At 40.5% G+C, this 70684-nt stretch overlaps 8 protein-coding genes, 2 long non-coding RNA genes and 1 other non-coding gene across 13 annotated transcripts; 8 read left to right on the forward strand and 3 right to left on the reverse strand.

Moving 5' to 3' along the window:
* Window positions 1–4346: 4346 nt before the first annotated feature.
* On the forward strand, window positions 4347–5537 carry LOC121743916. Its single transcript, XM_042137317.1, has 2 exons — window positions 4347–4425; window positions 4751–5537. The coding sequence occupies exons 1-2, from the start codon at window positions 4390–4392 to the stop codon at window positions 5429–5431; spliced, it is 717 nt and encodes a 238-aa protein (XP_041993251.1). The 5' UTR covers window positions 4347–4389; the 3' UTR covers window positions 5432–5537.
* A 787-nt stretch (window positions 5538–6324) lies between these two features.
* On the forward strand, window positions 6325–6423 carry LOC121746295. Its single transcript, XR_006038994.1, has one exon. It is a non-coding gene; the product is annotated as a U6 spliceosomal RNA (small nuclear RNA).
* A 12444-nt stretch (window positions 6424–18867) lies between these two features.
* Window positions 18868–21836, forward strand: LOC121745430 (DNA repair protein RAD51 homolog 4-like). 3 transcript variants are annotated; one of them, XM_042139333.1, is made up of 10 exons: window positions 18868–19034; window positions 19125–19204; window positions 19293–19408; window positions 19488–19569; window positions 19676–19810; window positions 20221–20331; window positions 20410–20491; window positions 20810–20880; window positions 21049–21198; window positions 21613–21836. In XM_042139333.1, the coding sequence occupies exons 1-10, from the start codon at window positions 18947–18949 to the stop codon at window positions 21646–21648; spliced, it is 951 nt and encodes a 316-aa protein (XP_041995267.1). In that variant the 5' UTR covers window positions 18868–18946; the 3' UTR covers window positions 21649–21836. The 3 variants fall into 3 exon arrangements, with proteins under 3 accessions (XP_041995267.1, XP_041995268.1, XP_041995269.1); XM_042139334.1 differs by lacking the exon at window positions 21613–21836 and adding an exon at window positions 21325–21588; XM_042139335.1 differs by having other exon boundaries at window positions 19399–19569.
* Window positions 21837–24421: 2585 nt separating this feature from the next.
* LOC121745431 (60S ribosomal protein L35-like) lies at window positions 24422–25976 on the forward strand. Its single transcript, XM_042139336.1, has 3 exons — window positions 24422–24530; window positions 24628–24920; window positions 25786–25976. Exons 1-3 carry the CDS (start codon window positions 24527–24529, stop codon window positions 25858–25860), a joined length of 372 nt encoding a protein of 123 aa, XP_041995270.1. The 5' UTR covers window positions 24422–24526; the 3' UTR covers window positions 25861–25976.
* A 7799-nt stretch (window positions 25977–33775) lies between these two features.
* On the forward strand, window positions 33776–35389 carry LOC121744694 (exocyst complex component EXO70H1-like). Its single transcript, XM_042138282.1, has one exon. The coding sequence runs from the start codon at window positions 33776–33778 to the stop codon at window positions 35387–35389; it is 1614 nt and encodes a 537-aa protein (XP_041994216.1).
* A 1179-nt stretch (window positions 35390–36568) lies between these two features.
* On the forward strand, window positions 36569–37507 carry LOC121744695 (glutathione S-transferase T3-like). Its single transcript, XM_042138283.1, has one exon. It carries the CDS (start codon window positions 36569–36571, stop codon window positions 37505–37507), a length of 939 nt encoding a protein of 312 aa, XP_041994217.1.
* A 6361-nt stretch (window positions 37508–43868) lies between these two features.
* LOC121743108 (3-ketoacyl-CoA synthase 3-like) lies at window positions 43869–45604 on the forward strand. Its single transcript, XM_042136296.1, has one exon. The coding sequence runs from the start codon at window positions 44084–44086 to the stop codon at window positions 45470–45472; it is 1389 nt and encodes a 462-aa protein (XP_041992230.1). The 5' UTR covers window positions 43869–44083; the 3' UTR covers window positions 45473–45604.
* Window positions 45605–47304: 1700 nt separating this feature from the next.
* On the reverse strand, window positions 47305–48294 carry LOC121744340. The gene is made up of 4 exons (XR_006038566.1): window positions 48184–48294; window positions 47863–47934; window positions 47695–47769; window positions 47305–47616 (listed from the first exon to the last, which is right to left on the reverse strand). It is a non-coding gene; the product is annotated as an uncharacterized LOC121744340 (long non-coding RNA).
* A 2-nt stretch (window positions 48295–48296) lies between these two features.
* On the reverse strand, window positions 48297–48681 carry LOC121744341. Its single transcript, XR_006038567.1, has 3 exons — window positions 48609–48681; window positions 48412–48486; window positions 48297–48318 (listed from the first exon to the last, which is right to left on the reverse strand). It is a non-coding gene; the product is annotated as an uncharacterized LOC121744341 (long non-coding RNA).
* Window positions 48682–49288: 607 nt separating this feature from the next.
* On the reverse strand, window positions 49289–50341 carry LOC121744696 (probable LRR receptor-like serine/threonine-protein kinase At1g05700). The gene is made up of 6 exons (XM_042138284.1): window positions 50173–50341; window positions 49968–50100; window positions 49814–49882; window positions 49669–49740; window positions 49516–49590; window positions 49289–49424 (listed from the first exon to the last, which is right to left on the reverse strand). Exons 1-6 carry the CDS (start codon window positions 50321–50323, stop codon window positions 49289–49291), a joined length of 636 nt encoding a protein of 211 aa, XP_041994218.1. The 5' UTR covers window positions 50324–50341.
* An 8467-nt stretch (window positions 50342–58808) lies between these two features.
* LOC121744063 (G-type lectin S-receptor-like serine/threonine-protein kinase LECRK4) lies at window positions 58809–60512 on the forward strand. The gene has a single exon (XM_042137504.1). The coding sequence runs from the start codon at window positions 58854–58856 to the stop codon at window positions 60441–60443; it is 1590 nt and encodes a 529-aa protein (XP_041993438.1). The 5' UTR covers window positions 58809–58853; the 3' UTR covers window positions 60444–60512.
* Window positions 60513–70684: the final 10172 nt, after the last annotated feature.

Consider the following 70684-nt stretch of genomic DNA (forward strand, 5'->3'; position numbering starts at 1 on the left):
GAATTACAGTATTTGCTAAATATATAAGTTTTCATAATGCAGCTTTCTGCTTAAAGTTGCTAGATCTGTGCTAAAAAATTGAACTTTTGACACCATGTATTTTAATGGAATGTGGATCAATAATTTGTTTACCTGAAAAGTTTTTTCTTTTCTTTCAAGAAACTCTCTGTCTGAATTTAAACTTTTGACTTAGAATAGCATGAGACTTTAAATTTTTCTGATCAATGAACTTTTAGTTTTTGGATGGTGATTAGTTAGAAGATATTGGTATGTGTTTAAAACTAAGTTTGTATGTAAAAATCACGAACTTAATCAAATCCTGATCCATTATACACTTTAATTTTGAAAAAAAATCACGAATTTTCATAAATTCACAACTATCTCACAACGTTTTTTTCCTAGTAAAATGTGTTGCTAAGTTGTCACCCACATATGAAAATTTAGTCACGTAGATAAATAGCGAGCAAACTTGGATTAATATGATTACATACATGGACGACAAAACAATATCGTTTTGAGCCTAAAAAACTATACAAAAGTTAAATAAATTCATTTCTCTGGCCATTCTCGACTCATTCATCTCCATCTCTCTCACAGAGTCACGGTCCAACCTTACACATCGTCCATATCATGTTATTGACAAACCACTGCCTCCATGTAGATTTTTTTGTGTGTCAACTAAGCTTCATCAGTTTTCCCTAAATTTGGTTAGAAGGGACAATTTTTTTAAACTTCTTGATTTATATTGAAATTTTGACAATGCCAGCTAAACCATATATGAGCATATTTTTCATGATTTTATAGACATTTAATTTTTTTATTATTAAAATTTAGTGTTTATTCTATAGGAATACCCATGGATTAATGAATGTTAGTAGTAGTACATTATTTTAATATAAAAATATTTAAATAAAACATTTTCATTCGAGTAATTTCGATCCATTTAAACTTTTAAAGGCGATGGAGGTAATATGAGGATCAACTCCATTGCGTTTTCTTCTCAATCTCACCAAAAGAGATTATATTAAGTCAAAACACGGTTATAGTAATAATGATAGTGCATGAAAAAGCGCATGATTAGGTCGACCGGTAAAGTCGTTACTCGTTAGCTACTTTAAGGAGGGAAAAAGGTTAAACGGTCTCCACTTTCATCGACAGTTGCTTCGGTGCAATAAAAAAGATCCTTCATAAAGAAATTAATTAGTAGTAATATTAACATTTTCCAAATGGGATAGAATCATAGAATTAGCCTACGCCCCTATGCTATAAACCCTACTTAATGTGGATTGAGATGCATTATTAATTTATTAAGGTTGGTTTCTTCAGTCTAATGCTACACTTATTTATTGTATTTTTTTGCTTGTGAAAGAGTAAGATACACTTAAATGTATTGGGTCAATGAAATTGTAATAAACGTTAGGCGTATATGTTTTTAGGGAAGGTAAAATATTGTAAAGTTGAAAATAATTTTTCTGATCGATGCTACATTTCAATAAGGAAATCTATCTTAGTCAAGATTGTGTTCTAATATATGAATGCTAGTATTCTACTTGGATTGAATTTACGACCTAATTTCATCATCATCATCATCATCCTCACAGCCACATTTATGGATATTGTAAGACCTTTCTTTACCTTTGCTCTGTCTTAAGTTAAGTTATAATAAAAAAATTAAAACTTACTATCGCCCTGTAAATTAACTAAAATAATAATAACCCTTGATAATATATCCAAACAACACGTCAACACCATTAGTCATTTACCAGGGCTTATAAGCACAAGTTGAAATAATCTGACACAAAATAATTAACATTACAATTTTTTAGTAAAATAAATATCGACTTATAAACTATTTGACCTACTTATTATGCCTCCAATACACGTATATTTATGGTATTCACGTATATTATTATAAGGGGTTAACTTGTAAGGGATGAATGTTGCATTTTTCATATTTTATGAGGAATAAATGTATAATTAAGACGATCTAGATACCTAGGAGATGTGGTAATAGTTTACGTGGGAATGCATGTGTGTATATACGCATTCGTGCTGCTCAAACAGTTGGATGCCGAGAGAGAAAGTCGGTAGATACATTGTACATAAGCCCATTCTTAATATTTTAAACCTAACTTTTGTCATCTTTGGACTTTCCAAATTTAATTATATACCTAAACACAATTACTACAATTTACAAATACTCAAATTTGTCGTCTTGCACTAAGCAATTTAATTTTTTGAAGAGCGATGCAGCGGCGGAGGGAGAAAATAATAATAGCAGGGGTTTCGACTTCATTGTTTTCTGGAGTATTGTGTTAGATTAGAAATAGCAACAGAAACAAGAGTTCAAATTTCATACTAGTATGTTATAGTAATAATTTTTGGAGTAAAAAATTAATGATATGGACATATGACAATCATATTGTAGATTTTTATTTTCTCTTTCTGCAACTATCGTTGGACGCATCACATGAAAATCATGTGTCCTAAATTTTTACTCTACTATACTTCCCAAACTCCTATAGTAAAGAAGTGGGATAATTTTTTTCGGAAAAAACCATCCCCAATTAAATTACTCGTATTACTACTCCTATTTAGTTAGCAGTATTGTAGGGGTAGTTTGTGAAATTTTAATTTGCGTGAAAAGATTACCCGTAAGTTAAAAAGATTAACCGTAATCCAATTCCATAATATTCACGTTACATGTCACGTTGCCTTTGAAACTGGATAATTTTTTAAAATTAGGATTATAAAAAATGAGAAAGGAAACGGCTTGTCGGGGGATAAAATAATAAATGAATAAATAATTATATATTTAATACTTTTAGTCTATCCAGTGGAATACGTCAGCCATGTTCAGTTTCTCTGTTGGACTCGGGTTATTTTCTTGCATTTTTTAGACATATATATATAAACCTAATTAAACTTTAGATTCTAACGAATCTAGGGATTATAATAGCTCATCCAATTAAGGTATTCCTTCGATTCTAGTTTAATTACAATTTAGTTTTCTTAATTCTTATGATATATGTTTAAATATTTGTTTTTGTGAAAGAAACCAAAAACGAAAATAAAGGAATAATATGCAAATTTATTGTATTAGTAGTCCCTTCTCTTCTCGCATTTGTGTATTAAACTCAAAATTATTATTGTCGAGCGTGTTTGATTCCAATGGGTGGATACAAACAAATTTAATACCCCTAAGTTTAATGAAAGATAAATTTGCATTAACGACACAATTGTATTAAATGGAAAGTCCTACGAACTTACCAAAATAATAATAACCGTAAGTTACATAAAATGTCGCTATTGTATATTTAATGACAGCAAAACTATCAAAAATTAACATCATAATTAATAAAATTCGAATATACTATACTCAGCAACGAGGAGCGTTACCCAAATTGCCAAAGACAAACTTTATGAAGTTTTACATTGTCAACGAGTAATACAAAATTAACAAGTTAATTAGTTCTAATGCCATGGAAACAAATCTTAGCTTTTGATTATGAATTTTGGACGGAAACAAATCATTTAATTAAATTTGATAACGAAGGATAATTTCACTCCAACATGTGATAATAATACTTTCTCCATCCCATAAAAATAAGAGAGATTTTTTTAAAAAGAAAATTTCAAACTAAATGCAGGTCTTAAAAACGCAGTTAATGATGAAACCCTAATTTTAACAACCGGAATAAGGAGGGAAAATGAACAGTAAAAAGTTCAAAAAGGGTCTAATTAAGAAAACAGTGAAATATATAAAAAGAAAGTTATTTAATGATACTTAGCTTTCCTTAACTAACAAAACCGCGTAATCAACAACAGCTCGCTTTTATATTTACCATTGAGAGGTTCAAAAAATGAATAGCCATTTCTCAATTGCAAATTATTAAAGCATATCTAGATCGATTTAGCCATGGACAACATAGAAAAATAAGTACAAAATTGGAGTAATTAATATAAAATATTACTCAAGGATAACTATAATTCTCAAAATAAATCCTTAATTATAATGCTAATTAAAATAACATTTTTTTGTCCAAAAGTCCTCATGATCACAAGCCTACCTGCACCGATTATTTTAAGAGAATATGCTATTTGAACATCCTAACAAAATAAGCACATTATTTTATAGTGGAAGGGTATGTTTTCTTTAATGCAAATAAGGTAAGAGAAGACTTTATTTTATTTTATTTTGGAAGGTCTCATTTTTTTCTCTGTCACAATTATGATTTTGAATGGGAATTGAATAGCAGTAAGGTTCCTTGCTGATTTCTTGTCCTTTATTGACCTCTCCACTCTATATAACCATCATATTTTTGTCTCTCATCAAAACTCCCCCTCTCTGCAACATTTTTACACTAATTCAACATTATCAGTGACAGAATGGGAGAGATGGCTTCTCTTTGGAGTTATGCAGAGGTACCCAATTTTGATCTGTAGTTAATTCTTCATTTTCTATATCAACATTTTCTTCCAAAAAATGTTCACACATTCTTTCATTTATTCATCATGTTCAAACTAAAAAAAAAGAAGTAAATGTCTGAAGATTCAGTTATGCAATGAGAGTCTGTTCTAATTAGTAAATCATTAAATCAATAATAGCTTATTCTCGTTTATCTGATATGACTCGAACTATGACTTAAATCCCTAATCTATTGATCAGAAGGGAAGTTCTTTATTAATTGAGTCAATGCTTCATCATCATTTTTTTCCTAACATTTGAAATGATGTCTGAATTACTCAGCATGGAGAAATGGATCAATTGGGGCAAAAGCTGCTCTACACGAGTCTAGAACTCGAAAAACTGAAATCCGAAGCCATGGAAGAAATGGGGAAAAACAAAGAATACGTGAATCAACTCATCCAGCTCCTCAAATTCGCAATCAACGAGCGAGACGAGGCGCGGAAGCAGCTTGACGACCTGATCAGCGCCTCCGCCGGCACGGAAATGTTTTACGGCGGCGCCGACAGCCCTCTTCTCAATCCGCCGGCGGCGAAGGCGAATTCGAGCATAACCGAATCCAACAGCTTCTCCGAAACGCACAACTACCAGTCCCCCGTGGAATCCTTCTTCGACGCCGCCGTGGATCGGGCGGCGCTGGTGGTGGAGAGCCTCGCGAAGGGGAGGGTTCTGCCGCGGAAGGGGATGCTGCTGCAGGCGGTTCTGCAAGCGGGGCCGCTGCTGCAGACGCTGATGGTGGCGGGGCCGCTGCCGCGGTGGCGGAATCCGCCGCGGATGCGGCCGTTTGAGATGCCGGCGGTGGGTATCGGAGGCGGCGAGGCGGAGTTTGCTCCTGGACACCAGATGATGGGTGGTTCGATTGGGTCGAATCTGGGGGATTTTAGTTTTGGGAATAATGCTTCTTTGGTTAGTAGTAATAGCGGCGGCTGTTTCCGGTTGCCCAAACGCCAGAGGTTCTGTTGAAGTTATGATTATTATGAGAGCCTACCATATTTTTTTGTATAATTAGGAGATGGAGGAGAAGTCGTGTAAATGTGATTTATAATACTTGATGAATTGATTATTTTGGATGAAATATGTTGTGCAATTTTTATTGTTTGAATCTCACTCATTTTGCATTTTAAACATTTGGATAATAATCAAAATGCGGTAATAAAATAATTTCAACCGGCGATATAACATAAACTAAAATATCGCATTACACCGTCAAATAAATTTTGATAGTTCTCACTTCTCATGTCACTATATTAGTATGAGTTAGATGATAGAACGTAAATTTAATTGATTAGAAATTTCCCTCTTAATTAATGCTTCCTCATCCGTGAAAACAAAATGTTTTATTTTATCATTTTGTGACGTTTGTAATTTAAATTCTTATTTATTTTTATTTTAGGTAAATGAACCTTTCATTCAACACAATAACATTTTATTACTCTATATTTTGGGAGTATGAAATTAAGATATAAAAATAAATATATCCTATATTTATAAAATCAAACAATTTCTTAAAACTAATGACAAGTTAAAATGAGGAAAGGAGTAGATCAAAGGTTCTAATATCGTGGAAATGAGGTGTTCAAAATCATTAATAAAGTTTTAAACAATTAGACATTTACAAATTGAAGAACAAATCATAAAATATGTGCATACAAATGGATAAGACTATTGTCTGATAAATCATACCCTAATTCAGTTGGAAGCTGCATTCTAGGCATCTCTAATCCAGACAAACCACACAATCCTCCATTAATACTACTCCCTTAAGGAAACCATATGGAAAATAGAAAAAATAGGGAGTAAATAAATAGCACTGAGCAGTTGAACAGTCTCAGTTGATTGTAACAATTAAACCATTGGCAAATCAGTATGCAGAATCTGTCCGACGATACAGAGAAGATTAGCATGGACCATGCGCAAGGATGACACGCATAAATCAGGATGCAGAATCTCAATTCTGAATATAGTGATATCTTGACCACGACTATATTTCCTTCACTAGTTCACTCTCTTTTACATATCCTCTGCAGCTGAGCTCTCTCAGATCCTTCCCTACGCTTTGAATCCAATAAAGAAAAGACCTGTTCTTGGCAATGTCGACATCTTGTTACCACTACCAGGTTGCATAAGTAGATTCACATCTGTCAGCAACAAAGAATATTGACATTATTAAAACCTCGTACACTCGTTTTCAAATGTTTCCGAAAATACATGAAATCACCCTTCTGCATGCTAAAAAAAGAGATATTTATTGAATCTTTATGACTTACTTTGAAGAATAAATACTGCATGTTTTATTCGTGAGAACATACTTGAACATTAGAACCAGAGATCGCCATTGTGTCATTTGATGTACTTGTCTCAGTCTTGGTGATGACCATTTGTAGCTCTTGTATTGGATCACAATCTTACATCTTAAGAAACTGACTGTAAATTTGTTGTTGCAGGAAAAGATTATGAGACTCCCATATGGCTCAAACAAAGAATTTTTTAAGTATTCGTTGTTTCTTGTCTTCTGCAACCGCATTTCAACCTCTGCCGTGTCTGCTGCAGTTCTACTGGTGATTGTGATCTAAAAATTTGTGTGGCTAATTTTTTTGTTGTGTAACTGTGAATCCTCTTTGAAACTTCACTTCTATTTTGAAGCACATAACTGTAGATAGTTTGTAATGAATTGGTTTGACTCCATATTCTATTTGGCATTACAACATATGGTATTTTTGTATATACCATGGCAGATGATGGAACTTGGCTGATGAATTATGTGGATATGTTGGAATTTTGATATCTTATTAGCTCGTTTCCTTCCTTTGACCACCATCAGAAATCTAATCCACGTGCATACAAAAAAGTGGCGTTTACCATTTTAGCTTAAACCAAGGGATCACTATTCACAGCTCATGTGTGGTTTGGAAATGAACAATGAAACCATGTTGCTTTTGAGATGAAACACAGTTGAAAGTCTGGAATGGACTCGAACCTTTTCTGTCATCACCTTAGCTTAAAATTAAAGTCCATTTGGTCAATGTTAAGTTTACTCAATTTTTATATGGTTCTTAGATTCTTCAGGGTGTTTGTGGCTGCACACCTTTCTAATGTCTCATATTTCTTCTCATTTGGTGCAGATTTGGGGCACTGCCATCATGCAAAAGAAGTACACTGGAAAGGATTATTTGTTTGCCATTTTAGTCACTATTGGATGTTCAATTTTTATATTATTTCCGGTAAACCTCCTGACTGAACTATTGGCAATGCTCACTGTTATTACTGCATGCCAAGTAACTCCCATGCTGATTCTGCAATAAAAATACTCTTTATGTGATAAGATGTCATTGACATTTTCCACATGTCAACTTACTGGTAAAATACCTTGCAAAACAAAACATTGAAGTCCATCTGTGTCTGCATAAAAATTTGTGCTCAAGTGTTTTTTAGTAAAAATTATTCTATGCTTGAGTTCAAAAACAAATTATAGTAATTCATAATACAGGCATCCTGTCTTAAAAAGGGTGAGAAAAGCAAATCAACAAACTAGTTACAGCTATTGTGAAACTTTGAAATTTTTCAAAAGTTGGTTAAATATCTGAGTAAATGAAATTTGGATAACATGGTTTAGAATTTTGATTTTAAACCTGATAACATCTTAAAATGATGCTTCTCTTGTTTTCAATCTCTGATGCTTCGCTTGAAAACATTAGTTGATTAGCTACTTCATTGCAATTCAAACAGTAGAGGAAGAGAAAGCACTGTTTGGGGTGTTTCTTTGATGATCGGTTATGTTGGGTATGTCAAGCAACTCATTTTATATATTTGATCAATTTGTTTTGCTTGGTCTACTCCCTCTGAGTGCACTAGTTTAGCTTTGCTTATTCTACAGAAACACTAAATCATCCCCCACATAAGTTGTTCTTTATATAATCCAAGTGCCTCTGTCTGGTTTCGTCACATGGAAAAATTTCACTGTAGTTGTATTCATCATGCTTGCATTGGAATATCCTCTTGACCTATCTTTATTATTCTAGGTATATCAGCACTTCATATCTTTCCACTATAAACCTATTTTTCTTTATTCTCTAAGAAAGACCTCCTTGTATTCTGTTTATAAAACTTGGAACCTATTAGCTGCTATGTTTCTGTATAAAAGAACAGACTTAAATATTGATGGTTTTGGTCCAAGCATGTACTCACAATATTATGTCTTGGCTCTACAGGTGTGTGATGGCTCCACTAGCACATTTCAGGACAAACTTTTTAAAGGCTATGATATGGGCATACACAACCAGATATTTTACACGACCCTCTGTTCTTGCATGATAAGTTTCACTGGTGAGATACCTCATATAGGCGGGCTATATATTAAATTTTATGATGTTGAAAATCAAACAACTTTTAGAAGAACTATTAATACTGAGGTAAAAAGTAGTAGAAATTTGCTTTCATATCCATGAAGATTCTTTAACTTGCAGTTTAGGGCAATTCAAAGGTCAAAACTCTTGGATAATTATTATTATTATTTCCAAAGTCGCAGAGGGACAACTCCCTTTTGCTAAGCAACTAATCTTAAAGTAACACATGATCGCAAAGATGTACTATTTTTTCGTTTTGATGATAGTATGAAAGACCTTCATATCTTTCCACTATAAACAGATTTAGCGTTCTCCTTCATTTTTGAGTTGCTGTCCTATCTCCATACGTTATTCAGATTTTTTCTTATGAGGCATTGTTTGGATTTCAGATACTATATTATCCGTCATATTGCCATAGGACACTCGAATTTCATATAATTCATCTTCGTCCTGGTAGAACTGAGCTGATATAATTTGAATACAGTTGGTCAGCATTTTACTATCCTGCGTGTGGTTTTCTCACCCGCTCAGCTCAGAACAAATGATTGGAGCAGTAAGTAGTTCTCCCGATCCTTATTTCTACGTTATCTCAGTCCCGTTAACCTGTATTGGTTGTTGAATTTCGTTTCGTGTGGCCAGGTTATATATACTCAAAAAGCTATTTTAGAAGTAAGCCGAAGCCATTGCCGTCTGAAGAAACAGAGAATACAGCTGTTAGTCCAACAACGAGGAGTAACGCATATGACAGAATTCTAAATCTCTGTAGATAGGCAGGCGTCTGGCTGCTAACTGGAATATATAGTGATGAATCCGCGAATTTCTGATGTTTGTAAATGCGGGTAGAAGATAAAGACTACGACACAAAGAATTTACGTGGTTCGATTTACTGAAGTAAATCTACGTCCACGGGAAGAAGGGAGGGCAAGATTGTATTGCTTGATCTGGGATTACAGCTTACAACACAGACTTGCTATATGATCTTTTATCTCTAGAGTTAGTAAATCCTGGTCTATCAGATCTAAGTTCTATTTATATATTGAACTGAGATCGTGGCTTGCATCACCACCCTAAGTCGTGGAGGTCATGGAGGTCATGAGATCCTGCATGGCCACTAACTAGGCAGTGGCTTACATCATCAGTAATTATGTCGTGGATGTCGTGGAGGTCATGAGAGCCTGCATGGGTCCACCACTAGATAGATCGTGTAGTGGAGGTCGTGGCTCCCAGTTCGGTATTGCCGAGCAGCTTTTGCCGATGCTGAGACCGAACTGCTGAACTATTGCCGAGCAGCTTTGTAGAGCTTGATGCCGACCTGAGAGCAGAGTTTGATTGGTTGGCTTTTACCGAGCTGTAGGCTGGGGCCGAACTCTTTGGTTGTGCCGAACTGAACTTCTTTAGTCATGCCGGACTGATACTCTTTAGTCATGCCGAACTGATACTCTTTCTTGGGCTTTAGGCTGATGGGCTTTACTGCTGTTGGGCTTGTTTAGTACGTACTCCATCACTACCCCCCCCGGAAAGCGAAGTGAATTACTTCGGCATTCTGGATAAAGGTACGGGGTAAGTTGATGTTTGTCCTCGGTCTTATGAAGTGAACTCTTCTTTGACCGGACTCGTCTTTGGTCTGATGAAATAAACATCTTTGACCGGACTCGTCTTGTGTCCTAATTTGGCGAGTTTTATCGCTCGGATCGGACTTTCCGTTGTCCTAATTTGGGGATCGGACTTTCCCTTGTCCTAATTCGGCGAGTTTTATCGCGTGGATCGGACTTTCCCTTGTCCTAATTCAGGCAAGTTTTATCGCGAGAATCGGACTTTCGTTGCAGTTCGTTTCAGACGAAGTGCTTGATTCTTAAGCTGAATTGCGGTCTTGTATCCTCTTTAGAAGCTTGGACTTCACAATCGTTGGCTTATTGCAGCTCGTTTCAGACGAACTGCTTGTTTAAGCTGAATTGTGGCCTTGTATCTTCTTTAGAAGCTTTGACTTCACAATCGTTGGCTTATATATGTTCTAAGAAGGGGATCAGCCTTCGAAGAACAAGATACCTCAGTAACATTTGTAAGAGACGACACGCACAGAGACAGACAAAACACACAGACAAAACGCACAGAGACAAGCAAAGACCAAGCAAACCAAATAAAGCACATTGACCGAACAGGACTCAAGACTGACTGACCGGACTGTCTCTTACAAATGGAACTTCTTGAGGTTGGAAATGTGCCATGTTCGGGGTACCTGTTCTCCTGACATGTGAGCCAATTTGTAAGACCCTTTGCCGAGGACTTCTGACACCCGATACGGACCTTCCCATGTGGGTTCGAGCTTGCCCAGCTTTTCTGCTCGGCTTACTTCGTTGTTTCTCAAGACGAGATCTCCCACTTGAAATTGTAGCTTCTTCACCCTTTGGTTGTAATACCGGGCTACTTGCTCCTTGTAATTGGCTGCTTTTATGCATGCCAATTCTCTTCTTTCTTCGGCAAGATCTAGCTCGGCTCTCAGTCCGTCGTCATTCATTTCTGCTGAGAAATTTAGAGTTCGGGGACTGGGTATGCCGATCTCCACCGGAATCACGGCTTCAGTGCCGTACACAAGACTGTACGGAGTTTCACCGTTGGAGGTTGTGGATGTAGTTCGGTAGGACCATAGGACTTGAGGGAGATTTTCTACCCATTGTCCTTTGGCTTGTTCTAACCGAGCTTTTAACCCTTTCACCAGGATACGATTTGTTACCTCCGTTTGTCCGTTTGCTTGTGGATGAGAGATCGAAGTGAACCGCTGTTGAATATTCAGCTCTTGGCACCAATTTTTGAACGTCTTGTCGGTGAACTGAGTCCCGTTATCCGAGATGAGGATGTGGGGTATGCCAAATCGGCACACTATGTTCTTCCAGACGAAATCCAATGCCTTCGAGCTCGTTATCGTAGCTAATGGTTCAGCTTCCACCCACTTCGTAAAGTAGTCCACGACAACGATTAGGAATTTTATTTGCCGAGGAGCTTGTGGTAGTGGTCCTACTATGTCTATACCCCATTGCATAAAAGGCCAAGGGCTTTGCATAGTGGATAGATCGGTCTGCGGCATCCTTGGGATATTTGCATGGATTTGGCACTTCGGGCATGTCTTGACGAGCTGCACTGCCTCTTGTACCATGGTTGGCCAATAATATCCCCATCTCAGAACTTTTTTAGCTAAAGCTCTGGCTCCGATGTGGCTACCGCACGATCCTTCATGAACTTCTCTGAGGATGTAGTCCGTCTCTTCTGGTCCTACGCACCGCAATAACGGCTGGAGGTAAGACTTTCTAAAGAGGACTCCTTCATGAAGTTCGTACCGAAGTGCTCGGCACGTGATCTTCCGAGCTTCTCTCTTATCCTCGGGCAATTGTCCTTGATCCAGATACTGCAAGATCGGCGTCATCCAGTTCGGCGAGCTGGATACTGAATGTACCTCGGCTGCATCAATGCTTCGATGCATTAATTCTTCCGCCTTTGAGCTCGGATCTGAGGCCAACTTACTTAAGGTATCTGCTCGGCTATTTTCCGCTCTGGGAATGCGGATTATCCGAAAATAGGAGAAACTTCGGCTGATGCTTTGCGCTTTGTCCAAATACTTCTTCATTCTCTCGTCACGAGCTTCACTTGTACCCAACATGTGATTTACTATGACTTGTGAATCACAATGGACTTTGAGAGATTTGACGAGCAGACTTTGCGCTAACTGGAGTCCGGCAAGGAGGGCTTCGTATTCGGCTTCGTTATTAGTGGTTGGGAATGAGAACCGAAGTGAATAGGTTACCTCGTGTCCATCGGGAGCGATAAGCAGAATACCAGCTCCACTTCCCGTTTTATTCGAAGCTCCATCTACGAATCCGCTCCAGCAGTCCGGCGGCTCTTCTTCGGATTCCAAGGGCTGTGCTAGTTCGGCATTGGCAGAATTTTTCTGTTCGGCAATGACAGGGATTGCTTGATCGAACTTGGCCTCTGCAAGAAAATCTGCCAAGGCTTGTCCCTTGATGGCTTTCCGAGGTAGGTACTCGATTGAGTGTTCTCCCAGCTCTATGGCCCATTTGGCGATTCTGCCTGATGCTTCTGGCTTGGTCAAAACTTGCCGAAGAGGCAGATCGGTTAAGACGCATACCTTGTGAGCATAGAAGTATGGCCGCAGTCTCCTTGCTGCATTTACTAACGCCAGAGCAATTTTTTCCAGAGGTTGATACCTTGTTTCTGGACCTCTTAATGCTCGGCTTGTAAAGTAGATGGGAAACTGCTTTAGGCCTTCTTCTCGTACAAGCACCGCGCTAATGGTTTGATCGGATGCCGCTAAGTATAAGAAAATCACTTCGGCATCTGTTGGAGCAGAGAGAATTGGAAGCTCGGCTAAATAACTTTTGAGCTCGTCAAAAGCCTTTTTCTGCTCGGCTCCCCACTCAAACTTTGGTGCCTTTTTTAACACTTTGAAGAACGGCAGTTGCTTTTCGGCTGCTTGGGAAAGGAATCTATTCAATGCGGCTAGACATCCAGTTAGTCTTTGCACATCGTGTATGGACTTCGGCATCGCCATGTTCTGAATAACCTGAACTTTTGAGGGATTTGCCTTGAGTCCGTCCTTTGAAACCCAACAACCCAGAAATTTTCCCGAATCTACCAAAAAGGTACATTTTTGGGGGTTGAGTTTGAGGTTGGCTTTTCGGAGCACGTCGAGAGTGGATTTGAGGTTGTCTTCGTACTCCGAAGTGCTTTTGCTTTTGACAACTATGTCGTCGACATACACTTCAACCTGTTTTCCGATTAGGTGCCGAAAAAGCTTGTCTACCATCCTTTGATAAGTGGCTCCGGCATTCTTTAAACCGAATGGCATCTTTTTATAAGCGAAAATGCCGAAATCGGTAATGAAAGCTGTTTTCGGAGCGTCACTCTCATCCAACAACACTTGGTGATATCCTTTGTATAAATCAAGAAAACAGAAAATTTCGAAGCCGATCAAAGCTTCTACTTTTTTATCTATATTCGGAAGGGGATAGCAATCTTTAGGACAGTGCTTGTTTAGATCGGTAAAATCTATGCACATCCGCCATCCTCCTCCTTTTTTCTTGATCATCACAGGATTGGCCACCCAAGAAGGATATTTCACCTCGAATAGTACATCCGCTTTTAGTAATTGGCGGACTTCGTCATGGATGACTTGGCTTCTTTCTGCCGCAAAGAGTCTTTGCTTCTGTTTTACTGGCCGGATTGAAGGATCAATATTTAACCGATGAGTGATTACCTCGGGGGGCACTCCGGTCATGTCCAACGAAGACCATGCAAAGACATCTTTGTACTCCTTGAGGAGCTGAATGGTCTTTTCCCGGAGTAGAGGCGTTCCTGTGAAGCCGATCTTGACCGTTCTGGATGGATCATCTTCGTATAACTGAACGGTCATTGAGTTCGGCTCTGAAGTGACTTCGGTCATCTCGCTTGCCTCTGACTCCGGTTGCTGTGATTGCTATGCTTGATGGTGCCGAACTAATTGCTCGGCACTTTTAAGCGCAATCTGCAGACATTCTTTTGCTCTTTTTTGATCACCTCGGATGACCGCTATCCCACCTTTAGTGGGGATCTTGATGGTGAGGTGATAAGTAGAGCAAACGGCCCGAACTGTGTTGAGCCAGTCTCTCCCCAGGATGATGTTGTACGGGGACCGAGCTTTCACCACAAAGAACTCGATCATCGTATTGGAGCTTGTAGGCGCTTTTCCCACCGTGATCGGAAGGCTGATAATACCTTCAGGGCGGGTGTCCTCCTGGGCGAAACTTTTCAGAGGAAGTGGAGCCGGACTGAGCCGAGCTGGATCCACTTCCATTTTATCGAAACATTCTTTAAAAAGAACGCTGACTGACGCTCCTGTATCCACAAATACTCTGTGGATCAGTTTGTTTGCCACTCCGGCTTGAATGACAATAGCGTCTTGGTGAGGAGAGATGGCTGGGACGGGATCGGCATCTGAAAATGTAATCACTTCGTCTTTCTTCAGCCTTTTATGTGTCGGCTCCTCTTGATTGGAACCTCTGCGTTCTGCTTTTAGGGACGACTTAGTCTTCCCGGCAGGGAGAGCATCAATAGTCTGGATTACTCCATCATATTGCGGCTCGTCGTCGTCTTCGGGATCTTCATGCCTTTTCGGATCCTGAGGATTGCAGTTCGCACCTCTCTGCTTTTTGTTCTTTTTCGGCTGCTTGCTTTGGTATTTTTTTAACGTTCCTGTTTTTACAAGAACATCAATACCTGCAGCCAAATTTCGGCACTCCTCGGTATCGTGACCGTGGGCTTGATGGAAGGAGCAATATTGATCCTGAGGTCGCCGCGCGGCTGATTTCGTCATCCGCTTTGGTTTTTCGAACATATCGGAATGTAGTTCGAAAATTTCCGTTCTTGACTTGTTTAATGGTACGAACTGAGCGGGCGGCTTCTCAGGATTGAGACGTGGCCCCAATCTGCCTTGTACCGGTGCCCTTTGAATTCTTTCAAAAGGAGTTCGGCGAGGAAGCACCTGGCCGCTTTGATCGGGCTTCTTTTTCTCTTCTCGGGATGAGCTGTCTAAAGACCGTTTTCGACGGTCTGCCTCATCCGCACGGGAAAACTGGTCCGCAATGTCCCACATTTCTTGAGCTGTTTGCGGACCGCACTCCACGAGCTTTCTGTAGAGAGCTCCGGGCAGGATTCCATTTTGGAATGCCGAAATGACAAGTAGATCATTGAGATTATCTACTTGTAGGCATTCCTTATGGAATCTCGTCAGGAAGTCGCTGATCTTTTCGTCGCGACCTTGACGTATAGAAAGCAGCTGAGCCGAAGTAATTCGGGCTTCCGCTTTCTGAAAGAACCTCCTATGGAAAGCATCCATTAGATCTCGGTAGGATCTAATGCTGCTTTGAGGAAGGCTGTCGAACCACCTTCTGGCGTTCCCGATGAGCAGCTCGGGGAACAGCTTGCACATATGGACCTCATTGAGACCCTGGTTCGCCATATTATATTGATAGCATCCCAAGAAGTCATGAGGATCCACTAGCCCGTCATAAGTCATTGACGGTGTCCGGTAGTTCCGCGGCAAAGGAGTTCGGGTGATATCGTCCGAGAACGGAGTCTTTAATGCTCCGTACATGGCGAACCCGACATCTCTTCGGTACGGAGGAGATGGAGTTCTCCTGTGGTTCCGGTACCGAGGAGGAACAGGAACATGTCGGGGTTGAGGATTCTTTCTCCTGGAAGACACGTCACTACTGCGGTAGTGACTTTCATGTCTGGATGAGGAGGGAGAATCCGCCGTTGTCTTCTCCGGCTGTTGGCTCTTCTGCAGGAAGGTTAAGAACTCCTCCTGCTTCTCGGCCAAGAACAGCTTGACAGCTTCATTTAAATCGGGCTGCTGGGAAGACTCGGTGCGATCTCTCCTGGAGTGGCTTGTTCCTTCTTCGTGAGAACTGGAGACAGATTTCTCACGAGGCTGCTTTCCAGGCCTATGGGCTGCTGGATTAGCTTCCTCATGGTTATCACGGACGGAGGCACGGGTGTTATGTGATCTGGTATGCATTTTTTTTTTAGTGGTGGAAAAAGGATCAAAAATTCGCTTTATCACAGATTTGGTTCTCTGGTTTCCCACAGACGGCGCCAGTGATGAATCCGCGAATTTCTGATGTTTGTAAATGCGGGTAGAAGATAAAGACTACGACACAAAGAATTTACGTGGTTCGATTTACTGAAGTAAATCTACGTCCACGGGAAGAAGGGAGGGCAAGATTGTATTGCTTGATCTGGGATTACAGCTTACAACACAGACTTGCTATATGATCTTTTATCTCTAGAGTTAGTAAATCCTGGTCTATCAGATCTAAGTTCTATTTATATATTGAACTGAGATCGTGGCTTGCATCACCACCCTAAGTCGTGGAGGTCATGGAGGTCATGAGATCCTGCATGGCCACTAACTAGGCAGTGGCTTACATCATCAGTAATTATGTCGTGGATGTCGTGGAGGTCATGAGAGCCTGCATGGGTCCACCACTAGATAGATCGTGTAGTGGAGGTCGTGGCTCCCAGTTCGGTATTGCCGAGCAGCTTTTGCCGATGCTGAGACCGAACTGCTGAACTATTGCCGAGCAGCTTTGTAGAGCTTGATGCCGACCTGAGAGCAAGAGTTTGATTGGTTGGCTTTTACCGAGCTGTAGGCTGGGGCCGAACTCTTTGGTTGTGCCGAACTGAACTTCTTTAGTCATGCCGGACTGATACTCTTTAGTCATGCCGAACTGATACTCTTTCTTGGGCTTTAGGCTGATGGGCTTTACTGCTGTTGGGCTTGTTTAGTACGTACTCCATCATATAGCTTAGTCTTGGCTTGGCTTGGCTTGGAGTTGTTTTTATCAGAATTCTCTCTCTCAACTAACCTTGCATCTAATTGTATGATGATAGAATGAAAATACACCACCCTTCCTATTTATAAACTTTTTACAGGTACGGTGGCGGACGCAGAAATAAATTATAGGAGGGGCTTAACAGTAAATTTTGTTATCGATATATTCCCTTCATCCTAATAAGGATGACCTCTTCTTTTAGCGTAATGGAATTTTATAAAGTGTTGTTTTGTGTATTTAGTGAAGAAAGAGAATGAAGCAGATATAAAAGTATTTCTTTTATACATGTTTGAATGCATAACGTAGACTAAACGCAAAAGGTCATTTTTAAATAATCAGGAGCTCATGATTAGATTGTTTTTCGTCCATGCAATATGTTTGACGCTCACAAGATTAATGAACCACAATAAGAAATTTTCTAAAATAAAATAAAAACAAACTAACAATAACTTTGTATTATCTAACGGTTATTATGGTGTTGTACTATTCAAAATGATCTTCTCTTCGATGTTGTTACATAACAGATATCATACAATGTAAATGTGTGGGCAATTTTAATTCAAAAGACTTGCTTTCTCACCAAGTAAACAAATATATAAGAGTTATGCTTCAAATAAAATTTTAAAATATAATAATGACTATAATGATATATTGACCAAAATGATCATGTTTCAATGCTACTACCTAACAGAGATTGTACAAAGAATAGCCGTATTATTTATCTACATTTTGCATTTAAAACTAAATTTTCATATAAAATAAATTCTATATAAAAATCACAATCACAAAATGAATAAATATACTTACTAAATACTAGTAATACATAATATTAATCAAATACAATACAAATATAAAAAAGAAATAACCTTTCATGAGAAAACGTTTACAAAATTTTTAATGAACACGTCTGCACACGTTTAATTTTATTAAAAGTGAAACAATTGTAACACGTGTAAAGGCTACAAGTAATAGTACCGGACATGACTTTTCAAATACCAAGTTTAGTGCTCTTTTATTTCGCCTTCTTTCTATAGCGTCTCTGAAACGATGTCTCTTGATACTCTCGGCTTATCGTTGTTTTAAGTTTTTCTCATTCTTCTTCCCAGATACACTTTTTCCGTCGGCTGCCATTGTTTTAAGTTTTTCTCTGCAATTTTAAATCTCAGCCCCTCATTCTCATTAATCTCTCAACAATTTAGACTTCAAAGGCCTTAAACTGGAGAGGGCTAAAGACACATTCTAAAAATTTTAAAAAAATTTGAAATAGAAATATTAAAAAAAAAAAAAAAAGTTGGGAGAGGCTTAAGCCCCTTATCGGTTGTTAGTGGCTTGCTCCCCATTAGGCAAATTTGCAAGTTTCTACTCAATAAAATAATGACGCGGTATTACAATGTTACCTTTTGTTGAATTAAATGAAAATAGTAACCAAAAAGAACAAAGAGTTAATACAAGGCACGATCAATAGAGTCATATCATATGTATACATTGTGTGTTTCAAATTTGATATACTACCTAAAAAATGTTGAATTTTAAAATAAAAATACTCTATTAGTATTATTATGAGAATATTTGATTTTATGTAGCAGTACAAAATAATTGCATTTACATTGAATAAATTGCAGTAGAAAAGAAAAAAAAGGTTTGTATTCGTAAGTTACATTTGCATAATTTGTTGAACTAAAAGAGTTAGCGTCAGCTTGTTTCTTTCCGTATTTCCTACCCTCGATTCATCTCTCATTAGGGCAAAAGTGATGGCGCCATTAGAAGATTTAGAGCGAGATTATCCAATCATCGATTCCAATTTCCGTATGTTCTGTGCTTCTCACGGCATTTTCACCGGTTCGTTTTATCCCCTTATTGCTACTGGCTAGTCTCCTAATCAGGACAGAATCCTATGTTGAATGATCTTGCTTCTTATTCGTTTTGCAGATACAGATTTCCTTATGCATGATCTTTCTGCATTAGAGGCTTTTGCTAGACAAGACTATGCACCGCAAAAATTGGAACATGTTAGTCATTTTAGCAACAGATGTCAATTACAAACTTAAATTATAGTACTACTCTATGTATGAGTTTATGTGTTGTTCTTGGAATTAGGGAATTAAGCAAATTTTGTCTATAATAGAGAGTGGGCAACGACCTTGGCTAAATGGTTTGGAATTGTTAGAAGATTCTCAACTTAACAAGTGTACTTTATCCACAGGATGTGAAAGGTAATGTCGCTACGACTATGATTTATACTAGTATCATTCAATGGGCAAACTTAAAAATTGATAATGGATTCTGGACTAGTATTGATATTCTTCTGCAAGGAGGACTGCGTGCGGGTCATGTAACAGAGCTAGTCGGGCCATCATGTTCTGGTAAAACTCAAGTATGAATCAAGACAGTGTTTGGTTGTTCTGTTGATATGGAATAAGCTCTTATTGAGCTGACATTTTGAGTCCAGTATTCCTTTCTTAGAAAAGTTTATCTTGTAGGTTTGCCTTAAAGCTGCATCACATGTAGCAAGGAACTCTTTGGGCAAGGTGGTCTACTTTGATACCGGCAACTCCTTTTCACCTAAACGTGTCGCACAGTTTCTCAGTTTTTCGCCAGATCCTTCCACTACACAGGTGATATAATCAATTTGAGATTGTTGTGCTTTTGGCTCTCTCTGTTGATTTACTGGTGTCAAACAATTTAATCATGGAGTTGGAGGTTTTTCCATCTCTCTTGTATATGGAATCCAGCTGCCTTTGTTTGAATCTTTAGTTAGTTACTACGCTACCTCTTATTAAGTTTGGTAATATAGTTTGAATTTGGTAAATGTATATGTGTGTGCTGCTTTATAAACATTAAAAAGTGGTCACCAAAAAAAAAGTGATAGCGATTCATATGGTTCATGCATCCATATATTGGCAGAGCTGCACTACTGCTCCCTCTCTGTAAATAAGACATGATTTCATTTCCTGTCATTTCTTCCTTGTTTTGATGTTCTTTTGTGTTAACACTTTGATGTGCGTTCATCGTTGTTTTTTTACAGCTAAATAAAACTGTCGAACGAGATATGAGCAGCATAGTTTGCCATTCTGTGTTTGACATCTTTACCCTCCTTGACATGCTCCGCCAGTTAAGGAATAATTTGAGATCTCAGGTTTTCTGTCATACCTCCAATTTCTGTCTCTATTTGTTAATCAAATATGTTGGTCACAAAAGAAATATTTTTCTGCAGATTAGTTTCCAGATGAGGATGCTTATCATCGACTCACTTTCATCACTTATAGCTCCAGTTCTTGGGGGTGGTGGTGTACATGGTATACATCCAGTTTACACATTCATCTTAAGATTGCTAACAAGGCCGTTGGGCATAATCATTTCCACGAGGGCCCAATCACAATTTTTTAATAAACTCATGAAAATGATAGTAGCTTATTTGCATAAAACCACAGAACACTTTTTTCTTTCTTGTTAGTTTTAGCTTGTGGGGGGATCGACAATTCAACTACTATTAATCATGTAATATCATGATTGCGTTTATAAATGGTGAAATGCTCGATTGTCTGTCTCAACTGCTATCACGTATAACTGAATTTCACATGTTCCTAAAGTTTTTGCTTCATGGCCATGTGCAGGACATGCCTTAATGGCGACTGCTGGGCTCTTGTTAAAGGAGATTGCACATGAGTCTAACCTCTGTGTCGTGGTAATTGTTACATCATTTACTTTCTTTTCAAAATGGTATAGAAGATTTAATCACCAAATCTTCAGTATGATAGATGATGAATGCATAAATACATATCCACTTTTGTTTTTAGATCCACATAAATTTATTTTGTTCTATAGTATAACCAATCAAAGGCTTGTGCTTCAGGTGACAAACCACATGGTGGCCGGAGAAGCTGGTATGTTGAAACCAGCGCTGGGGGAGAGTTGGAAGAGCATTCCACATGTTAGGCTTCTGTTATCCGGGAAGTATTCAGCCAATGGTACCCGCATCAAAATACTTAAACATCCATATCTGGTAGGTCTCTCGTCTTCCGGCATATGCTATTCAGACAATACTGTCTCATTAACAGCACAGTATTAACATTAGTGATGTCCAAGTAAAAAAAAATATACATTGCTGATATCTATTCTTCAATAATAGCGCCCCTTACGAAGGAAGGTGAAGCACTAGACAAAGCGTGTGTTAAGAACAAAACTAAGAGTGAGGACATGCAGGAAATTTCTGGCTTGTGTAAGTAGAGTTTAGGAGGTTCGATATTCGAAGAAAGGGAAAAATAAGCGTGTATCCGAAATCCGAATGCACAAGATGATTATTTCGTTTTAAATAGTTGTTCTTCCCATGAGAATTTTCCTATCGCAATTGCTGCAAGATTTCTGTGATTCAATGTTGGAAAGGTTGTGATATGAGGTGCTTGTTTTTCTTCATCAGGCTAGTGGAAAGAGCACAGACTTTGTGGTAATATGATTTAACCACAAAGGAAAGAGCCATTGCTATTTGCTAGGAAGAAAAGAAGAAACAGAGCTACAAAAGGAGATTGATTGCATGAAGAAGGATTGTAATTCAGATTTGTCTTCACTCTGTGTTAGAATGTGAATTAACAAATTGAGCTTCAACTTTCAATCAATACACTTTGATGAAGACCTTGATATGAATAGCATGAGCATTTGAACGTAAACAATGGCAAGAACACAAGGGAATTACGTGGTTAGGCCTTTGCAAGCCTACGTCCACGGGAGAGAAGGGAATAGCTTTATTGATCAATCTTTGTACAACACTCACACTCGATTACAATCACAGAACTGAGCTACAATATGAATCTACTCACAAGACTCACTCAATCACACTCAGCTATACAAAATTGGTCACTCTATACGCTGTGTGTGTATGCGGAATATGGAAGAAACTCAACTTCCAAGTTGAATGTTGATTTGAATAATGAATGCTGCTCGGGTAGAATTGAGTCTTTATACTCTTCAAGGCTCACCATAACCGCTTGTGAAAGCCAACAGATTCTATAACTGAATCTTGAAATCTTGAGCAACCGTTTGAACCGCTATGCACCCATGCATCATTTTCAACCTCCTTTCCTAACAAGTCTCCACCTAGGTTGAACAATGATTAATCTTCTATCCCCCCTTTTATCTCCATTCAGCTCCCATTTATCTCTGAACCACAGCTACCAAATCCAAGCAATGAGCATACTTGGACACAACAGAATCTTGGTTAACATGTCCGCAGGGTTATCCTCTGTCCCTATCTTCTGAATCTTCACTTCTCCTTTACTTACCTCATCTCTGACAAAGTGTAACCTCACATCTATGTGTTTACTCCGTTCACGAAACACTTGATGCTTTGATAGACTTATTGCACTGTTACTATCACAATGCACTGTGATAGCTCTCTGTTGTACCCTAAAGTCACTTAGGATTCCTTTAATCCAGAAGCTTTTTTTTCACTGCTTCAGCAAGTGCAATATATTCAGCCTCCGTTGTTGACAAGGCTACCACGGATTGTAAACCAGATTTCCATGAAACAGCAGAACCATATAAGGTGAATATGTAACCTGTCTGTGACTTCCTATTGTCATAATTTGTGGCGAAATCAGAGTCACAGAAGCCCATAGCAGCATCCTTTGTTGAGTCATACCCCTTCCTGTACAATATCCCAACACTGCCAGATCCTTTAAGATATCTTAAGATCCACTTTAGAGCCTGCCAATGAATCTTACCCGGATCTGACATGTATCTGCTTACACAGCTTATGGCATGAGCTATATCAGGTCTAGTGCACACCATAGTGTACATCACACTCCCTACTATGTTAGCAGAAGGCAGATTACTCATCTCTTTCCTCTCTTCTTCGGTCTTAGGCTTCTGCTCTGAGCTCAGTTTGAAATGTGCGCCTAGAGGAGTCATGACTGATCTTGACTCAGTCATCTGGAACTTCTTCAATACTTTGTTGATGTAATCCTGTTGTGTTAGCCACAAGGTTCCCTTCCTCCTATCTCTTATGATATCCATTCCCAATATCCTTTTTGCATCACCTAAATCTTTCATTTCAAAACATGCACTCAAATCTAATTTTATCTTCTCAATTTCACACATATCTGAACCTGCAATCAGCATGTCATCTACATAGAGAAGCAGGTATGCTATTGCTCTTCCATTCTTCTTCTTCTTCATGTAAACACAGTTGTCATATTCTGATCTACTGAAACCAATGCTCAACATGTGTTCATCAAATCTCTTATTCCATTGCCGGCTGCTTTGCTTTAATCCATAGAGGCTCCTCTTCAAGAGACAAACCTTGTTCTCATTTCCTGGCTCAATGAAACCCTCTGGCTGCTCCATGTAAATACTCTCCTCCAACTCACCATGAAGGAATGCCGTTTTTACATCCATTTGCTGCAGTTCCCAGTCGTTTTGACACACTATGGCCAGCAGAATCCTAATGGAACTGTGCTTCACCACACGAGAGAAAACCTCATTGTAGTCTATGCCTTCTTTCTGTGTGTACCCCTTAGCAACAAGCTGAGCCTTATACCTCACTTTGTTTCCAAGAGCTGCTTCAATCTTCCTCTTGAAAAATCCACTTGCATCCAATCAATTTCTGTAGTTTAGTCTTTGTCACCAAAATCCATGTGTTGTTCTTGACAAGTGACTCCATTTCTTCTTTCATTGCTTTTATCCATCTGGCCCTCTCGCGACAGTGCTATCAAAAAAATCTGAAAGTGATTGGTATATTGTTAGTGAAAAATGGGAAATTATCTATTTTATTTCTTTTCGCTTTTTTTATTGGTGTGAAAATAAAAGGAAAACTAATATCGCGTGTGCACATGTAATAGTGATCACAGTTGGTAGTATTTTTTTTATGTTGGAGCTAATTATGTTTCTATACCATTACTGATATTTTCCGCTCTATTTTTTTACTTCCGCAAATTTGCTCACATAACTGCATTATATTATACATTGAATCAATTAACAATGCTTTTTATAAATGCCCTCAGCATGTTTTTATTAATCACAAAAAGTAATACTTAAAAATGAAAATTTAGGTCAAATTTATACGAATTGTTTTTTGTATTTTACTATAAACATGTTTTTGGAAATATTTATTTTATTGATTGTGAAATAAAATAATCATAGAAAAAGCATAATAATTAAATGAATAAAGATCCAATAGATATAGGCCCATTTCGTACTCAAATTATATTGGGCCATGTTTCAATTTTAGAGCCCACTAGGTTTTGCCTATAAATTGAATTAGGGTTTTAGTATCTGTCTTCTCGTCTCTGCTGATCTCGCAAACCCTACATCCCACAGCAAGGAAGAAGAAATTAGAGATGGGTAAGAACAGTGATTCGTCTTTAATTACAAAAAAGGCGTATATATTTCAATTTTGTTTCGTGCATTTATTGATTTCTGTTTTATTTGATATATTCAGCGAGGATTAAGGTTCACGAGCTTAGGCTGAAGAACAAGGTGGAGCTGCTGGCGCAGCTGAAGGATCTGAAGGCGGAGCTTGCTCTGCTGCGCGTGGCGAAGGTCACCGGAGGCGCTCCCAACAAGCTGTCGAAGATCAAGGTGGTTAGACTGTCGATTGCCCAGGTGCTGACCGTGGTTTCTCAGAAGCAGAAGTCTGCGCTGCGCGAAGCATACAAGAACAAGAAGTACTTGCCTCTTGATCTCCGCCCTAAGAAGACTCGTGCTATCCGCCGCCGCCTCACCAAGCACCAGGTACCATTCATTTTCTGATAGATAGCTTGTTTATATGGAGGATTTTTATGATTTTTGAGCTCTGTTGTGTTATTATTTTGACTAATGGCTGATTTTTTTTTATTTTGTGTCTATTATAGATTTGCGATTTCTATTTTCAATAGCTTCATATACATATGCTACATTCGGTTAATTGCCTCCTTTAACATATTTGGAAGTTATGATGCAATTTCTTAAGATTATTTTTGTTGTTTATTTTGATTGTTCATTTGCCTGTAAACACTATGATAAGTGTATTACTTTAATTTATTTTTGTAATAGTGTTGATTGTTTGCCTTAGAAACCTCAGATAATCATCACTGTATCACATATCATCAGTTGAAGTTTACGCACATCAGATTAGTATTTTACATTTAAATGGCATAGCTTTTCTGTTTTTGGATATTGATTCTCCTTAGCTAATACAGTAGTTCACTTGAGACTTTGTTTTATTCTTCTCTTCTAGTTTTAGGGCTTGGGCAGATTTAAGAAGTAACTTAATTATAATGAGAGTGAGACTTGTAAATGCCACTAGTTACGTTTGACCATGTATGTCAAAAGCAATTACTGTATAAATCTGAATTCTTCCCCTTGTGTGCATGTTTAAGGAATAAATCTTAACATGTACGCATTGTGGGTGGGTGTTGTGCTGCTGTGTGCTTATGTCATTTCAGCATCTGATGCTCATATGTCCAAAGATTTTATGTTCAGTTGGGCAATACTGTGTTTGGTCTTTGCTATTCTTGAATGTGCCGGTTCTCTTGTATTTCTCGAGTTCTCTTGTATTTCTCGAATCATCTACTGTACTTCCATGGTGTCTGACTATCTATATTGGTCCTTGTTTCAGGCATCTTTGAAAACAGAGAAGCAGAAGAAGAAGGAGATGTACTTCCCTCTAAGAAAGTATGCTATCAAAGTTTAAGTTCTTTGTTTTAAGGGATTTTGTTTCTGTTGCTCAATCTTAAGGAATGACAATTTTTTGTTTGAGTCAACTATTATATTTGCAATTAGTTGAAATGGTGATATTGAGACATGAAATCCAAGTACCCATCATCTTAATTTTTATTCATTGGCATAATCATCTTCTATACGGAGTACAAGAAAAAGATCATCAATGTTGATAGCCAACTAACAAAAATATTATCTGTTTCAGTTTTTCACATAATAGTGGACAAGCCCAAGTCACAAATTATTTTTTTTTATTTTTGCTTATATTTTAATTTAACTAGAATAAATATGTTTGGACTATAATAAATTAAAAAAAAATGCATAATTTAAAAAAACAAAATTCAAACTAAATCTTTGTTGTATTATATAGATAGGGAAAATTATACAACGATAATTTTATAGAAACTAAAAAAAACATCGCCACCGCTGCCTACTTGGTGGCGTCATCAGAATCCGACACTTCTTCACCACCTTCGCCGCCGCCGCCACCGCCGACACTTCCCCTCGCCTCGGCCGCATCGTCCATCCCCAACTTCGACCTCAGTCTCAGTATGAGGTCGTAGTACATGTCCTTGGTGTCCGGGTCGGTCGACTTCTCGTACAAGGACAAGTTCTCCTGAAGTTGCTTCATCATCTGCACCTTCAGGGTATGGGTCAACGCGGATCTAGCTTCCCGGATTGCGGCATGATGGCCCTTTGGGCGTGGGCACCTGGAGAGTGACGAGGGGGGCTCATATGAAACATCGTCGTTCAGGTCGAAGGTGCGTGAGCCGCTACTACTGCTGTAGTTGCCGGCGGCGCCGATCCTTGTCCGCTTCACACCAGGAGCACACTCTTCCTCGCAGATGGCCCTGAACTTCGGGGAGTCTCGCAGAACAAGGAACTCTTCCCAGTAGCTGAACTTGGGCCACCCTTCAGTATTGAACAACTGACACGACAACGCTTGTATGTCGGCTTCGCCGCGGCCGCTCTCAGCAGTGCAGAGTTGGTTGTCGTATATGCCAGTGAACCTCTTGAGGGCTCTAGTCATCCTGTTGAACTTCTTCCGGACCTGGTCGTGTGTACGCTGCACGGTGCCTGGTGGTTTGAATCCGTTGTACACCGCTAGGACGCGGTTCCAGAAGCAAACGTCGGTCTGATCTGTACCAACTGTGGGATCTGTCGTGACTGTATCCCAGGCCCTAACAATAGCAACGAACTCTTCCGTTTTGTAGAATGTCCCCCGTCCACCGCCACCGCCCTGCTGCCACCGCCGCTGCCATCGGGCCCGCCGCCACCGTCGTCGCCCTGCTCTCCGTCGAAGCCGCTTTGCCTCCCGCCGCCGCCGCCTCTCTTCCCGTCTCCACACAACCAGACGTCGGGGTCTCCGGTGTCCCCATCAACTGTTCCCATGTGAATCTATCAGATTCAGACAGAGGAGATTGAGTGGATTGGAATTGAGAGAATTGGAAATGTGTGGATCGAAATTGCTGAGAAGGGGTGTTGATCGCGTCCATGATGGGCCGGTAGTCGCTGAACCCCGATTGGGGACTACCCACGTTCCTCTGCTGATGAGAGGAGGACTGACCCCGATACTGGGGTGTCTGTTGCCACGACGGCGGCGATTGAGGACTCTACATCTGGTTTGGAGAGAGGGTGGAACTTGATCTCCACGGTTGGGAAGATGGAAAGTTGTCGTATCCCGAGTCTCCATAACTAGGGGAATCATCATCTCCACCTTGCATTTTTTAGACTATAAAAATTGTAGAGAATGAAAATTAGGGTTGTTCAAATGTGTGAACTGAAAAATGGTGGAAAATGGAGTATATATAAACAATTTTCGAAAATATTAAAAAAAAGGGATTGTGCGGGCATTGGGCTCACGGCCGCCACAATAGCGCGCCACGGCCCAGCGCCGAAGCGCCGCGGCCTGGCCAGCTTGGTGGCGCTCAGTTGGTCTCACCCCCCGCCGCGGCTCACCGTGGCCTCAGCAATAGGGAGCCGCGGCCCAGCCACCCCCGGGCCGAGAGCCGCGGCTCCCCTATCGTGGACGTCCTTAGAGCATCCACAATGGATGCCCGATCTGGCGCTTGATCGCACGAGATCAGGCTCGGGCGCCATCGGGCATCCATTGCAGGCGCCCGATGGATCGGGTGCCCGAGTATCTCAACTGAATGATCGGTCATCCCACTCGGGCGCCCATTGCAAAGCCGCGCCCGAGCTTGATTTCACTTTTTCAATTTTTTTAAGTTTTATTTTTTAAATTTCTATCTATAAATATACCTTATTTTCACTCATTTCTCACACATCTCTCAACCCTCACACAACATCTCTCCAATCAAACACTCACTTTCACTCACTTTTCCAAAATGAATCCCGGAGAAGATATAAATCGGGCTATGGAACGCACAATGTTTGCTTTCGGGAATCAGATTCTCGCAAGAATTCGTGCAATACAAGAGCAAGAGTAGGCCGAAGAGCAGGTCTCGAGGTCCATCCGCCACCGAACATCCGTCCGTCGAGAGCATGGCCTAGCTCATCAACGTCTGTTCGAGGACTAATTTAGTGTCTAATTTGCTATTTATAATGTGTAAACATAAAAAACAATATTAAAATTTAAATACAAATTTTTTATAAGGCTTTCCACCATGGCATCACCATTGCAGAAAGAAAGGGTATGCTGATGTGGCCATCACTGGCGCATCCACTGTGGAGGCTGTTATAGCCTAATATTATTTTTGTATTGGAATTGATTTCTTATCTTTTTCTTTTTTGTATTGGAATTGATTGTTAGTGAGTAGGAATCGGCTCTACGTTCGTCTGTTACTCGTACTAAAATTTATTTTCTTGGTTTGTTATAGAGTTATCTTAGGAGATGTAGTCACTCATTTCATACCATAATTTCTAATCCAATTTTAAATTCGGTCAATTTGACCCATTAAAGCAGGAGGGCCTACGATGGGAAAATACCTTTAAACTTTTGAATGTTAGTTACTAGTATAATATTTTTGACATAACATCGAATGTGTTTCACGTAAGAAAGAATAAGAGGATCCAAATCCGTGCTCTTGCCCGCGAGCACGGATGTGGGTCCGACCCCACTTTTTCTGCCTGCTCTTAGGCAAGAGTACAACACCCATATCTGTGCTCTTCCGTAAGGACGAGCACAAGGGTTTCACCATTCTATTATTCAATTTAAATAAAAACATTTCCCCAAAATTAAATTTCATTAAAAATATCCGGAATAATATTACAAATTACAATAAAACTAAAAATTACATAATTAAATTCCTAAAAAATAAAAATTACATAATTAAAATCCTAAAAAATAAAAAGCACATAATTAAAATCCTAAAAAATGAAAATTACATAATTAAACTACTAAAAAATAAAAATTACACAATTTAAGCGTAAAAATTACATCCGGGGAAGACTAGTCATCATCCGACAATACCCCCCAACATTCTTCGGAGACCCCGTATCATCGCCACATGCGATCGAAGTTGCTCGGGGGTCATATTTGACCTATCGGCCAAATTGAGTTGGGCCAAAACCCCCCACAACGAGTTGGTGGGGGGGTTGAGGTGGCACATATGGAGTGGGATGGAGTCGCGGTGCGACATCCGCCTTCTTCCTTCCTTGCGGTCGGCGTTGGGAACCGCTCGGGCCGGCGTCGGGGTTACTTAAGTTAGCTCCGGCAAGTTGGCTAGCCACGTCTTCGGAGCCGGCGTCGGATAGAGATACCGACCTTGACCGTTTGGAGGAGCCGCTAGAGGAGGATGTTACGCCTCCCCTATACTTCGGATGCGACCGCGTCTCCTGCCAAATGTTGAGGTACGTGAACGGCTTGTAGTTCATGGATTGGTAGGTCGACAAGGCAGAACTGATGATGTCGACCTCGCTCCGACCGCTCCCCGCCGACCGCTCTTCCTGGAGGTAATACCCCTGTAACTTTTGGATTTCTTCGTTGGCTCTGTATATGGCGTTGTGCACCATACTCTCGTTGCGCTCGATTGTTCCAGCCGGCCGGTTTTCATTGTATCGGCGACAGATGCGCCACCAATAATGATCACCGGATTGGTTCGTGCCAACCTCCGGATCTTCGGAGATTGACAAGAACGCTTTGAACAATTGCTCCATCTCCGCCGGAGTGTACGGTGTGCGGACACCGCGAGTAGGAGGAGTCGGAGTTTGGGAGGGGCCGCTCGACCTCGCTCTAGGCTCGGGTGTCCACCCGTATTGCCCTTTGGGGGCATCTTGATCGTCGATCGTGTAAGGCCGGTAGCCATCCGGAACTTCCGAACCTTGGGTTTGAGGAGGGGCCGAATATTCCGTTTCCAGACTAGGAAACGGTTGTGAGCCGAACCACTCGGGGTTCCAACCGTGGGAGCCGGGGGGGTGATCGTCGTGGCCGGACATTGTTATGTTGTAGGAGTGGAAGAAAGATTGAGAATTGAGAATGGAAATGAGAGAATGTAGATGAGAATTGTGTAGTGTGGTGTGAATTTTTTGGTGTGAAAGTGGGGGTATTTATAGATGAAAATGTGTATTTTTGGGGGAAAAATTGAAAAATAAACTAAAAATGGGTAGAAAATGAATATAATTTTTTGGGAAGTGGAATTTTTTTTTTTAAATTTTAATCAGATTTTTTTAATTAAAATTCGATTTAAAAAAAAATTTGCCAACGGCCAATCACCACCTGCCCGTATGCTGCTCGCTGGCACGGACGTGCTCGATGCATCGAGCAGTGCCGTGCCAGCGGCGGACAGCGATGCCGTGCCGCTGGCACGGACGGACAAACAAGCTGCAGCTCGCCGATGTGGATGCTCTAAGTAAACTATTGCACATTTCTGGATCTCGAAAAAAGGTCATTTGTTTTAAATTCCCCGGAACTGAGGCGGACATTTAACACTCTTTTTATATTTTAACTAAATAACTCAGACATAGAGTAGTACTCTCTCTCAGCTATAAGAAAGTATGAATTACTATTTATTTATTGCTAGTTCATATTAATAAAGTATGTAGTATTTTGGAGTATAAATTATCCTTTACATACTCATTTTATTTACAACTTATACCATTATACTATGTTACTAATAATATAGAACTCACTCTCTATTAATACTACTTACAGTACACTTTATCTCTTTTTCCTTCTACCATTATACTCCCTCCGTTCCATGCTACTCGCACTTTTCATTTTAGGTCGTAAATTTGGGATTGATTTTTTTGTGTAATTAAAAAAGAATTTTTAGGTGTAATGAGACATCACTTAATAAAAGAGCTCTTAACTTAAACTAACATATTAATTAAATGTATTAATTCTAACTTAAATTATAAATAGTGTAAGGACTTTGTGGCGAGCCGAAAAGCAAACGTGCGAGTAGCACGGGACGGAGGGAGTACTATGTTACTAATAATATAGAACTCTCTCTCTATTAATACTACTTACATAAAACTCATGTAAAATCAAATATTCATAATACTTTTCAAAGACTGAGGGAGGGAGTAGTGGTAAATATTATAGTAACAAAAATAAGATTATTATCTTAAGCAAGTTTTCAAGAATCTGCTCTAGTTTAACAAAAGCAACTCTCCGATTGATTGGTTGAAAGTAGGGATGTCAATGTAACCCGAACCCGCGGGCCGGCCCGAATAACCCGATAAAAATACAGGGTTAGGGTTGTAATTTCGCAGCCCGAATTTAAAATCGGGCCATTCGGGTTGTCGGGTTAGGCGGGCTGACCCGTTCGGGTTACGGGTTGGCCCGTCGGGTTGAAGGCTTCTACACAACAAGCAGTTTTTATAACGGTCATAACTTTCTCTACAAAGCTCCGACTGAGGCGTGTAATATATCCACACGAAGCTCTTTCGAAGACGAAGAGAATGATATGTATTAGAGGTTTATCAGACTTCAAAATCGCGAGAAACATTGACTCAAACAAGGCTGCTGGACATCCACATATTTTGTGTACATTTTCTAATCAATTTTCTATCATTTCTCAACAAACATATAAACATACCAAAATATAGAAATATAATCAAAATCATCCAAAACAACCCTCTAAAACCATGCAAAATCCAAATACGTCAACCGACTATATAAGATCACGAAAAAAATCACCATGTGGTTCATGGATTCATAAATACTCGTATGTAAAAGCTTTCTTTTAGTATATTTCCAATATAATAGTGCAAAGTGTTTTGACGCCGCTTCGTCATTGAATTATGCGTACTTTGATGATTCTTAAAACAAAGATAAATTATTATTTGACTTATTTACAGCTGGAATAAATTAAATTTGACCAATCATAATTCAAGAAAACTTAGAGTTACTCCAATTAGCTAGCATCTTGATAATTCACTCTTTAACAATTCAAAATATTTTTGTTACATCTACGATGCACCTCTCACGTTATGAAAATTTTATTTAATTTTCTACGAATTGATTTATGTTTGAATTTTGAAACAAAGTGTTGATTTATGTTTTAAAGTACATAAACATACTATTTATAGATATTTTGTAAATAATTATGTAATGAATAAGTTATTTAAATTTAAATAACTTAATCTTTTTAAAAAATATTAAAGAAAATTAAAAATATGTATTTCATTGTTGAATGATTAATTAAAAATATTTATATAATTAAAGAAAATTTAAAATACGTATTATTTTTTGAAAATATTAAAAGAATTAAAAATACGCATTAGCCCGAATAACCCGGTGGGTTAGCCCGAAACCCGAAGGGTTAGGGTTAGGGTCGAACTTTTATAACCCGAAAAAATATAACCCGAATAGCCCGTATCCGAATGGCCCGACAACCCGAACGGGTTGGCCCGATTGACATCCCTAGTTGAAAGGCATGAATAGAACAGTGGCGGACGCAGAAAATGATATTAGTAGGGGCAATATTTTCAGAATTTTCTCTAAAAGTTTATTTTTTAGTAATTTAAATTATTAATAGGGACTTTTGTATAAGAATTTGTTTAAAATTTAGATAAATTTTAAAAATAGTTAATAGAAAAATAATAAACATTCAATTCATTAGGGAAAATTTACTCTGAAATTTTACATAATTGTATCGTACTATCCCTGAATCAATAAAAGACAACATTTCCAAATCTGAAGTCAACCCTGAAAAAGATGTAACGAATATAAAATGTAAAAGCATATCTACTCAAAACTCTTAAGAACTTTCCGATTGTAACAATAAAAATTTGAAGCATTATTTGAGAATATTGGCGTAATTATAGATTTCCAGGCTAATGCCAACCAGTGTGAAAGTTATATGTAAATAATTGTAGTTAACAAAAGAAACATGAAAACGAGTAAATCCTATCCCTCGATTGGTAATATTATTATTTGCTCTACAATTAATATGACAAATGGCTTTAATTAGGAAAAATATACTGACGTTATACCAAACACGCTTTTCCCTTAAAAGGAAATTGTTTGGTATCTCTTTTTCGTAAACGCTTTCTACAGTCAACCGATTTTCCTTCCCTTTTCTTCATTTTTCCAGGTCCTTTCTTTCTCCATCATAAATTATATGGTTGTTACGCGTTTTTAACTCATTCTCACTTTTCCTATTTATTACTACAAAATATTTGTTCTATCATAATCAAAATATTCTAACAAGAAATATAATTGGATTTTTGTTCGTTTCAGAGAGACCATAAATGAGAAACAAACATAATTTTCACACGCTAATTAGCTACCCATTCCAAATTTCGAATTCACACTCCAACCATTATATACACATTCCACTGTTACTCTCCAAAACCAAAATCACAAATTCTGTAAATCCAATATCAATAAAATATAAAAAAATTGAAATAAAGACATATATAATCCTCTCTCCGTGGTGATGCCATTGCCACCTATGCGCCACCTTTGTCTCTCGGAGATCATGGCGGAGGAATGCATCAGCTACAACTACGCCGAATATATAATCAGGAAATGGGAAGTAGGTGCCGCCAAATTGAATACATTCTCATCTCTGTTTCTCGCCGACAGAAATGAAGCATACAAATTATTAGAAGCTATTATCGGCGTTCAACACGCCATGAACCACCATGTCAAGCTGAGCACCACATCTCGCAAACTCGTCGGAGCTCAAGAGTTGATGCAGATCGCGATGCACAGGCTCAGATATGAATTTTCCGCGATATTATCCGCCACAAGAAGCAGCAATCTCGACTCTGAATCGTTAAATTCTCAGGATCGAGATCGAGAAACCACGGCGACGGAAAGTGAGAGAGCGGTGGAGGATTTGAAGAGTGTTGCGGAGTGCATGATCGCGTGCGGTTATGCGAAGGAGTGTGTTGGTACTTATCGAATTGTGAGAAAATCGATCGTCGACGAGACGATGTATTATTTGGGGATTGAGAGGTTGAGAAATTCTGAATTGAGGAATATGGAGTGGAGGAATCTGGAGACGAGGATCAATACATGGCTGCGCGTGGTAAAGATTGCTGTGCAGAATTTGTTTAAACGAGAGAAGATTATCTGTGATGCCGTCTTCTCTTCATCGGAAAAGGTTGCGGAGGCGTGTTTCGCTGCAATCTCGACGGATGCGGCGGCGGATCTGTTTTCCTTCGCGGAGAGTCTCTGCAAATGCAAGAAGGTTCTCTCGCCGGAGAAGATATTCCGGCTGCTGGATCTCTATGAGGTGATCTCCGATTTGTGGCCGGACATTGAGCTTTTATTTGCCGATAAGCTTTCGTCGGAGGTGAGATCTCAGGCGGCGATGGCGCAGTTGAAGCTTGGGGAGACGGTTAGTGCTATGCTAGGTCAATTCGAAGAGGCGATTCGGAAGGAGACGTCGCCGCCTCCTATCGGCGGCGGTGTTCATCCCCTCACGCGCTACATGATGAATTTCCTCGTTGTTTTAGGCGATTACGACGCCGCGCTCTCCAGCATTTTGGAGGATTGGTCACCGGCGAATGTTCGGAGTACTCCGACGAAAAACCGTTTCTCCAGCCACGCATCCGGCGGCGAAGCGGATGCATCGGCACCGGAGATCAGCCGTCGCCTCTCGTGGCTGATTGTGATCCTCCTCTGTAAGCTAGACGGCAAGACGGCGGCGTACGACGACGTCGCATTGTCGTACTTGTACTTGGCGAACAACCTAAACTACGTCGTTTCGAAGGTTCGGAGCTCGAATCTGGGGATTCTGATTGGGGAAGACTGGATCGGGAAGCACGAGTTGAATGTGAAAGCCTACTTAACGAAATACGAGAAAATCGGATGGAGTGATGTCACCTCCGCCGCGACGCCGCCGGCGGAGGTGGCGGAGTCTGTCGAATTGTATTACGCTGGATTCCATGAGACGTGCAGGAAGCAGAGATCGTGGGTCATACCCGACCCGATAATTCGGGAAGAGGTCAAAATCTCGTTGCGTAAAAGGATACTTTCGGGTTATCGGGTCTTGTGCAAACGGATGAATAATATGCCGGATGTAATTGTCAGATATACCCCTCAAGAGTTAGATAATTACTTGTCAAACCTGTTTCAAGAATAAGTTGTGAAATGGTTATTAATACTGGGTTAATCTGAAAACCAACACTTGTTTTAATTTTTTACAATTTTGTGCATACGTTTAATTTTTGCATATTGATTACTAATATGCACGTAGTAAAAAGGATGCATAAATTCGTAGCTCGGGCCGATTCTAAGCGATTTGTGTCAAACATAAAATTTTACTACTATTATTGTGAAATTAAGAAATGACAAACTTAAATGTTTTAAATAATTTAATTTGACATTTAGGTTTAGGAAACAATCTCTACTTACACTCTGTTAATTCAGAACTCAAACATATAATTAAGTAAATAGTCGCACAGAAAATATATACATTACGACTAGAAAATATATTCCACTATAAAACTTTAATCTTAATAACCAAATTAACATCACCAGAACGAAAAAAAAGAAAAATATATGGGCTCAATATATTTTTTCATGGTTGGGCTTCCCTGATTCAATGGTCTACAATTTATATGGGCTCAACAAGGGAAGCCCAATATATTTTTTACAAAACCGGGTCCGATAATATTGAACAATTTAGCCCAAATGGATAATTTATATGAAAAAATGTTTGATCGATCTTGAATAAATTAAAATAGGCTTTTTTTCTACTAATACTTCAATTCAGTAATTAGTTAAAATTAGCTAGAGTAGAAACTAGAATTGAGGTTAAACATTAGTTACATAACCGTTTACCCAAGTAAATTTAAATTACCCATTGCCTATACAATTGTACACTAGGTAATTGATTAAATGTTACTACCATGTTGCTTTGTTTGTTGATATAAATATAATGCGGCTGCAATTAATCATATTTACACAGAAATGTCCAATAAGAGCATCGTTAACGCAGCGGGCCGGGCCGCTGTTGGGTCCCGGCCTGCGTCACGACGCGTTGGAGGAGAGCAATTTCCGGCTTGGGGGCCTGCCCCGGGGACATAGTCGCAGCTCCGGGCCGCGCCCGGGGCCCGTCCCGACCGCTCGTTAATCGTGCCCGTGCCGCACGCCTAGCGTCCCGGCCCGGAGTTGGATGTTTTCCGGGCCGGGCCGCAAGTGCCCAACATTTAATTTCTTTTTTTTTTCCATTTTATTGCCTATATATACTACATTTGTGCATCATTCTTCCACACTTTGCCCATTTCAATCCTCTTGTATTACAATATTTTCAGTTTCTATGGAGTGGTTTAACAACGACGAACTCCAGATGAACGAGTTCGTCAACGGCAACAATTGGTATGTGCCGCCGACGCCCAACCCGGATGCGACGCCTATTCCGGGGGTGGCTACTAACATGGAAATAACATCGCCAGTTGATATGGAGCCTGCTAAAGGGAGGGGCAAGGGCAAGGTTGCAGATGATGAGGGGCCAAAGAAGTATAGTCCACAGGAGACGTTGTGGCTAGCCAAGAACTTTGTCGACGTCTCCGAGGATCCTATCATCGGCAACCATCAGAGCGGCAAAGTGTTCTGGCAGCGGATTGCGGAGAAGTACAACGTTGGTCGCCCTAGAGGGTCGTTCGAGCGTAGCTACGTGAAGCTACGTAAGCATTGGGGTCGGGTCCAGAAGGAGATGAACAAGTGGAATGGCAAGTGGACCAACGTACTTTGGATGTGGCCGAGCAGGCACAGCGAGATGGACCTCGTGGATAAGGCCAAGGCGGAGTTCTTCTCTGACGGGAAGAAGCATTTCAAATACTTCGATGTTTGGAAGATTGTCGAGAAGAGCCCGAAGTACACCGATGGGGCAGAACCGGCGCCAAGTGGGGCGCCAAAGAGAACCAAAGTGTCTGCAGCTGGAAACTATTCTTCGAGCGAAGGAGGTCCGACAATCAACCTCAACGTGACAGACGACGACGTCTCCCTCTCATCCTCTAGCACTCAAAGCCGTCCGATGGGAACAAAGACGGTAAAGAGGAAAGTGAAGGGGAAGGCAACTGCGAGCTACTCCGCTATGCCGCCACCGCCGCCCAATCATTCTCTGGATAAGATATTCGACTCTGTGTCGGATAAGATATTCGACTCTGTGTCGGAGATGAGTATTACCTGGTGGATGAGCCAGCTGACGGAGTTGACATCGAGGGAGAGTTCGATCTCGAGTTGCACCATGAGATGATTGCCTACCTTCGCGCACAAATGAAGAAGTAGTTTTTTCATTTTTATTTATTTTTATGACTTGTATTTTTATTTTCTTGGATTTTTAATTTTCATTTTCTAGGATTTTTAATTTTCTTTGTCTAGGATTTGTAATTGTCTTTTTTTCGATTGAACAATAAATTTTTCTGGTTTGAATTGTTCAATATATTCTATTTTATAAGTAAAATGAGTTGAAGTTGTGAATAGTACAATTTAATAGTTGTGGTCTGGGATGAGGCATGCAGGATTAGAGGAGTTGTGGCATATGACTCAAATTTAGGGGAGTGATAATGTGGAGGGGACTTGGAGCCTGAATTGGGGACGGGATTAATGATGCTCTGATGAAATTTGACTATCCTTATCACATGGGCAAAACACACATGAACCTAGTTAGAAAAGTGAATTCGTAAGAGTAAACCACACGTGGGTAATCTGTTTTTAGAACTCGTCATTTCTAAATTACAAAAATTGATAGAAAGCTCAGAATTTCTAAAAAGCAAATTATAATCTAATTTAAAAATTATGGAAAAAAATATACTATTATTTTTTTACTAACTCCCATTCCTAATTTATATCCACCAATACATTTCATTCCATTTCATTTCAAAACATGACTCTCTCTGCCATATCTCACGCTTTCTTTTTGAATTTCAAGAAATGTAAAGAAATATGAGTGGATCTTAATTTTGGAGTCGACATTTCTGTGTGATTTCTAGAGGCTTCAAAAATTGCTGAAAGGAAGAAGTAGAGAGGAGTTGGCAGATGTTTAATTAAACCTTTTGGGATATTTTAGCCTTTTCAAATCAAAATTGACTATATTTTAGTTTTTAGATGTTTTTAACTAACTATTAATTTAAACTATCTAAGGTAATTCGCAATTTAGCCCCTAAATTTTAGCAACAACTACTACTACTACTACATATTTCATCTATGACTTGAGCATTTTCAATTTTAGCTAAAACGCCAATAACTTAACCATACCTCTATTTTTTAATTACATCATTTTTTATTTTTCTAAATTTATATATTTATTTAAACTTCGATGTTTGTAAAACAAAAATAAATAATGAAAATTTTGATTAATATTAAATTGGTTCTTAATTTTAGACAGTTTTTGAAAACCAAACGAAATTAATCCGAAAAAATATTAGTAATATTTCCAAAATAATTATAGACCTATTTTATAATTTGACTGTACATTAATTTTAGCCCAGAACATGGAAACTAAGAGCATCCACAACCGTGCTCTTGCCAGCGGCACGGTTGTGGGCCCGGGCGGTACTATTCATGCCTGCTCTCTGGCAAGAGCACAATACCCACAACTGTGCTCTTCCGCAAGGACGAGCACAATTAATATAAAATTCAATTAAACAAAAACATTTCCATAATATTAAAATTCATTTAAAAACCACAATAAATATTACAAATTACAAATAAAATTAAAAATTACATAATTAAAATCCTAAAAATAAAAAATTACATAATTAAAATCCTAAAAATTAAAAATTACATAATTAAACTCCTAAAAATTAAAAATTACATAATTAAACTCATAAAAATTGAGATTTAGAGAGTTGTTTAGTATAGTGTCATTTTTTGTGTTTGAAATGAGAGTATTTATAGATGAAAGTATGAATTTTGGGGTAAAAATAATGAAAAAAAAATAAATTAAAAGTGTGGAAAAAATGGATATATTTTATTAGGAAGTGAGAAAATATTTTTTTTATTAATTTTGAATTTTTCAGATTTTTTCGATTTTATTAAAAAAATAATAATAATAAATGATAAATCAACGGGCCAATCAGAAGCTGCCACGTCGCCACCTCGTGCTCTTGCCGCTGGCACGGACGTGCTCTTAGCTAAGAGCACCACCCTGCCAGCGGCAGGGCGCATCAACGGACGAGCTTCGTCCTTGCCAGCGGCAAGGACGGCGGTGAGCATGCTGCTCACCGCTGCGGATGCTCTAAACATGTTAATACAAGGCCAATTAGAAATCCCCCGTAAAAATGGTAAGGAAAATACTACAAGTTGCAGTCGCAGAAGTAGTTGAGAGCCAATAAAAATACTCCCAAATCAATTTATTTCTGAAACCAACGTTTTACATCATTGAATTCTCTGTATCTGCCGCTGTTTTCTCATTTTTTTCTCTGGTTTTGTTTGTTTACCAATAAATTCTCTTTTAGTTTTTTCTCCAAAGTCAGATGTCAAATGCAAATAAGATTAGATCCAGTGTGATACAATATAGTAGTATATATAAATGCCACAATAGGTGCTTGGAATTGTGGGGTCCTTCCTACCTTCGACAATAACAACTAATAGTAGCATGTATATAATCAATATCTTAAAACCAGCTTTTTCGTGTATATATTTAAAAGTCATCTAAATTTTATTTTAGACGGTCTTGATTGCGACACGTGGCGGCACTGCTATTGAATTTGGCCTCTAATTTTTTGGATTTTGTACCGTGCGGTCCAAATCTGTCTTGGTTATGATATAGAAAGATGACCTATTCTTATATATATACTCCTACAAGCTAGGATAGGAATCTATGATATTTCAATAATTCATGAGAAATGAGAATGACGAACAAACACATAATAAAGTCAATGAACAAGCACAAGAATTGAACAAGTAAAAATAAATTTTCACTCATGATCACGAGATTGAAACTCAAGTAATGCATTCTCATTTCTCTCCTATGAGTTAGTATGAAGTATGCTTAAATTATGACATTTTTTTGGGTACATGTGATTGTGTTATTTTTAATATAACAACAGCATATAATATATTACAATGATCAATAATTTAGATTTGTTCGTGAATAACATGCACGTTCATTTGTTGTTAAGTGCGTGCGTGGACACTTGACCATCATAAGTTCGCCTCCTAAACATTTGGTAAACTTAGCTTTCCTGGCAATTACAACCATAATCTGACATCTTAAATGTTCACAAGGATCTGTATATATTATTCATTAGAAAATTTATGTCTCGAGATATTTAGCGACAATAGTAATTAGTAAATGATTGCAATTAATTAAGAACTTGCATCTTAGAAAAAATATAATTATAACAAAGTCAATATATACGAACTTTGAAAGAGAGAAAGGACAAACGGTTTCAAGTTGGCAGATGCAATTATATCTATAGTACAAATTTCCAATGACCTATATTTTCATAGTAATATATTATGTATATATATTTAGCAATTAATATAGAGGCAGTTATTGATCTCTGGTTTACTTTGTGCTGCCGGTTTGAGATCTTTTCTGTGGATGAGCGCATCATGATTTAAATCTTTCTAAAAATAGATATTTAAATATATAAATATGGCCACATACAGAAGAGAGTTAGCTAACAAATAAGGCAAATACTAGCTAGCTTCTGATATATAGTCCTATATATAAGTCCTATTAAGTTGAGATTTTTTAGCTTAATTGAGATATATTTTCAGCCACTCATCCACAACATTTTCGAAATATCAACTGCAAGTAGATTATGTCAACTCGGGGTATTATCGTCAATAGCCTGCACATCAAATATCAACAACTTATAGTTGACATTATATGCGTATAGTTGACATGAATTGTATATGTAATTGACATTGTGTGTAGTTGACATGGATTGCATATGTAGTTGGCATTATATGTGTGTAGTTGACATGAATTGTATACATAGTTAACAAAAAAAAAATTTAAAATTAAAAAAAATAGATTTATTGAATAAAATGTACCATGAAATTACCATTCTGTCATTTCATAATTAATTAATCTAAAAATATTTTCCATGTGACAAATTCTGGACCACTCATTTAATAAAAATGAGTGGATGATAATGCATCTCAATTCTCAATTAGATAAAAAAAATCTCAATTGATCACAACGACATATATATCACTCCCAAGAAAACCCTAATTAAATTAAAAACAGAAAAAAATCCAAATTATATATCCATCATGTATAATTGTTTTGAGTATTTAACGCAAAAAATGAAATAGTAATTACTTCCTTCCGTCTCACTCGATGTCCATAGTCTTGAGTAGCATGAGATTTTAAGAGTTATTAGGTGGGGTAAGTTAATAGAAAAAAAGTAATTGAATATAATAATAAGGAGAGAGATTTATTTTCAAATATAGAAAATGAACATTTTGAATAGGGATGTCAATCGGGTCGGCCCATCGGGTTTCGGGCCAATCCTACTCGGGTTGCGGGTCACTCGGGTGTGAGCTAATCAGGTTGTGATTTCTTTCGGGCTATAAATATTTGGCCATAACCCTAAATGCTCGGGTTTCGGGCTAGCCCAGCGGGTTAATCGAGTTGCTGCCGATAAGATTAACATGCGATCAATCCAATAAATAATGATTAAAATTAGTTATATATTCATAAAATGGAAACATTTTATTATGATAAATTTGAGGTATATGCTTAAACTCAATCATAAACATGATCAAATACTAATATTTGAGATATTTCATGAAATTTTAAAGCATATTTTAGAAATTTAAATATTTTTTTAGTGAATTTGAAGTATTTAATTATTTATTAATTATTATATTAATAAAAATTCTATATATAATTTTTATATTTAATGTAAAATTGAAATATATTTTTGTAGTTATGTATATATTATAAAACTAATCAATGAAATGTCGAATCATGAGTAAAAAATACTCCCTCCGTCTCGGACTACTCGCACATTTCCTTTTCGGCACGGAGATTAAGGAATGAGTGTATAGCAAAGTCAATAATTGCGGCTGTAGGTGATAATTTTTACTAAAAATGGAAAGAGTGCAAATAACTTGGGATGCCCAGAAAGGAAATAAGTGCAAGTAGTCCGGGACGGAGGGAGTAGAATAATAGAAATTTTATCGGGCTTTCGGGTCAGCCCATCAAGTTTTCAGGTCTGACTCTAATGGGTTGCGGGTTAATCGGGTGCAGGCTAATCGGGCTTTGAATTTGTCGGGCTAGAAATTTCCGCTCCTAACCCTATAGATTTAGCGATCTATTCGGGTCAGTCCACAGGTTGCGGGCTACACTGACAATCCTAATTTTGAATGTGATAACTAAAAATGGAAAGTGATATCTTGAGTGGGACGGATGGATGGAGTATTTCGAAGTCAATAATAGATAGATCGTTGGCCGCTATATGTAGATAGATATATACGGATGTTGCTTACAGGTAAAAAAAAGAAGAGAAAAATTGATACCCTAATATTCTAGTCAAAGTCCGTGTATTATCTATGGTAGTATTTTAAATATGTATCTCACATCATCATCAATTAATACACACCAATTTAATTAATTTACTATAGTATGTCACGCCATCAGTTGAAATTTGTAATCCCATGCATTACTGCATGATTTGCATTCGACAGCTATTCTTATTGTGACATTTATTCGTTTTGTGGCAAACAATAGGTATTCTGTTATGCTACATATATGATATAGAGTATGTACATATCGAGACACTTATCTATTGTGACAATAGAGAGTCTGGATACACTAAATGATCGATGTTTCGTGAAAATAATTATCTAATTATAAATTATTAGTAGTTCTTTTTGAAATAAAAGGTAATAAATAGCAATCTTTTTATAAATAAACATACGTACATATACATTAAATTCTACAGAATTTAATAGATGCGAACAATGGTAGGTGGAAATACATGTCAGATCATTGATGGAAACTTGTTAGGATTTTGATGGTACTTCAAATACCACTATCAATTTATCGGTTTCTGAATTTTTATACAACTCTGTACTTTTGAAACAATTAATGACTACAATCTACATTGTACTTTACTAGGGTTAATAAGATTATCGATGTTCTATTACACAGTATTATTCTTGGATTTGGGACGTGTCATTTCAAATTTTAAAATAAATTAGGTACATTTAGAAATAGCTACAACAAGGCGAACCAAACTAAGAAACATAGTGCTAGGTCCACAAAATGGACTACCGGCCTTAATTAAGACTCATAATGTTTCAAGAAAATATATTTTGTTGTTAGTTGTGTTTTAATCTCTTATATTATTTTGGGAGTCTATAATTTGTTTGGGCGTGCCTATTAATCTTGAATCTATGGTTTTAAAACATTACTATTCACCAATCTTAGTTGGTGGAAGTTGCGCATGATAAATTCTAGTAGTAGGAGTACTACATATATATACACATAATGTCACATGCCCAACTTCTTCCCAAATGCAATTAAAGTTTTTGACTTGGATTTCTCATCCACCATTAATATATATTTCCTCCGTCCGCCATTAATTGTCATAATTTGTCATTTTCAAGTCCGTGAATAATTGTTCCATTTGTTTTTTACTATTTTTCTACTAACGTTATTTTATTCACATTTTAATATAGAGTACATAAAACTTAGTAAGGCTCAACTTCCACTTACTGTTTTCATTAAAAGTTTTTTATACTTTCTTAGAAGGCGAGCTAAATCAGAGTGAGCCTCTCTTATTGACGGAAGAAGGAAGTGGTGTAGCATAAAACTATATAAGTATCCATCCCTCCGTTTCAGTAGTCACCAAATATAGAAGAAAACATGGATCTGATAGACATGTTATACCCTGTCCTCTTCATCCTCCCTCTCTCCTACCTCCTATGGAGCTTGTACGAGCGGCGCCGCAGCCGGCGCTGCTACATCCTGGACTACGAGTGCTACAAGCCCGGCGACTCGCGCAAGCTGAGCACGAAATTCTCTGGCGAGATCATCCTCCGCAACAAGCAGCTCGGCCTCCACGAGTACAAATTCCTCCTGAAGACCATCGTGAGCTCCGGCATCGGCGAGGAGACCTACGCCCCCCAGATGGTCTTCGATGGCCGCGAGTCCTCCGCCACCCTCTCCGACGGCCTCCTTGAGATGGACGAGTTCTTCCTCGACAGCATCTCCGCCCTCCTCCGCCGCACCGCCGTCCCCCCCTCCCACATTGACCTCCTCGTCGTCAACGTCTCCATGCTCTCCTCCGCCCCCTCCCTCGCCTCCCGCATCATCAATTTATACAAGCTCAGAGAGGACGTCAAGCTCTACAACCTCGCCGGCATGGGCTGCAGCGCCACCACCATTGCCATCAACATCGTCCAAAACATCTTCAAGACGCAACCGAATTCCACAGCAATGATCGTGACCTCCGAATCTCTCAGCCCCAACTGGTACATGGGAAACGACCGCTCTAAAATGCTCGCCAACTGCCTCTTCCGCACCGGCGGATGCGCTCTCATCCTCACCAACAAGCCGGCTTTCTCTAAAAAGGCCATGTTCAGGCTGAGGACCCTAGTCCGGACCCACCACGGCGCCAGCGACGACGCCTACGGCTGCTGCGAGCAGAAGGAGGACGACCTCGGCTTCGTCGGCGTCCATCTCGGGAAAAACCTCCCGAAGGCCGCCACGCGGGCGTTCATCGACAACCTGAAAGAGATCGCGCCGAAGATCCTGCCACTGCGGGAGCTGATCCGGTTCATGACATTGAAAAATCTGAGGAAATTGAGGCAGAAATGGAGCAAGACGGCGGCGATCAACTTCAAGAGCGGGGTCGATCACTTCTGCCTGCACACGGGTGGGAAGGCGGTGATCGACGCGATAGGGACGAGCCTAGGGTTGAGCGAGTATGACGTGGAGCCGGCGAGGATGACGCTGCACCGGTTCGGGAACACGTCGGCGAGTAGCTTGTGGTATGTGTTGGCGTATATGGAGGCGAAGAAGAGGTTGAAGAAAGGGGATAGGGTGTTTATGATAAGTTTTGGGGCTGGGTTTAAGTGTAACAGCTGTGTTTGGGAGGTGATGAGGGATTTGGAAGGGGATAATGTGTGGAAGGGTTTTATTGATTCTTATCCTAAGAAGAATCTGGCAAATCCTTTCTTGGAGAAGTTTCGATGGGTTCATGATGCTGATGATAGCTTCACCATTCCAGATGATTATCTGATTCCAGATTGATTCATGTTTTGTTTTTGTTATCATGAGTGAAAGTGGAAGATTGTGCCCACTTTTCGACATTAAATTTGTACCCTTTATTGATATTCTTGTGTTACATCAAAAAGATAATTAAAATCATTTTATTTGGCTTAATTGATTTTATCAACTTCGACGAAGGATGTTAGCAAATGAAACAAATTCTTCGTCGATGTGAATGTAAAAGGGATCGATACTTTTAGCAAATTAATGATATTTTTGTGCCATACTTATAAAGGGAGATACAGATAAAAATCCCTTTTTATTTAGAAACATATATAGAATCATTTTCAACCTTTGAATATCGAATATCTATTGTAAATGTATGCCATTGATGGATGTGTGCCAAATATAAAAACCCAATTTTATTTGATTTCGTTTATTTCGAGCATATATAATTTCACTTTATACATCGCCTCCAATTCACTATCCGTTTTCTAGAGCATTTAAATCCGGCCTTATGATTTAACGTCTCATAAGATTTTGCATATGTGCGACACGTACTATTCAACTAGTGTAAAAAAATATAGGAGTATGTATAATGACGGTATATTAACATATGTATATTATTAAGAAATAATAAGACAGGACCTAGCTAGGACAAGAAATGAATCGAAACGTTGCATTATATAATCCTCCACTTAATTATGACACCTACAAAACTACCCCACGTGATGTACACACACGCACGTGATAGTAAAATTGAGAGTACAAATGAGAACAAGTTGTAGCTCTACTTTGTGAAGAAATTATTTCGTTACCCTGCAAATAGCATCCAAATATATAAATGCACAAACTGAATTTATTGATCAAACCAACCTTTTAAACCAACACCAATTTCAGTGGCTGATTTAAGAAGACGCTCCACCACCTCCATTTCAAGCTTCACTTCTAAACAAATTTTAGTAATACTTTTTTTTTTTGCAATTTAATTCAAACATTGTCAATTTGATTTAGAATAACTTTAATTTGCAATTGAATGATGGAAATATATGAATTATATTTAAAATTACAGTGTGGTATTTAGAATAGTGTTAGAGGTGAATGTGTAGCGAGTAATAAATCATTAAATGCAAGGAAAATAAAAGAAATCGTGAGCATTTATTTGGTAATACATTCAAAGAAAAAGATGGATGCATGCCCCATTTAGAATAGTTATTTAATGACAAAAAGGACCGCATGAAAATTGAAATCCATGCTCGTTTATTTTGAAATTTTCTACTCTTATTTACTGTGTTGTTGTAATAATGGAGATCAATTAATTATCGGGTTTAGAATAAATAATTTCTTTATTATATCGAATGTAACAATATATAGTATTATTGAAGTTAAGCGTGTCCTCATAATTGAGCAGCAATCTAACAGGTCTAACCAATTGATCCTAATTAATAGAAAATTGTTGGGATTAAACAAATTAATTAATTCTGTTTAGCATTTAAGGTTGCTATTTTAGGAGTAGACCAAGCAGCAAATATTTGGGATCAAACCATCCATGGATGCTCCAGTCCAACTTTACAGAATTAATGGTTGAGAAAGTTAAATATCTCTTTCCATCTACACTTTAAATTTTAATCACATTACTATTTTTTCATAGAGAAAAATCAAAGCATGTTATTAGGCTTCAGCCTCAGAAAGAGAGAGTTGTAGGATGCCCTGTTGATATACTACTACCACCACACCTATTTATGAGTAATTAGGGTCCATGTCTTCAACTGTATTAATGTAGATGGTTAGCTAAACTTTAACTTATGTAAATAAGTGATTCTCATATAATAAAGCGAATATATGGAATCGACTGTGACCAGTGCAACAAAATATATAAGTATTTAAGAGAAGAAAATCATACTGCCGAAATACATAATAAATAATGAATTAAAAAGGGCAAATTGTCGAAAAGAATATGAAGTTTGGTCAAATTTTGGTCAAAGACACCTGCTGCAGCAGAAGCGGAAGGCACCTTTTTCTTTCGGCAGCAACATGCGCAGATCGCCCCAACCACAGTAAGGATACTTGCCGGAATCACTCCAGCAAGTATTTTGACGAGCTTTTTTCTGGCTCTTTTTGAGACATCTGGCGATGAGCACGAATAGCTTGTTGAGTCATGACATAATCCGGAATTGCCTGTTACACTGCCATAATTCTATCATAAACCACTTGGCTTTAATGTAAGTAGCATTTCTTAATGAATTGCTGGTTCTTGATCTTACATCAAATTGATTCTCTTAAATAAACCAGTGAGTATGGCACCCGTCCGCTAATTACAATAATTGTATGCTAAATTCCTTCACACCGATAAAAAATTAAAAATAATTTGTGAATTAAATTCAATAAATTTTAAATTATAGTAAGTACTAATCAGCAAATTATATACTCACTGATATGTTAACCACGGCAAGCAGCCAAGGAATTCTGGAATTGATCCCCTTAGATTGATGCCGTGCAGTTCTCTGCATAAGAATGGACAGAAAACCGAATCTATAGACTTTAGAAAAAATGGAAATAAACAAATGATCATGTGTTTGATTTTGAGTATAAGGAAGTGATATGCTCTAATTAGGCCATGTACTACACTTTCTTGTGTATAGACTTGTTGAACGAAGATGAGGAAGAAAAGACAAAGCCCTGTTCGGGTTTGGCTATGCTCGAGTCGAGGCTACTGAGAGTGAGAGCGAACACATATGGTCACAAAAACTTACACAGATGTGACACGACGCACAGGGTAGTCGTTGCTACACTCGATCCAAGACAGCATGTAGGATCATTAGTATATGCAGGGAACTGCACTCCAGAAAGCTGAGGAAATTTATTGTTCACTGTTATTAATCCACTTACTGCAAAAACAGTACAACTCTATTATTCAAGAGCACACAATACGTAGCTGCATACTTATAAATAAAATATACGATTGACCCGAAGAAATCAACCGTCATAGTAATAGGTTGTGGCCGTCGTATATGAGGCTGAAACGCTGTCAACGCGCGCCTGCGATAATCTCCTTCCTAATTTCATCAACAAGAAAATAAAATACCTTCATTTGAGCTTAACTGAAAATGAACAAAGGCATGCATCAAACAGATTAAGATAGAATTAATATTTCGTGAGAGCTAATGTATTATTTTACCGTCGGCTGTTACCAAAAATAAAAGGCAAAGGGCAAAAAGAACTGAACTTGGAGCCATGAATGTGCTGCAATTAAAGTCGTTGATCATCACAAGTTTTACTTTCATTCCTGAACTTATACTTAATTTTCATAATATTAACTAATTTTATGGTTGTTGACTCGATCATGAACGTAACATTAGTAGTAATTAATTAGATTAGATAAATTCTTATGTATATTTGAACAAGTAGATATACATATGTATTTCATCAGCCAAATTGGTAGGTTAAAATTACTCTTATATGATAATGCATGAAGCCGACATGCATTTTTAATAGATTTGAACAAATGAGAAAATTGAAACAGTCATAATATCACCTTAGATTTAGTAATTAATGTAACTGTTTTTTTTCTCATTGCAGGTAGTCTCTGTAAGTAGGAAATTTCAAAACCAAATTTGCAATATTAAATATTGTCAATGTCTAAAGCCTAAACCACTACTACAATATAGCCAGTTACTATTAATCACAGATCTGCACTTATGCAATGCTTCTACCAAGTTGTGATTTTTTTAAATAGATAGGACATAACAACTTTTACAAAAACAATGTACATTTGATGACTTAAACATTCATTTTATCCACAATACTGAAGCACACAAACTGAATGCACATTTGCTAACACACTAAGATCTCCATCGATTATAGTATGAAGATAAACGCAGTGATGGTGACAAACAGTAACTCTAGAATGTTCTTCTTCTTGTCGTTGGTTGGCGATGCTGCTGAAATGTGGCATGTCACATCTGATGCACACAGCCCTGGATTCCCAGATACCCTGAAGATCACACACATATATATCAAGAAAATAAATATTACACGAAGAATATACATTTGTCGGACAGATAAAGATAGATTTTGTAACCAACTTACGTAAGATTAAGCCCTTTTTTGTTGACAGGGAGGCTGGCACACTACCATTGAACTTATTATCAGCAAGATTCCTGCATCAAAACACAAAATTATCAGCTACAAACGTGCGACAAAATTTGATTTATTGATTCATATTTTGGACGACGTACAATATTTTGAGGTTCAGGAACATCCCGAGAAAATCAGGTACATGCCCTCGCAAGTTGTTGTTCTGAACATCTCTGCCAATCCAAAAACATTTTAATATTTTTGAAGTGAAAATATTTCTAAAAATTGATTAGGAAAAAGAATGACATTGTTTGAAGAGCATCCATGGAACTGAAATCCGGAAGCGACCCTGACAGGCCGTAGCCATTGAGAAGCCTGTCAAACCGATAAAATGAAGTTTATAAACCATACATAGTCAAACACAAAGGAGAAGCAAAATTTGGTCTACGAGAATAGTTACAGTGCTGTTACTCGCGGAATAGGATCAAGACTGCATTTGATCCAATCCCATGTATAAGGTGCTGGCAGACAAGGATCGCTTGTCCAACTTTGCAATAATTTGAATCTCTCTTGCAGAGAAGCTAAGCCTTCAACTGAATCACCAGTAATTAGACATGAATTTAATGTGACATATGTTTGCATCTACTCAAAACCAATTTTCTTACCATCTTTTTTGTTGGTGCCATCAGTTAACTTGTTATCCGGTATCTGAAATATTTCCAGAGCATTAAAGAGTGGGGGAAGTGTAGAGACGTTGGTGGGCACCAGAGAGAATGTGGTGTTCGCTGAAATTGCAATTGCGCTGTCCACTATCATCTCAACACAATCTCCTTAAAGAGGAATGATTGGTTCCGAGTAGGACTCGTTATCCTTGAAAATCCTGAAGGACCGATTCTGGCCTGGTCCTAACAGAGTAACTTCAGAGAAGTACCAGTTTATGTAGACATTGATTTCATAAGAAGGAAATCCCATCAACAATTCTACGCTTGCGTTCGGGGTTTTTGCAGTGATTGCATTCCTGAGTACTGCAGGTGGCGGATTATCCATTACATGTGGCCTCTGAGTAAAGATGGCATTACCCGAAACTGGGACCGACCCGTTCCCATAACCTCCAATGTTCCATAGTCTGTCGTACGGATCGTCCTGGTACCTGCAATTTCATATCACCATAAGTACTTAAATGAGTTTGCATAACAATATCTAAATAATATGCTGTTTAGTACCTAAGAACCTTATTTGAGCCAAAAGCAACCCTTTTCCACACGAGCAACGGATAACTGTCGTTGGCATAGTTATTGTTAGAAGATATCACAGAAAATATGGGGAGATTACAGGATCAATCACATTAATTATTCCCTAATTTACAGCTAGGGTAAATCATGTATAATCTTACCATATGTACAATCTTCCTTGCCTACTTAGGCGTGTAATTCCTCCAAATTGTATAGACAAGAATGAATAATATACCACTTTACAACATGGTACCAGAGCAGAAGAGGCTCAGAATATAGATTCATCACAGCCAATATACCGTTTCTCGGCCAGAAGGCAAAGGACACCACCAAGAACCTGAAATGGCAGAAGGAGACGATGTTAAACCTAGCGAACTCAAACTCAAAGCAAGCAAAAACGTTACAGTAGCGTTTAAGCTAAATGGACGGAATTATTCACTATGGGCTCGGCTGATGCGAGTCGCCATTGGAAGCAGAAGGGCGTTAAGGCACATCACCGGAGTGCTGGAACCCCCAAAACCAACCGATAAGGAGTATCTGGAATGGGAGGAGACCGATTTAGTGGTCTTCTCCTGGATCGTGGACAACATGGAGATCGAGATCGTCGCCGATTTCGCACATCATCAAAGTGCGAAGGCGATTTGGGAAAGTTTGGCTGTGACATACCAAAGCACATCAGATTCGTATATGCTATACGATCTGGAGGACAAGGCAAGCCGGATCGTCCAGGGGGACATGGATCTGGAAACGTATTGGAGGACCCTGCACGGGGTTTGGATCGAAATTGATCGATGCCAAACCAAAACCATCACCTGCTGCGACAAAGGAATCGGTGAGTACCGGAATATTATCAATACCCGAAGGCTATACAAATTCTTGGCGGGACTGAACCCGCAATTTGAAGGAACAAGGAGGGACATCCTCAAGGAGAGTCCTGCGCCACCGGTAGACGTAGCGTATGGGTGGATAAAGAGGGAAGCCACACGGCTGAAAATCATGCCGGCGACAAACCCAGACCCAGACCCAACCAGCGCCACGACGGGAGTGGGACTCGGATTTGGAGCCCGAAACACCCGATTTCCTCCTCAACAACACCCTCCCCGTCCCGGCCAGAACCTCGCTGCCACCAACAACCGCCGCGGAGCAACCAAACCCGACAAGTCAAAACTATGGTGCTCAAACTGTGGGATGAACAAACATACCCGAGAAACCTGCTTCAAATTAATCGGTTTTCCGGAATGGTGGGATGAGTGCCAGAAGGGGAAGGCGAAATTAGCCATTGGAATGGAGGAAGTCGGCGGGGCTGAACCCGTCGCCCGTGGACGAGTCGCTGAGGGAGGAGCTCTACGCGACGGCGGCGGCAAGCGAGGAGAAGAAGTAGAGCAGGCGGCGTTCGCCGGCCGGACCGGAGGAGGAGGAACGGAGAGCGGCGGTATGGTCGAAGGAGGTAGTGGGCTAGGGTTTCATAACCCTTGCCCAACTAATTTCTTTAAGCCCATTAAGTTTCAAAAATTACAGAGCATACCCCACTATTTCCGGAAATTACAGAAATTACCCCACACTTTGCAACCTACTCCCCCAGCTTTTAAAAATTCGAAACAGGACCATATACTATGTGATGACTTACCTATTAGCCCCAATAGTTTTGATATATTGCATGAATTGCCTATTGCATGCACTGTACAACGTAAGTCTAGGAAAAAAGGACAATGCATGGATTTTTGACTGTGGGGCAACCGATACTATGACACATGATAGAGGGGATTTTGTAAATTTTTGTGGTAATATGAAAAGTCAGATACAAACTGCGGATGGGAAATTTACTTCTGTGGAGGGGAGTGGGACAATCGAGATCTCGCCAACACTTAAATTGTCAAACTGTCTCTATGTTCCCAAATTGTCACATAAGTTGATGTCTATTAGCCACGTGACGAAGGAGTTAAATTGTACACTACTGATGCATCCCAATTTCTGTGTATTACAGGATATCAGGACGAAGAGGATAATTGGGCGTGGCACTGAGCATCAAGGCCTCTACTATGTTGATGAGATGGCTCACCAAGGCAGTGCCGCAATGCTGGCTCACGGATCCGCGACTCGAGACGCTTGGTTGTGGCACAGACGTCTAGGTCATCCATTTCTTGGTTATTTTAAACTGCTTTTTCCAAAGTTTTCCCATATCAAAGATTTTGATTGTGAGTCTTGTGTTTTGGCGAAAAGCCACGGACAATCGTTTAAGTCTTCTGAAACTCGTGTTAAGAATCTTTTTTCACTAGTGCATGCGGATGTTTGGGGCCCTGCGCCTGTCATTGGTGATCATGGTTTTAGATATTTTTTATTATTTGTGGATGATTGTTCAAGAATGACGTGGGTATATTTCTTAAAACACAAATCTGAAGTTTATGAAAAATTTGTCATGTTTTACAAACTAATTCAGACTCAATTTCAGATGACTATTAAAATCCTTAGGTCAGATAATGGGAGAGAGTTTGTCAATCGAGAGATGTCAGATTTTTTCATGGATAAAGGGTTAGTTCACCAAACCTCATGCCCATATACCCCTGAACAAAACGGAGTAGCCGAAAGGAAAAATAGGATCATTATGGAAATCACTCGTGCTTTATTTTTTTATTCTAATGTTCCAAAATTTTTATGGCCTGAGCACTTGCTACATCTGTTTATTTGGTGAACCGTCTCCCTACAAAAATTTTAAAAATGAAAACTCCGTTGCAAGTTTTATCCTCACTAGCTGATGTACCTGCACCCCTTACCCTACCCCTTAAAATATTTGGATGTTCGGTGTATGTTCACGTTCCCAAACACGAGAGAACGGAATTTTCCGCATGTGCCATAAAATGTGTCTTTTTGGGGTATGGGATAAATCAGAAGGGATATAGGTGTTTTGATCCATCATCTAGAAAGGTAATAACCACCATGAATTGCAACTTCTTGGAATGTGAGTACTACTACACCAATCTTCGTGGTCAGGGGGAGAGTAGTACTATTAATAGGACAAGTGTACCCCTAAGTTGGTTTGTGTCATCACCAAGCGAATCTACTGTGGAACTAACAGAGACAGTTAGTACTGCCGCCGAGCCTGTCTCGTCAACTGCAGAGCCTCCTCAATCGCCTACGTCTGCCAATCCTCTTCCAGTGATATCCGAGGTAATTACTGAAACCGAGATCAATAGTACAAACCTTCCTAACAACTCTGACGCAGACACAATGGAGAGTGCCACAATTGATGGGGACACTGGACAGTATATACTGCCAGATCGAAGCACACGGGGAGTTCTACCTAAACGATATAGCCCAGAGCGGATCTCGAAGAAAAGCAGATATTCGGTTTCGAACTTGGCGACAGCAAATCTGACAGAAATGGCAAGGGCCTTCATGGCAGCCCTATATGAGGAGGAAGAGCTTCCTAGAACGGCAGAAGAAGCAATGAAAATCCCACATTGGAGAGAGGCGATGCTTGTGGAGATGAGGGCGCTAATGAAGAGCAAGACATGGGAAGTATGTATGAGACCAGAAGGATCTAGGCCAGTGGGATGCCGTTGGGTGTTTACAATCAAGAGGAAACCAGATGGATCGATCGATCGCTATAAAGCAAGGTTAGTAACAAAAGGTTATACCCAAACTTATGGAATTGATTATGCAGAGACCTTCTCACCAGTGGCTAAGATGAACACTATCCGTGTACTGTTCTCTATCGCCGCAACAAAAGACTGGCCACTGCACCAGTTCGATGTAACTAATGCATTTTTGCATGGAGAGCTGACTCGACCCATCTATATGGAAGCCCCACCAGGATTTGATGGGGAATTCAAGACAGGAGAGGTGTGTAAGCTCAAGAAGACTCTGTATGGTTTGAAGCAATCACCAAGGGCATGGTTTGGAAGATTCACCGAAGTGATGAAGAAATATGGATACAAACAGAGTAATTCAGATCACACTCTGTTCATTAAGAAGAAAAAAGGGAAGATCATGTGTTTGATTATATATGTGGACGATATGATCCTCACGGGGGATGATGAGGAAGAAATCAAGGAGTTGAGGAAGAATCTGTTTGCCGAATTCGAGATGAAGGATTTGGGCATGTTGAAGTATTTTCTGGGTATTGAGGTGATGCGATCCAAGAAGGGAATATTCATAAGCCAACGAAAGTATGTGCTGGATCTCCTGGCTGAAATAGGAATGCTGGACTGCAAGCCTGCAGAAACTCCAATGATGCAGAATCATGGTCTCCGACTGACTGAAGGTGCCGAGCTGACTCACCAGACGAGATATCAACGACTAGTGGGTAAACTTATCTATCTTTCTCACACTAGACCCGATATTGCATATGTTGTAGGAGTGGTAAGTCAGTTCATGCATAAGCCCCAAGTCGATCACTGGGAAGCAGCGTTGAGAAGGGCATCCAAATGATCGAAAATCAACGGGATCTCATTCGAGAACCAAGGGAATTTAGAAGTGCATGGGTTCACAGATGCAGATTGGGCAGGGAATCCAAATGATCGAAAATCAACGGCAGGATATTTTACTTTCGTTGGGGGTAATCTGGTGACTTGGCGAAGTAAGAAACAAAAGGTGGTAGCCCTATCGAGCGTAGAAGCAGAATTTCGTGGGATCAAGAGTGGACTAACGGAGATCATATGGCTAAAGAAGTTGTTGACAGAACTTGGCCTGATGTCAAAGAAATCGTGCAAACTCTTCTGTGACAATAAAGCTGCGATTAGTATATCTGAAAATCCGGTACAACACAATCGAACAAAGCATGTGGAGGTAGATCGACACTTCATCAAGGAAAACATAGAGTCAAGGGTAATAGAGCTTCCATTTGTTCGCTCCAAGGACCAATTAGCGGATATCCTCACAAAGGCCGTGGATGCAAGAAGTTTTGATGAAGTATTGTGCAAGTTAAAAATGGGAAGTCCCATTACTTAACTTGAGGGGGAGTGTTAGAAGATATCACAGAAAATATGGGGAGATTACAGGATCAATCACATTAATTATTCCCTAATTTACAGCTAGGGTAAATCATGTATAATCTTACCATATGTACAATCTTCCTTGCCTACTTAGGCGTGTAATTCCTCCACATTGTATAGACAAGAATGAATAATATACCACTTTACAACAGTTATACATAGATGACTCCAAACTGCGCACTTCAAGAGCCGATATGAAGGGGAACTGGCTTGGTGGATTCCCTCTTCAGTACATAAGTCACCTCATAGTAGTAGAACTCTGTATTCGACGTCAGGACAGTAGTCCAGAAGTTTCCATCGAAGTGGAGATCAAACGTGGGAGGCGAAGACTTGCCATCATAGTTCCCGTAGTAAAAGCTAGCACGCACGAGGACACGACCCTTCTTCACAGAGTCGATGTGGTAACAGTTCTTGTTCCGAGTAGTGAACACCCTCAGGGTGTGCGCTACACTGAACCTGGAATTCTGAGGTTTGACGAAACGGGATTGCCGTGGCCGTGGACTGATGAGCTTCATTTCAGACTATACTACATTTTGGAGGCATTCTAGATTTTTAGTGTCTAGAAATAAAATCAGTCACTGAACCTGGTGGCTTTATTGTAAGATAGAATCTATTTATGTATATGTGCAATTTAATGTTTTAAAAACCGGACCGGTGAGTGAACCGGCGAAGCTACGGTTCATGGTTCAATCGGTCCAGCCGGATGAATCACTGGTCGAACCGTTTTACTGTTACAAATTATATATATAATATATAAAATAGGGATATATTCAAATTCATAAGTTAAATAATGTTCAAAATCAAAACACTTGTAATCCATTAGATTTTGTGATCTAATTGTCAGATTAATGTCACGTGTCATTTGATAATGTAGATTATTAGTCTAATAATGTAAATTAGCTAATAATGTACTATTTTAGTAAAATAATGTAAAATTTTAGTCTAATAATGTAACTTAGCTAATAATGTAACATCATAGTCTAATAATGTAACTTATCACAATCATTCAATCTATGCATCCAAGGGCTGAGATTTGCTTTGATTTTTGATAAATAATAAAATCTATTTAATTTTTTTTATCAATAAATATAATTAAATATACAAATTACTAGTGTGGATAAAAATGTAAATATTTTATATATAAAAATAGATAATTTATATTAATCCAAAAAAAATTATATGGCAAAATATATAAATAAACATGAATTATTAGTTAGTTTTGATAAAAAAATATATAATAATTTATTATAAACCTTAGGTATAACTACTTATATTTACATAATGTACCTATATTATATAAATAATGATTAAATTTAGTAGATGATAAATATATTATCATATTAATACATTTTCACTAGAATATAAATTTAAACATGAATTATTAATTTGAGTAGATAAAAATTATTTTATTTAATATAAGAATAACTAGTGTTTATTATTACCAAGAAATGCCTGCGGTGGAGTGCTAATGATCTTGGTCTCTTGACTAAGAGGTCATGAGTTCGACCCCACCAAGACCTGGCCGGTCTGGTTCGCCGCAAAATTTGCTGACTATTCAAAGTCATCTAGATGACAGTTGGCTTCTTTTTAGATATAAATAACATAAAAGGAAAAGTCGTCATGAAATAGATGTTTATTTATTTTTTCTTAAGGTCCCAAATTTACACGGTTCCATGACAAGTCTAGTTCTCCAACTAGATGGTAATCAAATTTAAGAAATCAGACAGTGAAAGAAATCAATGTAACCAAATTTTCTTTTTGTTGGTTTTGACTGCCGACGGCCAATTAAACCATATAAGACTTGGTCAACCATTACCAAGAGTCCAAGACTATGTGGCAATCGGTGAATGAAATAAGAGCATCTGGCGCGGAATTCCCGGCAAAATTTCCAAAAAACACCTCCTGCCATGTCATACGGACTTCTCACTGCATTGCCACATCATACGGACTTCCCACTGTACAGTGGCGGAATTCCTCGCAGAATTCCCGACGAACTTCCCACAAAAAAAAAAATTCACAAATTCACAAATTAAACAATTTCCATAATTAAACAATTTATGGAATTAAAATTTCGACACAAATAGGGGAAAAAATTCCATTAAAAAAAGAAAAGTACGTTTCACCAAATTAAAAAAAATACATTTCAATAATTAAAAACTACATCAACGACGACCCCTCCGCTGCCATACTTCTTCAATAATATCGTGCTGGAGTCGAACGTGGGCTTGTTTTTGGCGCATATCGGCAAATGCACGGACTCGATCGACTTCGTCATGGGGTATCCCCATGCGTACATTGCTAGTGGCCACGCCGTGGCTTGGACCCGCAGCATCATCATCATCATTGGCCCAATCAGTCAGTGCTGGACCTTCATCTTCGACAATCATGTTGTGCATGATAATACATGCGTACATGATGTCGGCGATGCTGTCAACGTACCACAGCCGTGTTGGACCCTTCACTACCGCCCATCGAGCCTGGAGCACACCAAATGCCCGCTCCACTTCCTTGCGCGCTGCCTCATGGCGACCCGCAAAATATATCTTCTTTTCATCTGCTGGGCATTTGATCGTCTTCACAAAGACGGGCCACATAGGGTATATCCCATCCGCCAAATAATAGTCCATGTTTTGCTGGTTGCCGTTGGCGACGAAATTGACGGCAGGACCGACGCCCATGCACTGGTCGTTGAAAAGGGGCGACGACTGGAGGACGTTGATGTTGTTGTTCGACCCGGCTACTACAAAATAGGCATGCCAAATCCACAGCCGGTAGTCAGCTACCGCTTCAAGGATAATCGTGGGATTCTTGCCCTTGAAACCAGTAGTGTCATCCCTTTCCAGGCAGCGGGGCAGTTCTTCCACTCCCAGTGCATACAATCTATGCTGCCTAACATCCCCGGAAACCCGTGCTGATTCCCGTACATATCCAGCAGAGCCTGACAATCTTCGGGGGTAGGCTTCCGAAGATACCTATCCCCGAATATCTCCCTAACGCTCTGACAAAAATACTTCAGGCACTCGCGGGCAGTCGTCTCGCCGATGTAGAGGTACTCGTCGAACATGTCAGCCGCGCCTCTGTATGCCAGCTGCCTGGTTGCGGTAGTGCACTTCTGTCCATCCTATGTCTGCTAATTCATCCTCGGCGTGGTCTGTACGTGACTTTGAGCCTTCCAACATACGCCGTGCTGTTGTAGAACGTCATACAGGCGGCGGTCCTTGTGGTTTCAACAGTTACTGCTCAATTAAAGCAGAAGGACGGCCGAGCTGCGACTGCCCCTTGAATTACTACCCAAGGGGTGGAGGCCTTAGTGGTTGCACGCCCGATTTCGTGCAACAAAGATGCGACCATCAACAAGCGCAGGATGCACAGAGTTTCAGATTGATAGAGATGTACAACATAGATTGGCCTTTCGTGGATTATACAAAGTTGAGGAACGTCGACGAAGATAGCTGCCGCCAATCCTGCCTTTCCGATTGTTTTTGTGCTATTGCAGTATATTCTAACGGAGATTGTTTTAAGAAGTCTCTGCCCTTCTCCAATGGGAGGCTAAATTCTGGCTTTGCCGGAAAGGCCTTGATAAAGGTCAGGATGAACAATACTTTTACGTCGAATCCCCACACCCCTCCCTCCGGCCGAGAAAGCAATAAGAGAAGCTCCACCACTGTAACAATATTGTCGGCCTTGTTAGGCTGTTCGGTGTTATTGTTTCTTCTTTTGAGTTTCTTTTTTGTGTTCTACTTGAAACGTGAAAAAACGACAATGGTGGAACAGAGGAGCCGTGTGCAACCTGCTGGAGTGAGCACGATTAGTAGCTTAAGCTTCAAAGAGGTAGAAGAAGCTACCGATGGATTTAATGAAGAATTAGGGAGGGGTGCATGCTCCATAGTCTACAGAGGTACTCTAAAAACTGATGGAAAGGTTGTTGCCGTCAAGAAGCTGCACAAGGTCTTCGAACAAGCGGATGATGAGTTCAAAGCTGAAGTGAGCTCAATAAGCAGAACCAACCATAAGAACCTTGTGCAGCTGCTAGGGTATTGCGATGAAGGCCAGAACAGAATTTTGGTGTACGAGTTCATAACCAATGGACCTCTAGCCACTTTCCTCTTCCAAAAATCACCAAGGCCGAACTGGCATACAAGAGTTCAGATTGCATTTGCAATCGCAAGAGGGATATGCTATCTGCACGAAGATTGCAGCGTGCCCATCATACACTGCGACATCAAGCCTCAGAACCTGCTTCTGGATGAGTCTTTCATCCCAAAAATAGCAGACTTTGGGCTAGCAAAGCTTCTCAAAGCTGATCAGACAAGAACGATCACCGGAATAAGGGGGACAAAAGGGTATGTGGCTCCGGAATGGTTCAGGAACATGCCTATAACAGTTAAAGTGGATGTGTACAGCTTCGGAATCATGCTGCTTGAGCTGATGTGTTGCAGAAGGAGTTATGAAGCGGATGTGGAAGATGAGGGAGAAACAGTTCTTGCTGACTGGGCATATGATTACTACCAACAAGGGGCATTAGATTTGCTAGTGGCGAAGGATGAGATAGCAAGGAGCGACATGAAAACGTTTGAGATATATGTGAAGACAGCAATATGGTGCATTCAAGAAGATCCAACACAGAGGCCTCACATGAATATAGTAATGCATATGCTTCAAGGATCAATGCAAGCCCCTACTCCTCCAGATCCTACTGCATTTATACACTGATTACTATATCCAAATAGTGTCTCATTTGCCTCTGATACAAATTTTAGATTTGAATATATTGCAAGTGAAATAAGAGTCTCATTTTTATTGTAATATTATGATGGATCAAATCATAGCAATATTGGTAAATAAGAGTTAATGTTGACTGCGATGAATAATATAATATATAGCTAAAATGATAAAAAAAAAAATGCATCACTATTACCTATCCACACTAATAAACAATGTAATTTTTTTTAAAAATTAATTGATGCATGTTCTGTACGATACAATAGAATAGATGTTTCTTAACAGCATGGTTTTATAGCCTTTTTGCAATAGTAAATTTACGTTTATATGGAATACTACGTAATTAGTAGCATAATCTATTGAACTTACTTGATCAATTGCGGCGTCAAACATTCACGTGCCAACACCGCCATTCACTCTTCCCGTCGGCCCCATTCGACGTGAGTCTCAGTTCGAGCAAAGGTGTTGCTCGCATATTGCTTGACCGAACCTAACCCCAAAAGTCCTCATTCGTCATTGCCGTTTCCCTAACTGTGCCAGCTATTCATGAAACGTCATGCACACCAAGTGTTCGACCTATTTCCAACCAGCCTATTTTGGGATTTTGTCTTCATGAACAGTTCCAGTGCGCAAGCATTCGACATGCCGTAGAATCGATCCTTGTGTTACATTCCTCAACGCCTGAAGATCGGATCATAAAGGTTGGACAATATCAAGCGATGACAAAATAAATACTCCGCCCTATGCAAATGATACTCCATATTTTTATTTGAGCTATCTGATGGGGTGCGTACCAAACAAGCCCAACAGCAATGACGGCCCATCAGCCCAAAGCCCAAGGAAGAGTATGAGTTCGGCATTACCAAGGAGTTCGGCCTCAGCCTACAGCTCAGTAAAAGCCAACCAATCAAGCTCTGCTCTCAGGTCGGCATCAAGCTAGAGTTCGGCCTCAGCCTACTGCTCGGTAAAAGCCAACCAATCAAGCTCTGCTCTCAGGTCGGCATCAAGCTCTACTCTCAGATCGGCAACCAGAGCAGTTCGGTCTCAGCATTCGACCGAACAAGGAGTTATTGGACCCATACTGGATTTCCACAACTTCCAACACACCCACTACCACGTGGTGTCAACTCAGGCCACGATCGTAGGCCATGACCTACACTACATCCACGATTTTAGGCCATGACCTACACGACATCCACGACTTAGTGGTGATGCAAGCCACGATCTTAGTTCAAGGTATAAATAGAACTTAGATCAGATAGAAAAGGGTTAAGCTCTCTAGAGATAAAATCATATAGCAAGTCTGTGTTGTAAGCTGTAATCCCAGATCAAGCAATACAATCTTGCCCTCCCTTCTTCCCGTGGACGTAGATTTACTTCAGTAAATCGAACCACGTAAATTCTGTGTGTTGTAGTTTTCATTCTCTACCAGCATTTACTAACATCAGAAATTCGCGGATCCATCACTGGCGCCGTCTGTGGGAAGCAGAGAACAAAATTTGTGATAAAGCGAATTTTTGATCCATTTTTTCCACCCAAAAAATGCATACCAGATCGCAGAGTACCCGTATTCCTGCCCGTGAGAACCAGGAGGAAGCCAATCCATCCCATAGGTCTGGAAAACAGCCTAGGGATAAATCCACCACCAGTTCTCATGGCGAAGGAACAGGCCGCTCCAAAAATCGTCCCACTGAGTCTTCCCAGCAGCCTGATTTGAATGAGGCTGTCAAGCTGTTCTTGGCTGAGAAGCAGGATGAGTTCTTAGCCTTCCTGCAAAAGAGCCAAGAGCCGAAGACGAAAACGGAGGATTCTCCTTCCTCATCCAGACATGAAAGTCACTACCGCAGTAGTGCCGTGTCTTCCAGGAAGAAGAATCCTCAACCCCGACATATTCCTGTTCCTCCTCGGTACCGGAATCACAGGAGAACTCAATCTCCTCCATACCGACGAGATATCGGATTCGCCGTGTACGGAGCACTGAAGACTCCGTTCTCGGACGACATCACCCGAACTCCCCTACCACAGAACTACCGAACTCCGTCGATGACTTACGACGGGCTCGTGGACCCTCACGATTTCTTGGGGCGCTATCAATATAACATGGCGAACCAGGGTCTCAACGAGGTCCACATGTGCAAGCTGTTTCCCGAGCTGCTCATCGGGAACGCGAGAAGGTGGTTCGATAGCCTCCCCCAGGGCAGCATCAGATCTTACCGAGATCTAATGGATGCCTTCCACAGGAGGTTCTTTCAGAAAGCGGAAGCCCGAATCACTTCGGCTCAGCTGCTTTCCATTCGTCAAGGTCGCGACGAAAAAATCAGCGACTTTATGACAAGATTCCACAAGGAATGCTTGCAAGTAGACGATCTCAACGATCTGCTTGTCATCTCGGCATTCCAAAATGGAATCCTGCCCGGAGCTCTCTACAGGAAGCTCGTTGAGTGCGGTCCGCAGACAGCTCAGGAAATGTGGGACATTGCGGACCAGTACTCCCGGGCCGATGAGGCAGACCGTCGCAAACGGTCGTTAGACAGCTCATCGTCCCGAGGAGACAGGAGGAAGCCCGATCATAGCGATCAGGGACATCCTCGCCGAACTCCTTTTGGCGATCAGGGACATCCTCGCCGAACTCCTTTTGAAAGGATTCAAAGGACTCCGGTGCAAGACAGATTGGGCCCCCGTCTCAATCCCGAGAAGCCGCCCGCTCAGTTCGTACCGCTGAACAAGCCGAGAGCGGAAATTTTCGAACTGCACTCTGACCTGTTCGAAAAGCCAAAGCGGATGACGAAATCAGCCGCGCGCCGACCCCAGGATAACTACTGCTCCTACCATCAAGACCACGGTCACGATACCGAGGAGTGCAGAAACTTGGCTGCAGGTATCGATGTTCTTGTGAGGGCAGGGACATTGAAGAAATACCAAAGCAAGCAGTCAAAGAAGAATAAGAAGCAGAGAGGTGCGAACTGCGCTCCTCAGGATCTGAAAAGGCAGCCGGATCCCGAAGACGATGACGAGCCGCAATATGATGGAGTAATCCTGACTATTGACGCTCTCCCTGCCGGGAAGACCAAGTCGTCCCTGAAGTCAGAGCGCAGGGGCTCCAATCGAGAGGAGCCAACGCATAAAAGGCTGAAGCAGGACGAAGTGATTACGTTCTCGGATGCTGATCCCGTCCCGGCCATCTCTCCTCACCAAGACGCCATTGTCATCCAAGCCGGAGTGGCAAACAAACTGATCCACAGGGTGTTTGTGGATACAGGAGCGTCAGTCAGCATTCTTTTTAAAGAGTGCTTCGACAAACTAGAAGTGGACCCAGCTCGGCTCAGTCCGGCTCCGCTTCCCCTGAAGAGCTTCGCCCAGGAGGACACCCGCCCTGAAGGTATTATCAGCCTTCCGATCACGGTGGGGAAAGCGCCTACTAGCTCCAGTACGATGATTGAGTTTTTCGTGGTGAAAGCTCGGTCCCCGTACAACGTCATCCTGGGAAGAGACTGGCTCAACACAGTTCGGGCCATTTGCTCCACTTATCACCTCACCATCAAGATCCCTACTAAAGGAGGGATAGCGGTCATCCGAGGTGACCAAAAGAGAGCAAAGGAATGTCTGCAAATTGCGCTTAGAAGTGCCGAGCATTCAGATCGGCACCACCAAGCATAGCAATCACAGCAGCCGGAGTCAGAGGCAATGACCGAAGTCATACCGGAGCCGAATTCGATGACAGTTCAGCTGTACGAAGACGATCCATCCAGAACGGTTAAGATCGGCTTCGCGGGAACGCCTCTACTTCGGGAAAAAACCATCCAGCTCCTCAAGGAGTACAAAGACGTCTTTGCATGGTCTCCGTTGGACATGACCGGAGTGCCCCCCGAGGTAATCACTCATCGTTTAAATATTGATCCTTCGGTCCGGCCGATAAAACAGAAGCAAAGACTCTTTGCGGCAGAACGAAGTCAAGTCATCCATGACGAAGTCCGTCAATTATTGAAGGCGGATGTGTTATTCGAAGTGAAGTATCCTTCGTGGGTGGCCAATCCTGTCATGATCAAGAAAAAGGAAGGAGGATGGCGGATGTGCATAGATTTCACCGATCTAAATAAGCACTGTCCCAAAGATTGCTATCCCCTTCCGAACATAGATAAAAAAGTAGAAGCTCTGATAGGCTTTGAAATTTTTTGTTTTCTTGATCTATACAAAGGATACCATCAGGTTTTAATGGATGAGATTGACGCTTCAAAAACGGCCTTCATTACTGATTTCGGCATTTTCGCTTATAAAAAGATGCCATTCGGTTTAAAGAATGCCGGAGCCACTTATCAAAGGATGGTAGACAAGCTTTTTCGGCACCTTATTGGAAAGGAGGTCGAAGTGTATGTTGACGATATAGTCGTCAAGAGCAAAAGCACCTCGGAGTACGAGCACAACCTCAAGTCCACTCTCAACGTGCTCAAGAAAGCCAACCTCAAACTTAATCCCCAAAAGTGTACCTTTTTGGTAGATTCGGGAAAGTTTCTGGGTTGTTGGGTTTCAAAGGACGGACTCAAGGCAAACCCCTCAAAAGTTCAAGTCGTTCAGAACATGGCAATGCCGAAGTCCATACATGACGTGCAAAGGCTAACCGGATGTCTAGCCGCACTGAATCGATTCCTTTCCCAAGCAGCCGAAAAGCAACTGCCGTTCTTCAAGGTGTTGAAAAAGGCACCAAAGTTCGAGTGGGGAGCCGAGCAGAAAAAGGCCTTTGACGAGCTCAAAAGTTATCTAGCCGAGCTTCCTATTCTCTCTGCTCCAACCGAAGCCGAAGAAATATTCTTATACTTAGCGGCATCGAATCAAACCATCAGCGCGGTGCTTATACGAGAAGAAGGCCTAAAGCAGCTTCCCATCTATTTTACAAGCCGAGCATTAAGAGGTCCAGAAACCAGGTATCAACCTCTGGAAAAGATTGCTCTAGCATTAGTAAATGCAGCAAGGAGACTGCGGCCATACTTCTATGCTCACAAGGTATGCGTCTTAACTGATCTGCCACTTCGGCAAGTGTTGACCAAACCAGAAGCATCAGGCAGAATCGCCAAGTGGGCTATAGAGTTGGGAGAGCACACAATTGAATATCTACCTCGGAAAGCCATCAAGGGACAAGCCTTGGCAGATTTTCTTGCAGAAGCAAAGTTCGATCAAGCAATTCCTGTTATTGCCGAACAGAAGAATTCTGCCAATGCCGAACTAGCACTGCCCTTGGAATCCGAAGTAGAGCCGCCGGACTGCTGGAGCGGATTCGTAGATGGAGCTTCAAACAAGATGGGAAGTGGAGCTGGTATTTTACTTGTCGCTCCCGACGGACACGAGGTAACCTACTCACTTCGTTTCCTATTCCCCGCTACTAATAATGAAGCCGAGTACGAAGCCCTCCTGGCCGGACTCCAGTTAGCGCAAAGTCTGCTCGTCAAATCTCTCAAAGTCCATTGTGATTCACAAGTCATAGTAAATCACATGTTGGGTACAAGTGAAGCTCGTGACGAGAGAATGAAGAAGTATTTGGACAAAGCGCAAAGCATCAGCCGAAGTTTCTCCTATTTTCGGATAATCCGCATTCCCAGAGCGGAAAATAGCCGAGCAGATGCCTTAAGTAAGTTGGCCTCAGATCCGAGCTCAAAGGCGGAAGAATTAATGCATCGAAGCATTGATGAAGCCGAGGTACATTCAGTATCCAGCTCGCCGAACTGGATGACGCCGATCTTGCAGTATCTGAATCAAGGACAATTGCCCGAGGATAAGAGAGAAGCTCGGAAGATCACGTGCCGAGCACTTCGGTACGAACTTCATGAAGGAGTCCTCTTTAGAAAGTCTTACCTCCAGCCGTTATTGCGGTGCGTAGGACCAGAAGAGACGGACTACATCCTCAGAGAAGTTCATGAAGGATCGTGCGGTAGCCACATCGGAGCCAGAGCTTTAGCTAAAAAAGTTCTGAGATGGGGATATTATTGGCCAACCATGGTACAAGAGGCAGTGCAGCTCGTCAAGAAGTGTACGAAGTGCCAAATTCATGCAAATGTCCCAAGGATGCCGCAGACCGATCTATACACTATGCAAAGCCCTTGGCCTTTCATGCAATGGGGCATAGACATAGTGGGACCACTTCCTCAAGCTCCTCGGCAAATGAAATTCCTTATCGTTGCCGTGGACTACTTCACGAAGTGGGTGGAGGCTGAACCATTAGCTACGATAACGAGCTCAAAGGCATTGGACTTCGTCTGGAAGAACATAGTGTGCCGATTTGGCATACCCCACATCCTCATCTCGGATAATGGGACTCAGTTCACCGACAAGACGTTCAAGAATTGGTGCCAAGAGCTGAACATTCAACAGCGGTTCACTTCGGTCTCCCATCCCCAAGCAAACGGACAAACGGAAGTAACGAACCGGATTCTGGTGAAAGGGTTGAAAGCTCGGTTAGAACAAGCCAAAGGACAATGGGTAGAAAATCTCCCTCAAGTCCTATGGTCCTACCGAACTACACCCAAAACCTCCAACGGTGAAACTCCGTATAGTCTGGTGTACGGCACTGAAGCCGTAATTCCGGTGGAGATCGGCGTACCCAGTCCCCGAACTCTAAATTTCTCCTCAGAAATGAATGACGACGGACTGAGAGCAGAACTAGATCTCGCCGAAGAAAGAAGAGAATTGGCGTGCATAAAAGCAGCCAAGTATAAGGAGCAAGTAGCCCGGTATTATAACCGAAGGGTGAAAAAGCTTCAATTTCAAGTGGGAGATCTCGTCTTGAGAAACAACGAAGTAAGCCGAGCAGAAAAGCTTGGCAAACTCGAACCCACATGGGAGGGTCCATATCGGGTGTCAGAAGTTCTCGGCAAAGGGTCTTATAAATTGACTCACATGTCAGGAGAACAAGTACCCCGAACATGGCACGTCTCCAACCTCAAGAAGTTCCACTTGTAAGAGACAAAAGTCCGGTCAGTCCGTCTCGTGTCTAGTTCGGTCATAGGGGTATATGTTTTTATTTGTTTGTTTCTTACTTGTACCTTTTACTTGTCGTTTTTTAAAAAAATGTTTAAAGTTTTTTTCTTTCATCTTTTTCATTTTTTCTCTATGTGTTTTGTCCCTATGTGTTTGTCGTCTCTTACAAATGGTACCAAGGTATATCGTTCTTTAAAGACTGATCCCCTTTTTTAGATCGATTATTAAAGACTATTGTGAGTCCAAGCTTCTAAGGAGGATATAAGACCACAATTCAGCTTAACAAGCAGTCCGTCTGAAACGAACTGCAATAAGCCAACGATTGTGAGTCCAAGCTTCCAAGGAGGATACAAGACCGCAATTCAGCTTAACAAGCACTTCGTCTGAAACGAACTGCAATAAGGGAAAGTCCGATCCACGCGATAAACCTCGCCGAATTAGGACGACCAAGTTCGGTCAAAGAAGTTTACCTCATAAGACCGGGGACGACCATGTCTAGTCAAAGAGGTTTACTGCATAAGACCACTTCGGTTAACTGGGAAAGTCCGATCCACGCGATAAAACTCGCCGAATTAGGACAAGGGAAAGTTCGATCCCGGCGACAAAAATCGCCAAATTAGAACACAAACCAAGTCCGGTCAAAGATGTTTATTTCATCAGACTAAAGACGAGTCCGGTCAAAGATGTTTATTTCATCAGACCAAAGACGAGTCCGGTCAAAGATGTTTATTTCATCAGACCAAAGACGAGTCCGGTCAAAGATGTTTATTTCATCAGACCAAAGACGAGTCCGGTCAAAGATGTTTATTTCATCAGACCAAAGACGAGTCCGGTCAAAGAAGTTACTTCATAAGACCAAGGACCAAGTCCGGTCAAAGAAGTTTACTTCATAAGACCGAGGACGAGTACGATGAAATTTTTTCGCTAAGCTGTAAATACAGTGTTAGAAGCGAAAACAAAATTTCATTTTTCAAATCTTGTTCGGCATACAACTCAGCTACCCTACAAAATGGCGTTACGCTATTACAAAGGACTATTCTACTGTCCAGGGTTGCTGAAGTTAAGCCACCTATCTGCAAAATCCTCTGGAAGCCGAGTTCGGTTGTTCCGAGCAGATGAAGAATAAGCAGATCGACGAGATGCTATCCTCGACCCAACACCTCTTCCGCGAGCCCCAGAAGCTCTAACCCCTCGGCGATGAAGAGTCTCTGCAATAAGCATCTGCTGATCTTGCTCGCTCATAGTCACAACTCCTCGGCGAATTTCAGTCCGTCCCTGTCTTGACGATTCCGGTTGCTCCTGAGCCCGTTCTCGTCTTGACGTTTCCGGCTGTTCCGGAGTTCGTTGTTGACTTGGAGTAGGATTTTGAACAAGGGAACCAGAGGCTTGTTCTGGAGTGCGAGCATCTGTTGGCGGGAAATGCCTAAGGAATCTCTCGATTGCGGGACGCCGGGAAAGAATGATGTCGTACCGAGAAGCCCAGCGCCGTAAGGATTTCACAACTTGTTGGCAAGCCGAGCTCTCCAGCGCATTGTTCCTCCGGAGTACATGATACTCCTCCCACAGTTCGTCAACTCGACTCTGAACATCTGATATGGTCAATCCCCCGCGCACACGGATGTAATCCTCGTACGCAGTCCTCTCAGCAATAGTCGTATTCAGCTCGGCCTCCAGATCCTTCTTATCGGACTCTAAGTCCTTATTATCGGCCTCCAGCTTCACTAAACGAGCCAGAAGCTCGTCATTCTTCGTCTGATCGGCTATAGCTCTTTTCTCAGCTTCGTCTAAAGCCGAAGAGTACAGCCGTTTCCAGTGAAGTATCTCCATCTCCTTGAGTACAAAGCAGCTATATTAGTTCGGCAGCTGTACCGAGCAGATAGTAAAATACAACAGGAATAAAGGCGAGTACGAAAAGCTATACGAAGACAAGTGTAGAGAATTTTTCATTCACAAGGAAAATTTTTTACACTAGGAGGGCTTCAAGGCCATTTTACAAGGAAGAAACTAGACTAAGAGAAGGGAGACGAAATCATACTCCGTCAGCTTCGTCTCCGGCTCCTTGGTCTGGTTCAGCTTCTTTCTCCTGAGCTACCTCAGCCTCGGCCTCGCATCCTGCCGGCCTCGCCTCCGCCTCCTGATCGGCCTCCTTCTCCGGATGCCCGGCCCGCTCGACTTCGGCCTCCAGCTCCAGCGGCTCGGCCTCACCCTCTCCGTGGTAAGTCGAAGCGGGTGAAACGGGTCCCACGGAGGCAAAGATAGCCTCCAGGTTCTCGTCCCGATCAGCTCGACAACTCCGGACTCGGTCTGCAGAAAGCAGGACCGAAGATGAAGCGAGCTCCTCAAGGAGCGGCAGATTCTGAAGCCGAGCCGCTATCTCTCGGCTATACAGAGGCAGCACGACGTCGGCCCCCTGCTCGCCCTTATCGGTAATTAGCCTTACCAGACTACCGACAAAGGCCGAGAACTGGCTGCTCAAAAAGAGTTTCTCCGTGTAAACACGGAGAGCCTCCCCTTGGGCAACCACGGCAGCAGCATCCCTCCGTTTCGTCTGCTCTCGCTGGATGACGAGCTGGTTTTTGGCAAACTGAGCTTCATCCTGGGCCGAAATCCTAGCAGCTCTGGCCTTCTCAAAGTTAGCCTCAGCCTGTTCGGCCCGATGACAAGCAGCCGCCAACTTCCTCTGCATCTCAGCATAGTCATTGGACGCTTTGGAGAGTTCGACGGCGACGAGCTTGGAGAGCATATCGTTCCTCTGAAAATGAATAAAGAAAAAAGTCAACAAAGGGGCCACAAAAATACAGGAAAAAAGCAAGGCCAGAAAATCAAGAAGAGAATTCACCTCGGCGAAGTCCGTGGGCCATAAAAACGGCTCACAGATATGTTCCGAAGGAGGCGCCAAGACCACGTCTTTCTCTGGCGCTCTCGGGGGCTTCTGGGCCTTCCCCTTCCCCTTTGCCGAAGTCGACTCCGGCTTCTTCGGATCCGAAGAGGTTTTTTGCCTTTTCGGAGTCCTCTCGGCATCAGACGCCGAGCTGGTGGTTTTCGGCCCCTCCGGCTCCTTGGACTCCGAAGATTTTCGGGTAGCCTTGTTCAGCATGTACACTGCCAAAAAGCAAGAAAGCAAGTTTAGTTTTCTTCGTTAAAGCAGTAGAGCATAAAGATAAAGAGAAATCCTCACCCTCGGCCTCTTCGTCCGAAGACGAGATGTCGAACACGACGTCGCCCTTGACGAGCTCAGACTCCGTGTATTGTTTCCTAACTATGGG

This window comes from Salvia splendens, chromosome 8 (genome assembly GCF_004379255.2).
Source record: "Salvia splendens isolate huo1 chromosome 8, SspV2, whole genome shotgun sequence".
Taxonomy (NCBI): Eukaryota; Viridiplantae; Streptophyta; class Magnoliopsida; order Lamiales; family Lamiaceae; genus Salvia; species Salvia splendens.

Excerpts from the sequence above, each read along its gene's own strand:
- LOC121744696 (XM_042138284.1), bottom strand. The coding sequence starts at position 50,323 with ATGATAGTGGACAGCGCAATTGCAATTTCAGCGAACACCACATTCTCT. Across the intron at positions 49,883-49,967 it reads ATTCCGCGAGTAACAGCACT|GCTTCTCAATGGCTACGGCC; the intron begins GTAACTATTCTC and ends TCGGTTTGACAG. Across the intron at positions 49,741-49,813 it reads ATGGATGCTCTTCAAACAAT|AGATGTTCAGAACAACAACT; the intron begins GTCATTCTTTTT and ends TTGGATTGGCAG.
- LOC121745431 (XM_042139336.1), top strand. Across the intron at positions 24,921-25,785 it reads GCCGCCTCACCAAGCACCAG|GCATCTTTGAAAACAGAGAA; the intron begins GTACCATTCATT and ends TCCTTGTTTCAG.
- LOC121745430 (XM_042139333.1), top strand. The coding sequence starts at position 18,947 with ATGGCGCCATTAGAAGATTTAGAGCGAGATTATCCAATCATCGATTCC. Across the intron at positions 19,035-19,124 it reads TTCTCACGGCATTTTCACCG|ATACAGATTTCCTTATGCAT; the intron begins GTTCGTTTTATC and ends TTCGTTTTGCAG. Across the intron at positions 20,492-20,809 it reads TGGGGGTGGTGGTGTACATG|GACATGCCTTAATGGCGACT; the intron begins GTATACATCCAG and ends GGCCATGTGCAG.
- LOC121743916 (XM_042137317.1), top strand. The coding sequence starts at position 4,390 with ATGGGAGAGATGGCTTCTCTTTGGAGTTATGCAGAG. Across the intron at positions 4,426-4,750 it reads CTCTTTGGAGTTATGCAGAG|CATGGAGAAATGGATCAATT; the intron begins GTACCCAATTTT and ends TGAATTACTCAG.
- LOC121744063 (XM_042137504.1), top strand. The coding sequence starts at position 58,854 with ATGTCTGCTAATTCATCCTCGGCGTGGTCTGTACGTGACTTTGAGCCT.
- LOC121744695 (XM_042138283.1), top strand. The coding sequence starts at position 36,569 with ATGGAGTGGTTTAACAACGACGAACTCCAGATGAACGAGTTCGTCAAC.
- LOC121743108 (XM_042136296.1), top strand. The coding sequence starts at position 44,084 with ATGGATCTGATAGACATGTTATACCCTGTCCTCTTCATCCTCCCTCTC.
- LOC121744694 (XM_042138282.1), top strand. The coding sequence starts at position 33,776 with ATGGCGGAGGAATGCATCAGCTACAACTACGCCGAATATATAATCAGG.